Source organism: Coenobita brevimanus, chromosome 93 (assembly GCF_032717465.1).
Source record: "Coenobita brevimanus isolate Jiangsu-jjx chromosome 93, ASM3271746v2, whole genome shotgun sequence".
In the NCBI taxonomy this organism is placed as follows: Eukaryota; Metazoa; Arthropoda; class Malacostraca; order Decapoda; family Coenobitidae; genus Coenobita; species Coenobita brevimanus.
The window spans coordinates 63,401,055-63,473,143 of record NC_137046.1 but is presented as its reverse complement, the minus strand read 5'-3'; the positions used below and the strand labels follow the sequence as shown (position 1 = coordinate 63,473,143).

General features: G+C 40.7%; 4 protein-coding genes across 4 annotated transcripts; 1 reads left to right on the top strand and 3 right to left on the bottom strand.

Annotated features, from left to right (window-relative positions):
* The first annotated feature begins 30,047 nt into the window (after positions 1-30,047).
* Positions 30,048-33,373, top strand: LOC145412585 (cuticle protein AM1159-like). Its single transcript, XM_080282492.1, has 3 exons — positions 30,048-30,056; positions 32,552-32,790; positions 33,139-33,373. The coding sequence occupies exons 1-3, from the start codon at positions 30,048-30,050 to the stop codon at positions 33,371-33,373; spliced, it is 483 nt and encodes a 160-aa protein (XP_080138618.1).
* A 4,076-nt stretch (positions 33,374-37,449) lies between these two features.
* On the bottom strand, positions 37,450-39,971 carry LOC145412484 (cuticle protein CP14.6-like). The gene is made up of 3 exons (XM_080282365.1): positions 39,922-39,971; positions 37,861-38,136; positions 37,450-37,684 (listed from the first exon to the last, which is right to left on the bottom strand). Exons 1-3 carry the CDS (start codon positions 39,969-39,971, stop codon positions 37,450-37,452), a joined length of 561 nt encoding a protein of 186 aa, XP_080138491.1.
* An 8,553-nt stretch (positions 39,972-48,524) lies between these two features.
* On the bottom strand, positions 48,525-49,822 carry LOC145412586 (cuticle protein AMP1A-like). Its single transcript, XM_080282493.1, has 3 exons — positions 49,752-49,822; positions 48,849-49,010; positions 48,525-48,711 (listed from the first exon to the last, which is right to left on the bottom strand). The coding sequence occupies exons 1-3, from the start codon at positions 49,820-49,822 to the stop codon at positions 48,525-48,527; spliced, it is 420 nt and encodes a 139-aa protein (XP_080138619.1).
* A 10,145-nt stretch (positions 49,823-59,967) lies between these two features.
* Positions 59,968-61,446, bottom strand: LOC145412587 (cuticle protein AM1159-like). Its single transcript, XM_080282494.1, has 2 exons — positions 61,220-61,446; positions 59,968-60,145 (listed from the first exon to the last, which is right to left on the bottom strand). The coding sequence occupies exons 1-2, from the start codon at positions 61,444-61,446 to the stop codon at positions 59,968-59,970; spliced, it is 405 nt and encodes a 134-aa protein (XP_080138620.1).
* Between the last annotated feature and the right edge of the window lie 10,643 nt (positions 61,447-72,089).

Below are 72,089 nucleotides of genomic sequence, written 5' to 3'. Positions count from 1 at the left end.
GAAAGACGAAACATTGAGTGCGTTATCTCCAATTTTAGGTACACACCCCAGGATACCACATCCGCGTAAATTATCAATAACCTCTAAATTTATATAGATATCGCACTGATTTTCATTGCATGACCTACCTATTGAGTGTGAGATACTGCCAATGTAATATGCACCACCCATAACTAGGAATTCGATTCTAAGTATGGATGACAATAAGACTGTAAAAAAAAAAAGTAATTTCAAAACAGCTAAACCATTCTACAGTTAATATCAAAATAGAGTTACAAACAAGGAAAATCAAGGCAAGGAAAGTAAGATATTGAAACAGTATTATAATAACGATAGTAGGATATTAAGACCAAGATTAAAGATAGCAAGACAGTGCAATGGCGCCAGTGACCGGAAACACCAGGTAAGCAAACCAGGTATTTTCAGGATAAAAACAGTAAGATGGTATGATAGTGAAAGATGTTAAGACAGTAAAATAAAAAGATGACAGAATTACATTATTCTTCGAAAACGGCAGTACTATAAATGATGTACCGCTGCGTAATTTTTTTTTTTTCTTTTTTAGCTACATTTTGCTGCCAAGTTTCAGGATGGCGGCCTTTTCTCCTACTCATAGAGGGTCGCAGCATATCTCTGTTACTGCTGTTATCCGACCTGGCCACAGATATTGCATAAAAACAAACGAAAAATGTGGGAGGCGTGAGGCGAGCACTAGTCGCGGGGCAAGGTTCCAAGCGACTGTGGCGTGCACAGTGTTCCCAGTAGCAAAAATATAAATGTATCCAAAAAATACCCAGAATACAAAAAAATGTATTCACTTTATTCTAAGAAGTATCCAAAAAGTATCCAATTTTTTCAGTTTATAAAATATGTTACAAGGGCAGCTAATTGTGGTTGTACAGCAAAATCTAGGCAGTGGTATGATAGTGCTCCCATGTTGCCACGCAGCCAAGGCTCATCCCACACCACACTATCATCCTATAAGGCAAACAAGGTATATTAGCTGTATCGGATTTTCGACCCTATTGTAGTCTGCATTCTTGGTACCTCTCAGGTTCCCGAAGTTGGGGAAGGTTGTGGGGAGGCAATGGCTGGTATAACTCGATTTCGGGCATCTTGGTACTTAGCCCTGATTAATTAATTTATTTCTAAATTTATTATTTTTTTATCTTATTTTATTCTAACTGTCAATTTGCACTTCCACACATTAAATTAACCTTAACATTCCAACACACCTCCACATCGATTCACTTCCACATCTCGAGCTCATCTCCATATCATCTACTCCCTTCCACATCTTCAAAACACTTCCATGAATGGTTTCACAATAGGCACACACTTCCAACCTACTTATACCTCAAATGTAAATTTATTCCTGTTCCTTCATTATACTATCTGAACAAAAATTCGTCAACACTTTCCGCGAGCATAGCGTCCTGTCTTCTGTATTCTCATTCCTCAGTGAACTTCGGTCAGTATATTTCCCATTCATATTTTTTTGTCGTGTACTTCACAAGGCTGTCCTGTACACCAGGAAACCATTTACTATGCTGGGTGGCAACCAAATAACCAAATTTAGGCGCCTGGTGGTTTAGTGGGTAATTACGGCACTCCAATCGGATTGAGCCTGTGTAGGTTTATATCCAAAGGGTGGTTGGGGTTTATTGCTCACGTAACGCTACTCAGGGATGAGTGAGGCTGGTCACTTTCATCTTAAATGTCAGGACCAACTTGCCTAGCCCCAGGCTCCTATGCTTCTCATGGGGAAATGTAGGATTGGATAATTAATGAATGAATGAAAATGTATTTCATAAGGTTGCCATAAAAAAAAAAAAAAAAAAACAGTATCTACCATCCTTCATCCCTATAAGTCGACAAGGGAAGTGTCGGTGAACTTTTGCATGTCCACACTTTCTCTGCACTTCCACACCACTGCACTCCCACACCGGTGCACTTAGCTTCAGGTTCAGTCCAAGACAAAAGTTCACCTATTGCTCCAGTGTATGAACATCAAGCTTTGGGTCAAGTTCCAAAGTCTCCTCCCTGACGCATAATATTAAAGAGAACCATCTATGGACTGAGAAAGCTGCCAAACCCTTCATGTATCAAAAACATTAGCCAGCAGAGGAAAATAAAACGACAAAAGGACTCTTCGGACCAAAAGGGCATGGTGCTCGATAACTGCGGACCCTGGAACGTAAACCGGGGCGTTCCCTACAGGCTGGGTCTTTCATCATAGTTTAGGAGCACCCGAACGTGACGGTACAAAGTGATCTCTAATCCGGGCAAAAAAGTAATGGGGCAAGAAGACTACAGATACGGCGCGTGCTTTTTTCAAAACATTTCACTCTCAGTCTGCTGTGACCCACTCTCAACTAATCACAGTCGACTGATATTAACTGAAAATGATATACTAAAGCTATCCTGCAAATGACTTCTATGACACACTCAGCTACATAAAATCGACGTGTATTAGCTGGAGTAAGAGGATGAAGTTATATCCAGAATGTGAAACAGTGACAGCATTAACAGTTAGTTTCTGGAATAAGATACTAGAGTATTGGTAATGGTAAAAGCTTTGTCACTCTCAGGCTCCTGTGACTCACTCTCATCTGCATAAAATCGTCTGACGTTAGCTGGAAAATGATAATGGAGTTGTCCCCACTATGTGTGGGTCAGTGATGAGAATATGAACATTTTCAGGTTCCTATGACTTAACCTCAGTTCAGTATAATCGTCCAGCGTCGACTGGGAGAATATACTAGAGCTGTCTTGCCCTCTTAGTTGAACAGCATCGTATAATGTTAGCTATGAACTTATTTGAATTCTTTTACAAAACCATTAACGATGACAGTATTAGCATTTTCAGGCTCTTATGACTGATTCACTTTCAGCTGAACAGTATCGGTTAACGTTAGCTAGAATATGATACTAGAGTTGTCCCTCCGACTTGCTGTCAACTGAATAAAGCTGTCTTGCGTAAGCTTGAAAAAATACTAAAGGCATACCGACCATGAGAATGTTAATGGATACAATACTAACTCATGCATCAGGTGACGTATTTTTGTACGATGTTCTTGCTGCTGTCAGGCGATTATATTCAGCTGACGAGAGGCCTATGGATTTTGAAAGGTACACTGATGTTTTTATGATTTGAAGCAACAAAATTGTTATTCGAACAGTCAAACTAACCCCTTCACTCCGATAACGTATTTTATCTTCGTGTATTGCTATCATCAGACAATTATATTAATTTTACAGGGAGACTCTTCGTACCGGAGGAGTTAGGTACAACCTCTATAAACCCATTTACTTCTTAAAGTCCGTCGTAAGTCAAAGAAAATCGTCTGGAGACATTAAGGAATATATTCTATGACGTAGAGGCTTCGTAGCATCTCTTACTTAACTATTTATTTTGTGTATTAGACCGGAACATTCCCTTGTGTGCTATATTTCACTAATACATAGTTTACATCAGCAAATGACAAGAGGATATTGTTGTGTTATAAGCAGAATAGACTGCTAATAAAAAGGTGTTACGACATCTCCTAAGCCTTTTACAATACGACCCCAATAATAGGCAAAAAAAAAAAAAAAAAAGTCACCGGATTGCAGATGTTAAAAAGACAGTCATCAAGGTAAACTGACATGGTGGGTGGGTGAGTCTAGAAGCTGGGCCATGTTATAATGGTAAAACCGGTGGCAACCAGACCAAAACTACAGACTCCAGTTTTATGCCTCACACTTGTCTACTCCACGAACTCTAGGCTGCAGCCAAACAGTAAAAACTGGCAAGGGTGGTGTGTGTGTGTGTGTGTGTGTGTGTGTGTGTGTGTGTGTGTGTGTGTGTGTACTGGGAAAAGGTTGTAGCTTTTGGGGGTGAGAGTGGGTTGGCTCAGCGAGGAAAGGTAAGGGGATGGTTGGGGGGAGGGGTGAAATGAGTGGTTGAGGAGAGCGAGTGACAGGGGCTGGAATGAGAGAGGGAGGTGTGAGTACAGAGAAAAGGTGGTGGCCAGTGAAAATGAAACGGGGAAGCGTGACCGGAGGGGTAGAAGAATGAGGGGCGGGATGTAAGAGGGAGGTGTGTGCACTGCAAAGAGGTAGTAGTACTTGAAGGCTGAAAGGAGGAGGGATAGATGGGGCGGGGGGTGGACAATCTAGAGAGGTGAGTAGTAAGATGGAGCTCTACATACTGGGGAATGATGGTAGCAAAGGGGGGAATGAGCGTGTGTGAAAAGGGTTGGGAAGAGTGAGGGAACTGTGTTGACTAGGAATGGGTGATGGTGGTTGGGGTGAGAGAGAAAGATGTTGAGAGGAGGAGGCAGAGATGAGAGGTGTGGTTGGGGAGAAGGGAGAGGGCTGATTGGGGTGAGGGGGAGAGGAAGATGAGAGGCATGTGTGTGCACTGTGAAAATGTGTTGGTTACTGAGAGTGAGAGGTTGAGGATAGGGGGGTGAGCGGGGTGGTTCGGGGGGATGGGTGTGATGAGTAAATGAGAGTGGAGAGGGAGGAGGGGTAAGAGGGGTTGCGAGGTATGGAAGTTTCTACACTGGGAAAAGGTGATGATGTTGGGGATTAATAAGGTGGTTGAGAGGGGAGGAGTGAGTGTGGTAGCTGAGGGGTAAGGGGTGCGAGGTAAGACGTGTACACTGGGGAAAAGGTTGTAGTCGTTAGGGGTGAGAGGGATGGTTGAGGGTAAGGAGGAAGAAAAGGCTGCAGGGTGAGGGGTAGGTAAAGAAGGTTTAGGATTAATGCCTATAGATTTCACGAGGATCATTCAGGCAGACAAATGGTTTTCCCAAGCCCTAATCATTCCCTAGAATTCTACACATAAACTTCGATCTTACATTCAGGTCCCTAATTATACGGCTTAGCGAACAGGGACCAGGAGGGAGCAAATTTTGTTAAACAGTCTGACCTGCCGAAGAATCAAACCTAAGGTATTTCAGTTACGAGCTGTACACGTTGCCATGGGAGAGGAGGGGGGGAGGGGGGAGGAAGATGTGAGAAAGATGTATCGAGAAAACTGCAGTGGTATTTCGCGACTTTAAACCCCTTCGACCAATGAAACATTTTTATATTATTCTTGGTGGTAACTTGCAATATCATTCACCTTGGTCGTAGGCTTACGAACTCGAGGGGTTGTACATGACCTTCAATATGCTCGTTAATTTCATGACGTATACCTCACTTTTATTCCTGCTACAAACGGACAAGATTATTCAGCTAAGGGGCGACCCTCTGCACCGTAAGGGATATATCTAGCCATCATTAATCCCTTCACTACTAGAGATTTAACATAAATATAACCTTCTGGTTAAGCTGACCCTACTGTGTGACCTTGACTACTGACCTCTTTTTCTCCAAATAATTGGTCAGCCTACTAACTGATCCTCAACGCTTCCACGAAATTTGGTTCACGTAAGATAAGGATCGTTGTAGTTAGTTTAATAACACAGAGGCACACCGGTCGAAATTTAGCCTTACCCTGAGACCTAGTCCTTTGAATTATTGTTCTCAAAATCGAATAACTTTGTAATTACCTTATCCTCAGTCCTTCCTCCAAGTTTGGTCAAAATCAAATAACACCTTAAAATTTACCTTGCCTGGTTAAATCTTGATGTAGCGCAGTAACCTTGCCTTTTGATCTATTGTTCTCAAAAACAATAGGTCAACCCCTAGGCTAACCCTGAACCCGTGTCTCAAGTTTGGTTTAAATCATATTAAACATTTTTAGTTTCTCTCTCTCTCTCTCTCTCTCTCTCTCTCTCTCTCTCTCTCTCTCTCTCTCTCTCTCTCTCTCTCCACACACACACACACACACACACACACACACACACCACACTGATCAAAGCACAATATTCGCTCTCGTTCCGGTAAGCAGGGGGTATAATAAAATAAAATACGTCATCGTCGTAAAGGGTTGACTTTGGCATGGGGGAGGGATGAAGTCGCATACTGATGGTGGCGTAATGCATACGAAAGTCGTATGATAAAAGTTATATTTCAGTTTACAGCCAGGCGTCTAAACCCAAAATGGGGTGGCTAAAAAGGAATCGCTTCCGTCTCATTCCCTCCGCCGTTAGGCTGCCTCTTGCAACTCACACCACTCTCAGACACATACCTCTCCACCCTACTCCTCCATCTCATCTTAAGTCTCTCTCTCTCTCTCTCTCTCTCTCTCTCTCTCTCTCTCCTTTTTGCTTTCCACCTCAGTGACACTCTCTTACAGCCGGTCTTTTTTCATTTGACAGAACGCCAACACATTGAATACTTCGTCGTAATTACATCATATTCGATGAGCCTGAGTTGTGAGACAGAAATGGGTCTTAGTAATCAAATAAACCCTCTACTCTGAATACACTTGGCCATCAACTGAGCTAAAAGGGATTTGGAATCTTCGTGAGATTAGAACCCTACTATGGCCAGAATCTCAGTCTCCATTCTCCAGATGCTGCAGATATTTGGCTAATGGGTGTTGGAGTGGAGTGAAAGGGCTTTTAACCCTTGTGTCCGGGAATGTTATTGTATTTTATTCTTGCTGCTACCAAACTATTTTATTCAGGCTAAACTGAGTTAATGAAGGCTACATCCATCACCTCCACTTCGAAGTGTCTCTCCTATGTTAAATTAATTTGTATGAAAATAATAGGTTTTACGAATGTACGGTGTAGATGGTAAGCTTCTAGGTGCCATCAAGAGTGTTTATGATGGTAGTGAGGCATGTGTAAGGTTAAATGGGCATCTAAACGAATGGTTCACGCTCAATGTAGGCGAACGACAAGGTTGTTCAATATATATATATATATATATATATATATATATATATATATATATATATATATATATATATATATATATATATATGTGTGTGTGTGTGTGTGTGTGTGTGTGTGTGTCAGAGAGGTGGTAGTCTGAGCATGTGTGGTAGAGGGATGTGGTGAGAGGACGCTTAGCTTAGTAAGTGTAAAAATATAGTATTGTATTTTGTTTTTCTCTTGGAGGGAACTGTTACTGCGGGCTCATGGCCTTTGGTTCCTTCTTCCTCGCATAAAAAAAAAAAAAAAAAAAAAAAAGGTAGGTGTCGGGGGAGGGATGAGGTAGGAACAATGAGGGAACGAAAAACAACCAATGGGGTGGAGTCTGTGTCAGCCACGGCTAAGGTACGAGTGCTTAATAAGAGCATAAGCGCTGCCTGAGGCTTAACACCTACCTTATTTTTACACAGTGAAGGTCATTAAGCTTTCAGGTAGTTATTATTCGGCGACATTTTCTTACTCAGATTGCAGAGTTTGTGATTTTGGTTCTACTTCTCTTTTCTGCTACAGGAACCTGCTACAGAAAGGCACAAATTAAGGCCAAGTTTGACCTAGTCCCGCTAATTGGATGAGATCTTTTCAATTATAAAATGAAAGTAAAACTCCTTAGCCTCATTTTTAAATCTAATGCGCCATTTACGTTCCATTATTGTTACCTCCAGGGAATTTTATTTACCTTTGGGGACACCTTTCTTACTCAGTGAATCAGTAAGAATATATCAAACTTTTCCAGTTCGAAAGTCTTGCCTAATCTGAATATGGCTGGAGAACACAAGAATAAAGAGATGAATTACGTCATAAAATTCATGGAGTTAAACAAAGCCCATATTTTAAGTTACGCAAAATAATCATAAATTTTTTTCTTCTCGAATGAGTACTATCTTTCTCATATATCCATTATTCAGACATGTACGTTTGATAATGTCAATATGATCTGCATACTCAGAGGTCTAGTAAACGTTGGCACTCCGTCTAAATTCAGCTTACAATAGTTTACTTTCTCGGCACTGGTAAAGGCTGGAATGTCTATAAGAGCCACGTCATTACATAGTGGTTCTTGATTTCACAATGCTAAAAAATGTCAAATAGTGGAAATGTGGCCACATATGGAAATATTTTTGAGAAGATACAACAGTTTCGACCAAAACTGTCGTATCATCGTAAACCAATTTTTCATGTGTTGGTACAATTCTACCGTAATAATATTATGGTGGAGTATTGTAGCTTTGTTTTCCATTCAGCATCAGTGGGAGCGGGTGCCAATGGTGCTGAGTTCCTGTGTGGGTTTAAGTTAAACTCCACCACACTATTTTTAGTATAACTTGGCCTAAACTTGCCTTCTCCACATCCAGCATGCTCAGTTACAGCGATATGTTAACACTAAACTATTATGCCAGTCATGAAGTAGTGCTATGAAAAGAATGTAAAGGCATAGCACTGTCTTCTTCTGCCACTTGGCTGGGCAAAATAAGCTATGAAAGGATAAAAATCAGAGACAAGTTATGGTACAAGAGCTATCCACACTTTCTACCTGTGTGGGTTGTCAGTGTGTCATAATTATACGGTCAACCCGAGCGAGCAACTAAGATCTCCATGCTTCTTCGACAAGCAAGCTCTCCTCCTCCTCCTTTCTCCTCATTTCCTCATCAGGTTACTCTGTCAGCTTCCCCAGAACTTTTACCTTGTCCATTAGACTCTGCCACAAACCTCTGCTCTGATAGCCTGCCCGCCCCCATCTCCCTCTATTCTCACCCTTTCTCAACTCCTCCCCCTCCCCCTCTGCCTCCCCCCCCCTCTCTCTCTCTCTCTCTCTCCTTAACTCATGCTAGACCATCATTTTTTTTTTTTCTGTGAGGTTAAGAACGAGTTAGGCATACAAAAAAATAGGTGTAGAGGAAATCTTTCATTGCAAGCATCATCGATTTCAAAATCATAGTCACAAAGCAACACACACACACACACACACACACACACACACACACACACACACACACACACGTGTTACTTTACTCAGAACGTGTGTGTGTGTGTGTGTGTGTGTGTGTGTGTGTGTGTGTGTGTGTGTGTGTGTGTGTGTGTGTGTGTGTGCCCTACAGTATTACCTCATCCATCTCACCTTTGTTTTTACTGCAATGTCATTGTTTGCGTCATATAATGTTTTTATTACCAATCAGGTTCCTATGACATACTATTTGCTGAATAAGATCATACAGTGTCATGCTAGAGGTGTCTTGGATATGAAAGGTTCCTAGACCACGTTCTTGACCGAAAAAAATTAACTGAGGCTAGCTAGCAGACAAGCGTGACATTAAGAGTTAATAAACATGATCACTCCATTATCAAACCCACGGAGCAGTGAAAATGAGATGGAAGCTCTAAAGACTGATTCACATCATTCATCACGTCACCGTCTCATCACGTCACGTCATCGCTCCGTCAATATTTCTTCCGAACTGGCCTGATCGCACCAAACGGTTCGTTATCATGACGTACTTGGCATGTATCACTTCCGTCCCGTCACGGTTTCTCAGGAGTATACTTTTATGTGACGAGACGTTGCCGAGACGAATCGTTTGCTGAGACGTTACTGATAGTGTGAACTACGCCCTTGCACAGTTGCTGGTCACCCACTGACTGTTTACAGAGGAGAGTAGAGGGACTGCGACTTGAACTGGTGTTATTCTTGAGAAGACATCTTTCTATCTTTTGTACCAAATATTAAAATTTGAATTTCGACATTCTGAAATACTGAAAAAAATTAACTTAATCTTCCAGCTCCTTGTCAAGTGCACAGTGTTCACCTTCAACTTGTATTTTTCTCAAGGCTTTATATAATGTATCCATAACCTATTATTCTCTTTAGGGTTCAGCTCCTTTTTTTCATTTAACTGAAGAGTAGTTTACGCAAGTTTCATTAACCTTAATCTATGAGGCGCCAGGCCTACTAGGTGGCTGCGCGCAAGCTGGACGGAATCGTGATGGATGCTGTTAGTGCAAGGTACAGTACGGCTGACGGAACAATGACGTGAATTGATGGAACGGTGACGTGATGAATAATGTGAATCAACCTTTATAAGTCTTTCAGCGATTGTTGTTGTTTTGGTTCAGGCTTATCTGCACGCGAGACTGGTGAACTGTAAGTTGAAATTGCCTTTCTCCCTTAACACATCCTCCTCATTTTGGGGGTTGGAAAGGAGTTGAGAGACATTTGTATAATCAAACTGTGATTCCCCGGTTGTATGGGTACCACTGAGCGACGGGGTCACTCTCAAGGAAAAACATACTGATCAGACGATTAAACGTGACAAACATTCAAGGAAGCCTGATTTCTCTTGGAAGACACGAGTCATCAGCGTATTCTCGGTGAAATGTGACTTTGTAGCAACTTTTTTTCTTAGCAGTTTATCTTGCATATCTCAGCTTAGGCTTTTCAATCCAAAGATATAATTTTATGTGTTACTCCTGTAACTATGAAGTTTACTCAGTTTAGGAATGCTCCCCAAAAATGAAAAGTTAACAAACACTGTATCTCATTCATCCAGTTCGAAAAGTTTATCTCAAGTTGAAAATACGCTGCTCTAAATAGCAAGAATATACCAGACGCCCTCTGAATAAAAGGTTTAATATTGTCTCTGTTTATCGCTTGTATCTTTTTATTTTATATCGATGTAATTTTTGTCCCTAATATAGTGGCTATGAAGGCGAAATCTGTTTAGTCAATTGGTGATGAAAAAGCATTATAAGTATTCAATGCCAACCAGAATACGACCCATATGTAAACATTCGAGTGACTGATGTTTTGACAGACAATCCTAATTACACACATTAATGAGATGCTGTAATTTCTTCACGGAGTCTTCAGGCATTCACCCCCAGACTAGAGTGTTAGCTATTACTGTCTAATATCCTTGTGACCACTATTATTCCTCTCGACTAAATCAGGTCGTCTGGTGTCAAAAGAAATAAAATTCATAGGCGTACCAATAACAGAGACAGGTTGCTTGAAATAGTCTGCCAAGCTTTTGAGTAAAAATTCCCTCATTTGAGCATGATATCCAAGCGTACCAATCACATCGGAAAGGTTAACTTGCCTTTGATTTTCTTTATCTGCAGAACAAAAATATTGGCACTAAAAAGAAAATATCAAGTCTTTTTGGCATTCGTAAAAGTGTTTCAAGCAACCACAGAAAAAAAAAAAAAAAAAATCAGAGCAAATCATTTTCTTGGCTCAAGCGTGAATGCCAGATCTTCATAAATTCTCACAAAATCTTTCTCGCAATCTAAAGCATAGAAAAAGCGATATCATGTAGCCTGAGGGATTGGGTTATAAAAGTCAAGGTCATATTGAGTGCATGAAAGCTTTGACCTGCCCGAGAGGAGTTGGTTGGTTGGCTGGTTGAGGCAGCTACCTTCGCCGATATATAAACCAGGTCGTCGGTGACCAGACCATCAGTATCACACAAGCACACGTCACACCATGAGACTCGTGAGTATAGTGGAGCTCGGAGTTAGCTGTTTGAGCACCGGTTAACCTGCTCAGCCAGAGAACATCATTTACCTTACATTTTCGCTGCATCCATGCAAGTCTAATCTGCTTACGAGACACTCACACAAACACACAGTGAGACTATAGTTCTTTTACCCTAACTTGGTCCGGATTTTCTCGCTTTTGCGGCTTATTTCATGTAACTGACAGCAAATGATAATTTTACATCTTCGTGACCCCCGTACAATACTCTAGTGTTAATCTTTTGTTGCGGCTCTGCATTGACTATGGTGTTATATCAAATCTATGCCGAGTTAAAGTAAAATGAACACAATAAGTACAACAGAGCGAGAGGTTGGGAGAGGTTATTGATGCAACCTCCCGAGTTCATTTCCCAGCAGAGACTTTTAGAACCTGAAGGATCAGATACAGAACATTAGTACCTAACAAGCACACGTTGAAGTTGTTGTTATTACATTTGTTTTTGTTATTATTGTTCATACTGCTGATGTTGTGGTCCTAGGCTCAAATGAACGTGAACCCGACATCCTACAGGGTGAGGCAGCCCTTCTCCTGCAGTCCACTTTCCTTCTTCGGGGAGATAGGGAGGCAGCTGAGAGACGTTTTTATAACTGATCATTTATAACAGTGCCACCTAGTGAAGGCGACCATCTCCAGCACCTAAAGCACATTTTACATCCTGAGACTTGTAAATATTGCACAGCGAGAGGCTGGGTGTGGTATTTTTAACATTTATAGTTTACTCGTGCTGCACAGACAGGTCTGTTCTGTTTAGCAGTCACTACCACGGTGCTGGAGAGGGACGCCTTCACGCAGTGGCACCTATGTATTTGGGAGCCCCTGCTGCCTGGTTGTAAGAACTCCCCTCATTTCCCTCACTTTCCTCGTAAGGAGGATGGTGGACCGGAATATAAGGGTAGTTCCAGCCTTCAGTTCACAGGCTTCACGTTCAATCAACCCAAGGACCACAAAAATACGATCATTCACACATAAGTAAGCATCATACCACGAAGTCCTAAGTACAGAAGGGTGAGCGGCTGAGCGGGAGAAGTTTGCTCCAGTTCACTGACCCTAACTTGACGAAACTTTTTGTCCTTCTGCAGCTAATTTCCCGTTACTCGGTGGTAGAATAGGAAAATACTAAATCTATATATACCTCTTGTACAACTTCAGCATGATTGTCAAAATACTCTAGTGTTAATATCTTACGTTACATCTCAATGGCAGAGCATGACAGCACTATGCCTTCACATCCTTTCAACTGAGCCTCTATTAGATTAACACCATACTCTAATGTTAATTTTTGTTACAGCTCTGTGACAGAATGTGAGAATACTAGAGATCAGCATCCTTTTCATAGCATTTATTCATTACTATCACCATATCTTTATGTTAATCTCTTGCTACAGCTCAGCTGCAAAATGAGACAATCAGGCCTACACCCTTTCTATAGCATTTCTGCGTGGCTAGTTCCATATTCTAGTGTTAATCTCTTGTTACATGTCAACGGCAGACTAAGACAATACTACAGATCAATATCGTTTCTTTAAAAATTCTTCGTGACTAGCACCAAAATCCAGTGTTATTCACCTGAGTTTTAGTACGAATTTTAGTACTGGTACCATTGACTCATAGTCGGGACTACTCTAGTATTCTATTTCAGCCAACGCCAAACATAGTTAGCTAAGAGAGTGTCATAGTAGCCTGAGATTGTTATTTTGGTCAAGGAGATTACTGTACGTATTGTTAATTGCATCAGTAAGATCACGATTTTTTTTTTTTTTTTTTTTTTTTGCTACTACCAGACAGTTTTACTTAACTTGGGGACAACTTGTGTGGTGTAGGGGTCAGGTAAAGCTATATATCACTTCCCGTTTCGAAAATTAAGAAAATCGCCTGAAATAATGAATACGACAGAGAAATACAGAAGTTAACGAACTGTGCACTAGACAATATTTGTTGAGTAAGTGAAAATGTTTACGTTGGTACAGTATAACAAATTAGCTAATTTTGCCTGACATCATTATCATGATGCACCGAACTTTGATCCAAAGCTTAACAAATTCAATCGTTCATTACGATGACGCATTTTAAATGTATTCTTTCTGTTACCAAGCAATGTCTCTCAACTTAGTGAGGGGCATTAGCTGTGAAAGGGGCAGTGAAAGCCCGAGTTCGAAGTCTCTCTTAAGATTAGAAAATCAACCAAGAGAATGCGCCATCTAACTCAAAGAATTATCATTGTGCTGGTATTCGTGGTGACACTGACGAGACAGACAGACAGTCAGGCAGACAGACAGAAAGACAGAAAAATAGATAGACAGACATAAAAATAGATAGATAGACAGGCAGACAGAAAAACAGGTGTTTGCAGAGAACGTATGACACTCTATAAGGAATGCAAACTTTTACTCTGCCGATTTTCATGGAGACATTGGAGATAAACATCTATCTATCTATCTATCTATAGCCCGACGCCCTAATCCCGCAAAGGGTGGCCGCAGACAAAACGCCTCCAAGTCACTCTGTCACCCACCATTTGACAGACAAATAAATCAATAACTAGCCACGAATAGAGAGAGAGAAAGAGATAGGCACATAGATGGATATACATATAATCTAATGGACAGACAGTTAGATATTTCCTAGGAAAATTTAATTTATATAAAATGAAAAACATTTCAATTAATCTGCAGATTTTCGTGGTAACACTGACGAGTGTGGCTTTCAGTGTGGCCATGCCAAAGCATCCAGATGCCGTCAGTGGCGACACGAGCAGCGAGGAGGAAGTACAGATCCTGAAGAACAACAGAATACCGACCGACCCCAGGATGGTCAGAGTGAGATTAGATCCTAAGATGATAATGCGCGAGATTGAGAGAACACGCAATCTTGTGAACAGCGACTCCAGACACAGTCTCAATACGAAAAGGGGAGGCGGGGTTGTCCTCTCTCAGAATGGATCTCCCGACGGACCGAACGGAGCTGTAGTTAAGACTGGACGCTATTCGTAAGTTTGTTTGCCAGATGGTACGTTAGTTATGTGAATTTAGTGTGACTGGAACCACACACACACACACACACACACACACACACACACACACACACACACACACACACACACACCTAACGATGATCAAGATGACAATGTCTGTAATGCTTGAGTTGCTATCATCAAAAAAAAAAAAATCACTCTTTACTGCTAGTTGTGTACATACATAAGAAAGCATACTTTAGTGCTAACGGTATTTTAAAAAAGATCTTATCTTGTGTTAACGGTATAAAATATTCATCTGAAAAAATCGCATTTTACCACTAGAGGTACATAAATCAACATTATACTTTAGTGCTTGTGTATTTGTTCAGAAGCCACAGATTGATATATGTTGTTCCTCCACAGGTATACAGGAGCCAATGGAACCTCCGTCGACGTCTCATTCGTGGCGGATGAAATAATCATTCTTACTTCACAGGGAAGTTTCAACTGGGGCTAAACAGACGTGAAGGCTGGTACTACTCACGTAGAAAAAAAAAAAAAAGTTCGTGGACATGATACTGATTACGGAGCTCAAACTCTAATTTACACCGAAAGCCAGGCGAGCCACGTGAACGAGCCTCTGAGTGGCAGCTGATCGTATACAGTGAGATAATTCACACACACCGGAAGCTACGCTATGTACGTCACATAGTGTTCATTTGTTCTGAGTTATCTCACTGAGTACCTGGAAGCTTGCCTAGAATTCAAAGACATGTAGCACACCTGCATAGTGTGGTTTGCGTGGCTTCTGGTGTGAGACTGCCTTAAATCCTTCAGCTCGGAGACTTCTATATTTTTTCGATCTCATGGCAATTTTATTCTGATTAGGAGCGACTTTTCGAATTGGAGACACAAGTGTTTTCTTTAATGTAAGATCTATTCCCTAAGCTGAATGAAATCATCTCGAGGTAACAAGAATAAAATAGATAAGACGTCGTCCGAGTGAAGGGATCAGGTTCTGTCTTTAGGGGCGGCCAGACACCACCATCCTATGTGATTTCACTACTGTTGCACATGATAATGATACAATACTGATGGAAGAATCATACCCACGTGTTGAAATGTTGTTTGTTTAAAAGATACAATACTTCCGTTTGGTAAGTATTGCTTCATTTCAGTGAGCGACGTTCCTGTATGTGGGTATAATTTTTCCCGTTACTGAACAATTTTTGACATTGTGATAAGGAGGCACGTTCAGTCTTAGCCTTATTTTGTATTTGTTATTACGATGTTTCTTACTATGCAGATGTGGATAATAATGTTATGTTTCCATGGTGTAGAGTGCTGTAGCATAAAGATATAACGAAAGGTTAAATAAGGTACTTTATTATGACAATATAAAACAGTAGCAAGTTTTAGTGTATATATATATATATATGTTTCAAGTACTGGTGTCCATGTAGTCAAAATTGAATCTATATTGTATTTGGATGCCCTACGTATCGCAAATATACAAATTATTTTATGTAAAAGATATGTACATAATTGTAAATAGTTTATATTGTTCAATATTTCATATTTTTGCATTCTTCAGTTAAGTGTATATTCATTGTTATACGTGGCCATGTACTCATATGTAAAAGTCTTGTTGGAAAAAAAAAAAAAGACGTCTTAAACAAACTAGCCAATTAATTTCAATCAAATTATCCTCCCTACCACAACAGCTAAGGCAGGTACATAACTGGGTTTGGTTGTTGAAACCCCGGGACTGAAATCACATTTCGCAATAATCATTGAACTGACTCTACCTGACAGGCAAAGTGAAGCGAGTAAGTGTTGATGCTTATGTTTATGAGAGGGAGTCAGCTAACCGTGGCCTTGAATGATGACTGAATGAGAGTGTGACCCATTTAATAGGATGTGCTCTTGACAGATATTCCTCTATTAGGCTTTTTCTTGCTCTCTGGACTCTACCTCACTCCATCCCTGCATGGCAAAAGAGGAAGGGATGATAATGGTTATGAAGACTTATAATATACAGTACAATGCACTGTAGTGACAAGAAGAGTTTAAACGTCATACCTATCGGTTGCACAAAGATTAGTAGCCTGAGGCTACGGGCGTTGCATTTGAGTATGTTATTCAGGTTATCACGTGCTTAGAAAAATCTTAATAAAGACTTCATAAATGATCTTGGGTAACCTGCTGATTGAACAGGGGACACGGAGGAAACAGAGTTCAGTATTCTGACCGTTCCTAAATGTGTGACTGATAAGGAAAGCGTCCAACCATTCCTCCAGATTACGCCAGGTAACTGTGTAGGTCCCTGTTTCAGTTCTGGAAGTGAGCAGATTGGGGTAGAGACCCAGCCTGAAACTCGAACGCAGGATTTCTCTTATTGCTATGACCCGATGTTCATTTGAAAGTGGACCCAGTTAACCTCAGGCTGAAGAAACCTTTCTCCTGCAGTCCCTCATCCTCCTTTCGAGAAATAGGGGAAGAAGTGGGGGATGTATGAATAGCCGGCATAAGAAAACCGCTTGGCCATAACAATGTCACAACATGAAGGCATCCCTTTCCAACATCTCACTGTAAGCAAAGTGCGGACACATACAAACTGCTCCACTACAGACCTACTTACTTCAACTGAGTACATGCAGAGTTATAAAACGTGGATCAGAAATACTGACTCTCACAATCCAGTTTATGACTCCTACCTTTACTTTCTTCCAGAGCCTGGAGTGGGGGGATGGGGCAGTGGGAAGAGGAGGATGGGAGGTTTGGGGTGAGTTTCAGGGGATGTAGAATGGAAAGGAATGAAGGATAGGGAAAGCAGGTGAGGAATGGAGGTGGGGGTGGGGGAGCTGGGGAGGAGAGACTGGTAAGTAGCAAAAATATGCATCGGATGATTGATACGAACATTCGCCTTGCCACAATTACCCACTATGAATATGCATTCGCGATCAGCAGTTCTCTTCATGCTTTTTAATCGGAGAATGATACTCATATAGCCTATACATGTTGTTTAAAGATAATATACCGTATTGTATATCTGGATATTTGACCGGTTCATAAGGACTTAAATACTCTTTCTGTTCCAATAATTCATCCTTTATTGCACCAACTGGAACGTAGGGTCCGAGGCTAGGTTACACAGTCCAGGCATTAACCTTATGGGTCAAATCTAACTCATAGACAGCAACCCACTTGACCATCAGGCGTCCACCTCTTGGTTATCAGTTCTTTTTCATTGCTTCGAAACTGTGTCAGATCATAATAATATCTTGCTGAATTAGCAGCTAATTTTTAGGCGGGTTGGATGTACGGTTGCTATTTTTGTACCTAGAAAATTAATATTCCGTTCCATTTACCGATGACTTTATGGAGATGTTAATCAGTCTTTAACTATAGCCAAGTGGTTGATTCTTTGAGTTCCGATGCAATCGACTTTACCGATCATCCATAGACCCAACGGTATGTCATTAAAAAAAAAAATCCCTGTTAATAACACCATACCAACCTGAATAAAGTAGCTCCAACATGAATTCGATATGGGCAGTGGCTATTAGTGCCGAAGTTATAACATATGAATGTGTGTAGAACGTATGAAAACTTCTGGGCCCTAACTCAATGCCTAGAGTCGAACACACACACACACACACACACACACACACACACACACACACACACACACACACACACACACACACACACACACACACACACACACACACACACACACACACACACAAAGTTTTACCATAATTCTTGGCAATTTTCTGTAGGTTTTGGTGAGCAACCCTCTAATTGCTGAAAGCGAACCGTAAGAGCATGACAGTAGGATACTATCACCATTAACCTTTTCGTGATCAGAACAACTCTGTTATTCTTACCTTGGAAACATCTGGTGATTTATTAATCTGGGAATGAGTCGCATGAATATTAGAGTTAACTCCTTCAGACTTTAATATATTCTTTACTGAATTCTTACTATCACCATAAGCTTTCGAGAAACTTTTCAAACTCGAAAAAGCAAATATTCTCCCTTCATTTACTTCTTCACTGGGTGTTGGAGAGGGACGCTAACCGATGTAGTCATGTAGATACACTGCCCGGTAATAAAACTTTTCACGAGGACCTCCCAATCCCCGTAAAGGAGGACGGTGGCTTAGCAGGACCAACTTCAGTCTACAGGTCATCGAGTTCACGTCCAGATGAGGCTACAGTCACAACTTTAACAAATTCAACCTCTTCACAACAAGAGACATTGCCTAAGCTGAGAGATAGCTACTGGATCTGGCACGAATAAAACAAAAAATACATCTTAGGACTGGAGGGATTAACCTATTGCAGCACCTTTTGAGAGAGCACTTTGGTGACCTTTTTATATCTTTTGAAAGAATATTCAAACTGGAGATATCAAAGACTTACTTTTAATTACCCGTTCACTACGAGAAACTTTCCGTCAGCTGAATGAAAGCCTCTGGATATTGCAAGAATTAAATTAAAGGGATTAAGCTACATTCTAACGCCTTTTGAGAGCAACTATGGCATCTTTTTGGGCGGATGGGGAAGGGGGGGGTGAGGGAGCTGCTCTGACATTGGTCAACTAGTTCGTAATTTTCCATCTGCAGTTCGGACCCCGAGACATGTAAAAGGATTACTGATAGTAACTGTACGGCCGGGAACAAAAACTCGCAGAATATTTCACCTCTTGTTCTTCTCACTTCCCTTTCCTAGCTAAAACTCCAAAGCTGAGGAAGGTATAGTCTGATTCTCTGCGCTAATATCTATCTATCTATCTATTGCCAGACGTCATAATCCCATAAGGGGTGGCCACTTGCCTTTAAGTTATCTGTTTTATGGGGAGGGGCACTAACCCTCTACCAACCCACTTGTTGACATGTTTGATGCACCATGGAGGAAAGTGACAGACATGCCCTGCGTGTGAAGTAAATTTTCATCTCTGGCACAACATATCGGAGATATGGCCAGGAAACTGTAAGCGGTATCTAATATGGTAAACATATCTATAATATTTTAAGTGCAATTTCAAATATAAGAGTCATATACAGGTAGCTAAACATAGCAAGCCTCTTCAAGCTTAAGACTATTAGGCAAGGGAGGAATGTGAGAAAAAGATGAGGTGAAATGTTAGGTGAAATTTTGATCCCGACTGTACCCTTGAGGAAAAACCTGATTCTAAGAAGTGAGGGCAAAAAGCCTACATTTGCAGCTTTAAAACCAGTCCCCCTTTCCCCCCCCCCCAAAAAAAAAAAAAAAAGTGATGAATTGTACTCCTCGAGGTTATAAAAACTAAATTCGTGTGCACTCTGGGCATGCCAAGATTAATTAAAAGTGTCGACGACATTCCAGCCCTGGGGCCACATTCTATAGTTCTTTCACCTTAACTTCGCCCAGATTTTCTTCATTTTCTACCTTATTTCACATAGCTCAATGGCAAAAAAAAAAAAAAAAAAAAAAAAAAAAAAAAAAAAGCTACGGCTGTACGTTTCCATGCACTTTTTCGTAACCAGCACTATGTTCTGTTATAAATGTATCGTTATAACTCAGCATTCAGAATGGATAGATGAAAAATTTAGACCATGTTAGATTGAAAAGAGTATAGTTTGGCATGGAACACTTCGTAAAATTTCTTCCCAAATAAATTCCAAAAGTTTGATTAAATATTACACGTATCACCTGACCAGGAGGAAATACAACTACTAGCAGAAGCAGCAGCAGTAGTAGTAGTAGTAGTAGTAGTAGCAGGAGTAGAAGTAGTAGTGGTAGTAGTAGTAGTAGTAGCACTAGTAGTATGAGTAGTAGTAGCAGTAGTAGACTAGCAGTAGTAGTAGTAGTAGACCAGTAGTAGTAGTAGTAGCAGTAGTAGCAGTAGTAGTAGTAGTAGTAGTAGTACTAGTAGTACTAGTAGTAGTAGTAGTAGTAGTAGCAGTAGTAGTATGAGTAGTGGTAGTCGTATTAGTAGTAGAAGTATAGTTGCAGCAGCAGCAACAGCAACAGCAGCAACAACAGTGGCAGTAGTAGTAGTAGTAGTAGTAGTAGTAGTAGTAGTGGTAGTAGTAGTAATAATAATAATAATAATAATAATAATAATAATAATAATAATAATAGTGGTTCATTCATTATCTCTAAAGGACAAATTCATTTATAGAATTCACCAATGTTCAAAATCTCGAAATAACATGACCATCAATTCATAAGCATTACTGTATCAAAACAATGTCACCGCCTATGTATGAGAATGGAAAAATCCGCAAATATATGAAATAACTAAATCAACTCAGAACAAAATTCTAAAAAACCTATATTTTTGCGAGCTTGAGAAAAGGACCCAGGTTGTACAGTACATTAGGTGTTCCTATTACTCGTGTGTGTGACAATCTGACCCTGTGGGGGCGGTCGGGCTGGGCTGGGCCTGGCACTTGTCGCTATATATATACTTGTTTTGAAATGGAGGAGTCGCTGTTGCACTGGTTAGCAGATCTGCTAGGGGTCCTATTCATAAAAATTCTTGAGCTTACGGTGCGTATAAGACTGTTTATGTACTTATCCTAACTCAGTAAGTATGATAAACACTGGAAAATCAAACTTGAGCAATTAATAACGTGCAAAATACGATAAAACAGTTATTTCATACAACAAACCACTGAAATGGAGAACTATTTATCGTAGCAAGTGGTTAAGATCTTTTATGAATACGGATCCTAGCACGTAAATAAAGCAAATGCAAAAGTCCTGCATGAGGGAGTTTCAGGGTCCAACAGTGAATGCCCTTGATGTATACGTAGCGTGATGCCTCTTCCCTAAAGTCATTAAAGTCTGCTGGAGCGAAGCACGTCGGGTCCAAAATTCATTAGTGAGAGGCAGGCCAACTTAACCCCTCCTGGGAATGCTCATGCAAATATATATATATATATATATATATATATATATATATATATATATATATATATATATATATATATATATATATATATATATGGAGAGAGAGAGAGAGAGAGTACTTATACTTTTTTGCTTTCTTAATGAATGTGGAGACTCAGTATAGGCTGCTTTCGCGAAATTCAAATAAGTAAGTGTTCCTGTCACAGCCAGGGGTAAAATACATGACCATTTAGACAACTAACGTTTTCACTAACTCCTTGATCACTACATTTGAAAATAGGTTGCCCAATACAATTGCTAAAAAATGCACGCATACAAGATATAATTTACCATACCTTAATCACCCTCTATCTCAGTTAGAAATGTTACAAGAAGTTATAAACACAAAAATGAGTTTGCACTGGACCCGTATCATAAAACTGAGATGCTGTCGAGTCGAGAAAAACTAGTTTGACGGTCCTCGTGGCTCGACACCTGCCATATAATGAACTCTGACAGCACAAAGAAGTTTTGGGATTAACACTCAAGCTCCTATGACTCATTCCTTGCTACATATAACTGTCTGGAACGAGCTTGAGAGAGGACAGCCTAATGGAGGAGCAGAGAATGACATGGAGGAGAATCGTTTGTGGCCATTCCTCCCGGAATCTACGCGTTTAGTTATTGATCAATAGACAGACAGTTAGTACGAGCAGAAAACTAAACGTCCCTAATATGAAAAAGATAAAAAATCGCATGACTGCCTTTGTGCTTCGCTGTCCACCATAAAATATATATAGTCTCACAACAAAAAGAACAATGCCTAAGATTAAGGATCGTGTTCCAGTGGCATTGATGTTTACGTCACGAATTTCCTTGGAGATTTTATCTTCATATTTCTCCTGATTATCATTATGGCTTGTAGTTAACTATTTCCTTTCAGGGAGCAAGATTGAAAGTCGAGAAGCTGAGGATCAAGGAAATGACAGATGAATACAGGACCAAAGTAAGGAAGGAGTTAGAATCAGTAAATTGGAATGAAATGGATCTGGACAGCATGTGGAATGCATATAGGGATAGCTTAGTTAGGAATGCTAAAACGGTGTGTGATGTGGCAAGAGTAATAACAAACAAGAGGGGTACGTCACTGTGGGACGAAGAGGTTAAGAGAGCAGTGGAGGAAAAGAGGAGGTGGCTAGAGTGGTTACATGGTAGGGGTTCAGTTAAAATAAGAACTGAATATACTGAGGGCAAGAATCATGTAAGACTAGTGAAGAAGAAAAAGAAGGAGGTAAATGATGAATTGGGAAGAAAAATGAATGCGAACTACTCTGAAAACAGGAAGTTATTCTAGAAAGAGGTGCAAGAATGTAGAAGTGAAAGCGGAAAGAAATGTAAAAGTGTGAAGGATGTAAGTGGTCGATTATTAACTCATGGGGATGAAGTAAGGACCAGATGGAAAGAATATTTTGAAAGCCTGATGAAATGGAACAGAGAGAGCAGAGCTGCTGTAAACATGATTGATTTTGGGGGTGTGTAGAGAATGCAGTGCCAGGAAATGTGACACTCACAGAGGTGAAGAACGCTGTGAATCGGCTGAAAAATGGGAAAGCAGCTGGGGTCGATGAGGTGTATGCAGAGATGACAAAGTGCAGTGGAGAGAGTGAAATGAAGTGCTTGTTGGAGATATGTAAGAAGGCATGGATGAGTGAAACTGTGTCAGCAGAGTGGAAAATGGTCGTGACTGTACTCTGTGCAAAAATAAAGGTGAGCGAAGTGAGTGCAAGAATTATCGTGGCATAAGTTTATTGAGTGTGGTAGGGAAGGTACATGGAAGAATTATTATAGAGAAAGTAAGAGAGATATCAGAGGTCCCAGTGATTGATGAACAGGGTAATTTTATGAGTGGGAGAGGATGTGTGGATCAAATATTTGCAGTCAGACAGATAGTGGAGAAGGCATTTGAGCAGGTGTTTATGGCATTCATGGATCTGGGAAAAGCATATGACAAAGTAGACAGAGAAGGATTATGGAAGGTTTTGCGCATATACGGTGTAGTTGGTAAGCTGCTATGTGCCGTCAAAAGTTTTTATGACGGTAGTGAAGCATGCGTAAGGGTAAATGGGGATCTAAGTGAATGGTTCACGATCGGTGTGGGCGTGCGACAAGGTTGTGTGATGTCCCCATGGTTGTTCAATATATATATGGATGGGGTGATGAGAGAAGTAAAAACACGAGTAAAGGAGAGAGGGATGGAGTTGGTCATGAATGATGATGGATGGATTATTTAAAATTTGTTGTATGCTGATGATGCAGTACTGCTTGCAAATATCGGACAAGAACTAGGTAGATTAGTGCAAAGTTTTGCCGATATCTGTGAGCTTCGTGCCTTGAGAGAAACCGTAGAAACGAGTGAAGTGATGGTTATTGAGAGTGGAGATGACTCCCAGTGTGATGTTACAGTGAATGGAGAGAGACTGGAATTGATGAAAGAGTTCAAATACCTGGGTACAGTGATAGAAAAGAGAGGAAAATGTGCAAAGGAAGTGGAAAGTAGAGTGGCATAAGGAAGGAATGAAGCTGGTGCTATGAAGACCTTGATAAGAAACAGAGGCTAAAGTGTTGCGTCTGCACGAGGCTTACATGGAGGGTTAGTGCGAACTACATATGGATATGAGACCATGGTGTGGCATGAAAATGAAAAGTCAAGAGTGAGAGCAGTGGAGATGGGGCTGCTGAGGAATGTATGAGGAGTACAGAGAATGGACAGGATACAAAAAAATGTGATTCGTGAAAGATGTGGAGTGAAGAAGTCTGTGGACACCAGAATCGATGAGAGTGTACTGAGATGGTATGGTCATGTGGAGAGAATGGATAACAATAGAGTGCTGAAAATGGTGTATCTGAGCGCATCTGAAGGAGGGAGGAGACGAGGTAGGTAAACAAGGTGGAGAGACATCGTGGATGAGTGTGTGTGGAAGATAGGTATGGAAGTCGGTAAGGCTAGGGGACTAACAAGAGATCGAGCTGGTTGGATGAATGTTGTGAGAGGAAGTGCATGATCAGGTATTTGGACTCCTTTTTAACGTGACAGCGACCCGATTGACTCTATCGGATGCGTTTATGTGAAGCCACTTCTCTCTTATATTCTGCCTTTTTCTCATCCTCTTGTAACCTTTCCACTTTCCTTGCAACTACTCCTTCCTTCCGTCCTTCCCTTCTTCTATTTCTCCATCTTACTTCTCCCTACGTGTCAAGTGGGGTTGGTGGAGGATTAGTGCCCCTCCCTGTAAAACAATTAACTCTAAGCCCTTGGCCACCCCGTTTGGGATACATGGCGTCTGGCAATGAATGAATGAATGAATGAACTTGGATCTTGATTCTGGCCACCACCAAGTAGTGGTCAGAAAGTCCACTCCCCCAACCTCTATAAGCTTTTGCATCCATTACACATCTTCGCATCCTTTCATTCACACACACATAATCAATCATTGCCTTCCTTTCATTCAGTTCACCACCCGCCCTTCTCATCACTCGCCATGTATACCTGTGGATCATTTTGTGCCTGAAGAGAGTATTGGCTAACACCAACCCCCTCCCGGCACAAATGTCCACTAACGCACTGCCATTCTCATCTATCTCAGCAGGCACACCCCACTCACCAACTATTCCATTCACCTTCACATTCCCTACTTTACAAATCATATCACCGATCAAAAACACTCTCTCTTTCCTTCCAAACTTTTCCATGCACACTTCTACATTTGTCCAGAACTCTTCTCTCACTCTGCTTGCACGATCTTTCGTTGGCGCATACACGCACACATCGCCCACATTTGTATTCCAACTTTTAATCTCACCCACACAATCCTTGACCCAACTAATATATTCTCTCTTATGTTCTTCTTCCACCTTTTACTCACAACAATACACACTCCTTCTTTTGCCCTCTCGTTCTCACTTACTCCTGCACATATACCCCATCCATACTCCCATTCTCTCACACTCTCTCCTCTCCATTTAGTTACAGTTATTAGTTCAGATCATTACACCAGTCGTAAATAAGATAGCCTTAGCATGAATTTAATATGAATGATAGTTACTGCCCAAGTGATGACATGGAAAGGTGTGTGGCATGTAGGAGGACTGCTGGGCCTGAAGGAAAGGGGTATCAAGTCTATGCTCAGAATCGGACACAAAAACTATGGGTTGTAAACTTCTTTTCCTTTATATCACTGCTTTGCTGTGTCGACAATAGCTGTTTCACCCTGTATTTGACAGTTTACATGTACTTATAGTATTCTACTCATTCCTGTCGGGTCTTCAGTCATATGGCTCCACAGAACGTTGGGGTTTTCAATGAATTGCAAATGAAGAAAAGAAAAAGCAGTCCAGGGTGAGGTCCAAAGTTATAGTAAAGTAAATTTTAGTACATTTAGAACTGTACTCATCACCGCCATCATCACCATCAACAACATCAACCTGGTCCTTCACCCTTACCAAGGATGGATTGTGGTAGGGTATAGAAAACAAGGAAAATGAAAAAAGCAAGAGAGGGAGAACTGTCAATATCATCTCCATTGAAATGGGTCAGAACTATCAACACCATGCCCAGTCAAATGGGTCAATCAACACATCACTTAGACAAAAAAAAAGTTTTATATGAAGGCTCACCAAGTTGCTTTTCTTTTCCGCATCCGAAAGATGCAAGGCAAAATGTGATTAGAATTCTCATCCTTCTTTATACTGTATACATGTAAGAAATCGTGAGGCGTTCGGTGGAATAGGATAAGAGAGTTATCCATACTATAATAGGATCTATGATGGTAGGTGGGGGCGCCCATCGTCAATTTACTAAATATACTGCTGTCTTTAGGTGACTCTACACTGAGTAACAAACCTAATGGTTTCCTGTAACCCAGGGAAGCATTTCTAACGCTGGATGATACGCATATGACCAAATAACGGGATGATGTGGAGCCTAGGTTGGTGCCCCTGATAGCTGGCTTGAGAGATGCAAATGCGTGGTCAGTCCAGGAGTCAAATTTCAAACTCTTCCCCGTTTGTTCCAGAGCTACACTGGTTAACTGTACGGGATGCCCCTGCAGGGACGGTTGCTTGCTGCCTCTGATTGATGGGACTGCTCGGCCAGACAGACCGGAGTTACTCTACTACTGCTACTGCTCTGGCCAAGTTCAGACGACTGTATTCGGCTTACGAAATATCTGTCGACTTGAACGATTTCTAATGAAGGCTGTATTTAACCCTTTCATTTCGAAAAGTCTCTTCTAGGATGAAACGATAATCTTCTTGGGTTAACAAAAATAAAAAGAAATATAATTTATCGGAGAAAGGGGGTTAACTTTCTAGCTCTCTTATGATTAAATCATAAGAGAGAAAGTTAACCCCTTTTCTTTACTCAGCTGAAGAAAGTCGTTTAGAGTAAGCTGGAAGTGACCATTAACGCCGTTCCGAACATGAGAAGGCTACAGGAGTGAGGGGTGGCAGGAGATGGAAGGACAATATTATCACTCTTAGTCTCCTATGACCCGGCTAAATAAGATCATCTGCGGTTTACTGTAATATAGTTCTAGAGTTGCTCCGACCACGAGACGGTTGAAGGAGGGAGGGGTGCTGGGGGATGGAAGGGCAAGGCTGGTACTTTCTCCTGAAGGTGAACCACATAAAAAAAAAAAAAAATAGCCTGGGCCTGCCTTGGGGATATTACAACATCTTGGAGTCAGACCTGTATCCATCGTTAGCCTAGCAGGTTTTGTAGCTTTTGCTTCTTAGCGATATGTTTTGCTTATTCCTCAGTATTTTCATACATATTACACTCTTCCAATAAAGGCACAGACTGAACAGATACCTTAAAAGAAAACATCAATGTACCACATGTAGAAATAAATTTATTAGAAAGATATTTTAGGGAGCCTCCTGAGCCTACGAGAATGCGATCGTATGCGTTAAGTCTGTATTCGTTGTTTTGCCTAGGATTTTTTTTTTTTCACTTTCCTTTCCATTATACTTCGGCATATGTCGCTTTAATAATATCATGTACTTTACTTATGAGGTCAATGTCGATATTACGAAGGTACAGTACAATTAACATACAATAGAAGGTAAAGGTGCATTATCTGGACGCAGCAGTCGTCTGTCTGTTTATATATGGTCAGATGCCTTAATCCCGGAGGAAGGGCTTACAAACGAATAGACTCCGTGTTACCCTATCCTCGGCCATTGGGCTGCCCTCTCTGCAATTCACACCACCCTTATTTAAATACATCTCCATCTCATCCCTCAGTCTCAACCTATACCTCTCTCTCCCCTTTTCCGCTTTCTACTTTAGTCACATACACTCCCCTAATTAGTCTCTCATTATCCATTCTCTTCACGTGGCGCTCTTCCTGGAAGTAATTTTCCCCTAACGTGCACAGTACACGCAAAGAGTACACACTATGGAACGAGGCTAGCAAGCCTGAATTACTGTCAGTGTTCTTGCCTGCTAACACGCAGGGGGAACGAACTCAAGACGTGCACTTATTCCATCAATGTGGATGTGATAGGAAGCGTTATGAGGAACACACTGAGGTGGTTTGGCCATGTGGAGAGGATGGAGTGTGAAAGACTGACGAAGAGAGTGTATGTGAGTGAGTTGGAGGGGGGAAGAGGGAGGGGGAGGCCGAGGATGAGATGGAGGGATGGGGTGGAGAGGTATATGAGAGAGGGGGGTGTGAGTTGGGAGCAGGGCAGTGAAATGGCGGGGGACAGGGTGACGTGGAGGCGTTTTGTTTGTGGCCACCCCAAACGGGATTGAGGCAATAGATAGATAAATAGATTCTCTTTTGTCTTATAATACAGGGTGATAACAACAATAAGAAAAATTTAAAAGGTGGGCCAGTGAGCTGTATCAGAAGGGCTGAAAAATGTGAGCGTGTGCAAAAAGTCATTTTTGAATAATGAAGAAGTATCCACTGGAATCTTGATGAATACAGCAAAGGCCTCTTGTCAAACCTTTCGTTTGTTGCGTCAGTTTGTTTTCCAGAGGAGTTATTACGATAGTTATCTTACTGTGTATAGACTTGAGTAAGAAAACTTGTATTATTCAGTCTTTACATGCCGAAGGAGTGGACGAAGCGTTTGAATATAATATCACAGTGACTTTTCATGTTCCTGTATACCTGTTGATTTTTTCAAAACACAAAGAAGGAACTTTATACAGCACAGGCAGCAAACTTTCTATTCAAGAACATTTGTTATACAGTATGATGAAAAACATGAACAGCAAAAAGGGCTCAGTATGAAACTATCGACCACTTGGTTGAAGATGTTTTTTTTATACTTGTAGTAGCAGTAGTAGTACTGAACATACACCCTCAGACTCAGTTGAATGTGAATCCGATGGACTGCAGGCCGAAATTATATCTGCATCCCACCATCCTCTTTTCGGGCGACAGGAAGAATATTGAGAAACCTTTGTATAACCGATCACCATCGGAAGGAGTCGCTCTCCAGCTCTCGTCGGGGTTACATCACATATATTGCATCCCAGGCCCGGAATGCCTTGTGTGTTGAGGGGAATGGTTCAATCTACTGGTGCAAGGAGTGCATATGTTTAGGTTGTCTCGTGACAGTACTAATTTTACTGTAGCCTGTTTGTACCTAGAACTAAAACGGGGACAAGGATTGTAAATTTGACACTTGTTTTTCGTAGTCTGTTGTATGACTGAGACTTAGCATCATTTGAAATTTTTTTGGATTAATGCCACTCGTGTACTTGATAGGCATTTATTTAAGCATTCCAGTTTTTCTTACCAATCAAGCAGTCAGTTCATGGAAGTCAGAAATGACTCGCTGTAAAACATGATGAGGGTTACTATCGAAAGAAGAAAATGATGCATGGCTGACACAGAAAACACTAAATGAACCTTCCCTAAAACTGGCCATCTAAAGGAAAAGGGTGAGACAATATATGGACCACCCCACTGATGCCGAGAAGAAAGTCATCTAAAATTATTTCTGTCGCTACAATAACATGTATTTTTTCTTATTACGACCAGGCGATTTTACTCATTTTGGGGGATATCTTTCAGAGGAGCGGTGATTTAGTGCCTTATGTGACCTCATTAATATACTCTTTTTATTCTAACTTGGCCCAAAATATTTCTTTTCATCTTGAATACTGAGATGTAACATTAAATTAACACTAGACTATGATGCCAGTCACGAAGATGAGTTACGGAAAGGATCTGGAGCTATACCATTTTCTTTCTCTAGCACTGACTTTTGCAAAAAAGCTACAAATGAACGAAAATGTGGACCCTACCTAAGATGAAATAGTATACTGGTAACTCTTCTCAGCTGAACGAAACGTGTGAAACAAAATTAAACTAAAGAAAAAAAATAATCAGAGAGAGCGAGTCAACCAATTCACTACAATGACTTTATATTTCATTATAGGTATAGTCTTGCTATCTCCAAATAGTCTTATCCAGATCAGGAATGATTTTTCGAATGAGAGAGGTTAGATGAAGCCTTCAATAATTCCTTCACTACAACAGATCACATTTAAAGTCGAGTAAAATCGTCCGGTCGTGGCCTGACTGGAGTGAAGTACGTCATTTGACTGAACGAGTTAAGGAACATGTGGAGCACCTCAGGCATATTTCGACACTGGATCAGCAGTTTTTTATCCAGTGACAAAAAGTTAACCTTCGTCCCTTCGGCTGGAACCATTAGTAGGCTTCCAGGATGGTTAGGGAAAGGTCAAGTTCACGACACTGAAGAGGGCAGGTAGGGGAACATATATAAGGCATGTCTAGCAGCGCCAATCATCAGTCTGCCTACAGAAGCCAGCATGAATTTCGTAAGTCACTATAGTTTGTTCACCTTAACCTGGGCCAAATTTCGTCCTTATGCAGCTGATTTTCCGTAGCCCAGTGGTAGAAAAAGATAATGCTACGGTAATACCTCCATTACATAACGCTCTTCGTGACTAGCACCATATTTTAGTGATAATCTTGTACTATAACTCCAACGTTCAAGATGGTGAGATGGCAGTTTTAGTCCGGGTGAAATTTCATATACTCTTCCAGAGTATCTACTTCATACTTTAACTTGGTCTGTAACTTCCTCAGGGACGCATTATAATAGCTTCATATGTGGGCAAGAAAACATGCCAAGCCTCTGTCATGTTAAAAATGTTAGTCAGCAGAGCAAAGTGAGAAGCAGATGAGGTGAAATATTAGGCAAACTTTTGTCTTACTCTCTACGTGTGCTTCGTCTATCTCTAGTAATGATATAAGCTTTCAGTCTATATGGGTCTCTCTACAATACATAGAATATCTTCTTCGTGTTTTGATATCGTAGTGTTGTGATTTGTTAAAATGGGACCCAGTAATTGTATTTCATAATAATTTTTTCGAACAATAAGTCTGACTTCTCAGTAAATAACGTTTCTGTATGAGAGTACAAGTGTCACTCAGTCATCATAATCATCTTCACCATCATCATCCCATCCCAAATTCCTTCCTAATTGTGGAAAAGTAGGAAAGAGAATGCACCAAAGAAGGAGAGCGATGAAACAATACGCCTTATGAAAAGGGACACACACTCATCATCACATCAAGCAAACTCCAGACCCATAACTCATACATACAAGCAAAACCACCTCTACGCTTGGGAGGAGAGTATTGTTCAGTATCATTGCGATTCGCATTATCTGCCAGAAAAGATTCATTCGTAGACTACTGGGTTCAGTGATGGGTGCCAGATCATTGTCATCTGCAGCTTCGTATACAAATCATCCAACCAGCTCTATTACCTGTCATTTCCCTAGTCTTAAAGAATACTGTACCTTGCCTCCTCACACAGAGTTACCATATCCATCCACTTTCTGGCAATGCCTCCCATTTTCAACCTCACTCACATACTGCATACTCTTTATTCATCACTCTAACCACATCAGTTTTCTTCATACGAACATGCAGTATGACAATACTCCCTTCTGCCCTTTTATAAACGGAACTCCTTTCTTAACAACAGTTGTTTTCAAATTTTTATACTGTGAGGGTACTACTAAAAAGGTACAAAATTTATTTACGGCACACATACCCTTTTTATCAAAGTATTAACGTACTGTACCTTATTCATGAGACATGTGGGCTTGGCTGCATTTGTATGTCTGCTGTATATTAGGAGGATCACTGCACAAGAACATCCCCATTTCTTCTTCAGCACTAAGCAGTCTTAACCTTTTAAGTTTTATGTTAGTGAGCGAGAGATGAGAAACCCAGACCACTCAATCACAGGTAGAAAACTGCAGAAGGATTTTTTAAATCTTTTTTTCTTTCTTCCCTTTTTGCTATGAATCGGAATTAGTCCTCAGTCAGGATAAATAGCATCGTACAACAGTTCAATCACGGTACTCAACTCTACTGCACATCAGCAAATCCTTTGCGGAGCACTAAAGAAATTACGGCGGCACAATTGTGAGCATCAATACACAGATTAGGAATCACTGATTTAGGCTTTTAAAAGCATTTTCATAGACGAAGAGAGAGAGAAAAAAAAAAAGACTGGCGTTTAACTACCATAGGACAGACGCGGAACCCGCAGACGCCAAGGAAACCATCCAGTGAAGGAACGTTTATTATTAGGCCCTGAACACTGATACATTAGGGAGCAGCTCGATTCGGGCTTTTCTTGAAGCCTGTTTGTTCTGTGAGTCTATTCATAAGAGCTACAAATACCAGTACAAAACAAACGCATGTACTGAAATGATATATAAATAGAAAATAAATAAATTTCGGGAAATGTCAAGAATTGGCTCACAAATGTTGCCTCTCTAGATCTTATGCTTTTTAATGTAAGCATTCCACACACATTTCTCGAATATCCCTTGTCCATTGTTGTTACTCTCGATTTTCTATTCTCTGTAGTACTAAAACCTCACATCCATACCTTGATGTGGGCACTAACACACGTTCGTGCGATCTTTTAACTTTCATACTCAACTCTAATATTTCGTATACTTGCTAGTCATTATATCTATTCGCACTCTAATCTTGTTACGACGGAAAGGAGGTGCTAGTCAGGATTTCACACAGAAGAAAAGCTGCTGGCTCGTTCTAAGGTGGAAGCTTTGCTAGCTTAAACAAAAACTGTTTTTGATTCACTTTAATTGGTGAAGTATAAAAAAGTTTCGAACCACCAACTTCGTTCGGTGTGAAATGCTGGCTTTGACTTCGCTTCAGGCAAAGACATAGGCAATGCGTAAGCAAAAAAATATGGCTCACGAGTGTATTTTCATAGCATTAATAGAGAACAGAACAGAAATTACTGTTGACTTTCCGAATATAGGTAGTCCTCGCCGCCGTGATCGCCCTGGCTGTCGCCGCCCCACAGTACAGTTATGGTCCCCCGTCAGAGGAGTCCAGCGAGGAGGTAATTGAGGTGATACCTATCCTGAGGGACGACAGAGTCCACGAGGATGATGGAAAGTATAGCCTTGATGTGGAAACTGGCAATGGCATCGTCCTGAGTCAGTCCGGATCTCCCCAGGGCCCCGATGATGCCATTGTGAAAGCTGGAGAATACTCGTGAGTATACAGTAGTTTATAGAAATGTTATGCATTCACTAGTCGGTAGTTTAGTGGGTATCATTCATCTGACTGAATAAGTCATGGTACAGAGTGAAACCAGTGGCTGAATTCTCGTCAGTTAAGGAGGCTCCCCGTAACTTTCTAACCAGTTTATTTCATTGTATTGCAATTATTATTCTCTCCTAATTTATTCTCCTACGTCGATAGCACAAGGACTTATATATGAGAAAAGTTCCATGTAATATATAAAAATAAAAACTGCAAGGAAGAAGAATTACAGTCTCCTTGGACGACGAAAATGCGGCTCCAAAACACTATGAGTTACACCATAATGCTCTCTCACAGCTACACAGCACCCGACGGAACCGAAGTTCACGTGAGGTTCGTGGCTGACGAGAATGGCTACCAGCCCCAGTCCGACCTGCTGCCCGTGGCTCCTGAGTTCCCCCACGAAATCCCCCAGTTCGTGCTGGACCAGATCGCTAAGGCTGCCGAGGAAGACGCCGCCGCCGCCCGTGCTGCCGAAGATTCCTCTGAGGAAGTGGTTGCCCCATCTAGACTCTACCACTCGCCTCAGTAATTTGTACAAAGAAAGTAGCTTAATAACTTATGCTTTATCCATATTTAATGCAGTATATGTGTACATATCTTACATCGTGTCTCAGTATCACATGCCCTGAGTAGTTTAGATGAAAGTGGATACTGCCTGAGTCCCACGTACTGTAGGTTCTATCACTCACCTTGGTAATTTGTACAAAGTAAATTAATAACTTGAGTTACCTCTGTATTTAATGCAATAAAGAAGCATTCCCTACATCATTTCTTTATCAAAGTTCTGTTTGAGCCTCACCTAAGCTCTACCACCCTTCTTAGCAATATGTACCCTACTATGATACATTGCACACGTTAAGCTGTTAAAATATGTTTCTCAACGTGTATTTATTTACTATGTGTTTTGGACAATAAATTATTCCAAGTTTCTGGTTCGCTTTTGAGTTCTAGTTGACCATGACAGCTGTCAGACTAACTCTAGAGCAATAAATGTTACGTGTATGATTCTCTGGACATGACCCAACTGCTTTAGGTAAACTGAATCTTGGAGAGCACAACTTCTTGACCTGGCCTAGAATACGTGCTTTTTCAGTTAATTTCCCCAAGCTCATCGGCAGAAATGGATAATACTACCGCTTTGCATCCTATCCCGAACACTTCATGATTAGCATTATATTTCATATCTAATCTTTTATTTCAGCTTGGCATTCAAAATGGAGAGACGACAATATCAGGCCAAATTTTAAAGTGGAAAGAGTTGGGTTAAAGTGAAAGCGCTATAGTAAAGTAAGCTTAGCTGTTCCTCCTGAAGTAATAAGAAAGACCAAGTGTGGCATTGACAGAACTGTCTGACGATCACATACTTTACAAAACAGGCAAACATGAAGTATATGAACATAGTGAAGTATTTTTCATCAAAGGAGGTCTTGGGTGATAATACTGAAAACCTTATAGTATACACGAAGGAGCAGTGAAATAGTAGGCGAACTTTTTCCCGTGACTTTTCAGCGAATACTCAGGTGATAGACTGTTTCACAATGAGCGCTGCTGCTGTTTTTTTTTTTTTTTTTTTTTTCCCCGTAAGGCAAATCCTACTGAATGGTCAGTGTATTTCATATGCAATATAACGTTGCACACGCATGTTGTTCTTGAAGGGGCAGGCATATACATAAATAAAACTACTGGAGAATGCTATAACAATTTCTCATCACGTTTCAAAAATGTGAAGACGGAGAAAGTAATACAGTACTTTCATACAGGCACTAAGGAACGTTGCAATAAGTGAGCAGAGAGCTCTAAAGATGTTTGTGTGTAAAGGTAACGTTGAGTAGCCTACAGTCCCAGATAAAAATAAGGCTCTGCTGTTAATGTATACAGTTATGAAACAATTCTATTGAAAGCTTGTTGGGCTGCGATGATCATATATCACCGGGTTTCGAAAGTCATTGCTCATTGTTTTGTTATTTAATGCACTGGCGTGAAACAGTTTGCAACTATAAGTGTGGGGGCAAATGGAAGGTAGTATTAAATATGAAAGAAGAGTTTGGTCGCGGACAAATTGGAAGAGACCTTGATTGCTTTATATGACTAGGCTATTCTCTATTACAATAATTTAAGTGTCAGGTAATTTGTCAACATTATTCACATTGTAGGGGAGGCGATGACTCAGTCGGTAGAGAGGTGGTTTGTAGTCCTACCGGACCCAGGTTCAAATCCCAGCTGGGGCAGGGAACAGTTTAAGGATTTGAAGTTAATAAAAACAGACTTTACTGATCTACCAGAAGACCCGCCGACATGTCTTAAAATTACCCTTGCTAATACCAACACACCAGTTCTGTATGAGACAGCCCTAGCATGCATTCAATATGGACGGTGGGTGTTAGCGCCGAAGTGGTGACAGGTAGGGGCGTATGGTATGTAGGAGGACTACTGGGCCTTGAGAGCAGGCTGTGAAGCCTATGCCCAGAGTCGGACACATAAAGAAAAAAAACATAAAAGCTATGATAATAATAATACGTAAAAGATAAGTATTGTTTGATAATAATTAGATGGCACTGCTATGGTTACTGAAGTGAGTGGTAAAGCATGGATGAGGGAGGGAGAGAGAGAGAGATAGTAGTAAGCAACCGAATTAAAGTTTTCATATCAAATGAATGACGAGACTGAGTAGATGTGTATTTTCTTTGCGTTAGTCAGAATACGATGCAAGTTTCTTGAGCCTGAGAAAGTTAGCAGAGATAGTATTGTATTAGTGTTCTCTGGGTCTTACAAGCTTGTTAAAGCTGAATCAAGGTACCTGACGTTAGCTGGAGGACACTACTAGAGTTGTCCCAGCCATGCAAGAGTTGAACGTTTTGGAAGTAGATATGTGCAGATGGTAAGGCCAGTGAGATGAAGCCAGGAATCTGAGGGATTGAAAGACGTGTGGAAGAGTGTGTGGCCCATTTTTAAATACCTTGAAAAGATATTATAATCTGAGTGGAGATTTTCATGAACACAATAGGCCGGGTAACGGAGTTGACGGGAAAGCATAGTTTAGCGCGCTATTGCATGTATATTTTGCTTCCCGCACTTCCAAGTAATGGTAGTGAAGGAGAAGTAACACTAGAATGTTGCTACCATCCCCTTAAATCTTAATCTCTTTCTTTAATCTTGCCATTTCCAGACGGTTTCAATGAACTTAAGGAAACCTTGTCGTCTTGAAAGTGTTCGTAATAGCTATATTCATCTTCTGCAGCTGGTAAGATTTCTCCAGAGCTGAATGAAAGCGTCTGAAGGTATCTGAATTATAGCAAATTTTACAGTACGCCATCGCAATGAAGTAGGCAAGGATACCATAGATACGGGAAACTAGTTACTTGTACGGCTAGATCAACAGCTGGGATGTAGTGCAGAGTAGAAACACATGTAACAGGTACAATTAGCACGAGCACACATCAATGATTTAGTTATCTTCATTATGGTAGGACTATAATGATGCCCAAGTTGGTCAGCGTTGAAGTGAACTGGGACAGGGAAAATCAGACCGTGGGATATATATATATATATATATATATATATATATATATATATATATATATATATATATATATATATATATTTAATAACAGAACGGAGGAAGGAAAAACAAATGGGGGAAAAAAAAAAATCCATACACCAGACTACTGGTGTCCTCCATTCATTAAATATCTGTAACAGTTAGACTTGAACAGCTGTGGGTTGAAATTTGGAGGAAAACAACTCTGGGGAAGCGAGTTCCAGAGAGATGCAGTTCGGGGAATGAAAGAATTCTGATAGGCAGAAGTTCTGCAATATGGTTGAGTGACATTCCAGTCATGAGCGCTACCAGATGCCCGTGTAGCACGAGGGAAGGCATGGAAAGGCGGCACCATGGACGCAACCTCGTCTGAGCACTTGCCAAAAAAAATCTGTAAAATAATGCAAGGGAGGCAACATTCCTTCTTACTTGCAGGGGAGGTAGTTTATATGTAATGGCAGGGTTGTTAATGATTCTAACAGCTTTATTCTGAATTTTGTCCAGTTGTCTCAATGCAACCTCTCCACAACCATTCCACAAGGGTGAGCAATATTCAAGCTGAGAGCGCACATGACTCTTATAAATTATAGCTAACTGCTCATCGGCGAAGAAGTTACGGACTCTGTACAATAATCCAAGTTTCTTTGAGGCGGCCTTAGCAAGTGATCTGACATGAGAAGTCCAGCTGAGGGCACTGTTAAGTGAGACACCAAGAATTTCAATACTTTTGGAGATGGGAATATTAGTAGCACTGAAGGTAATGTACGAATCTGGCAATATCTGTCTATTATGTAAAAGAAACGATGAAAAATACATGTGACATGGCGGAATACATAATTCTTAGCTTAATTAGCTTACAGCTGCCTGGTAGACGGGAGATGTTGATAAGATATTTGTCAATAAATGGAAAAGAGATTTTTGTGAGGAGGATTTCATAGTCATTGATTAACACAGTAATGTGATTATTCGGTTTCAGCTTTATTTCGTGTCATTAATTACATAAGTTATTTTATATTGCACATATAATAAATAAAGAGCCAAATATCTCTTGAACTGTACTGTATAGGTTACTGAGGCGAGTGGTAGAGTCTGGACGGGGCAGCCACTTCCTCAGAGGAAGCGTCGGCAGCACGGGCGGCGGCAGCGTCTTCCTCGGCAGCCTTGGCGATCTGGTCCAGCACGAACTGGGGGATTTCGTGAGGGAACTCCGGAGCCACGGGCAGCAGGTCAGACTGGGGCTGGTAGCCGTTCTCGTCAGCCACGAACCTTACGTGAACTTCGGTGCCGTCGGGTGCAGTGTAGCTGAGAAAGATTTAAATACAGTATAAGTAAAACTTTTAGTGAGAATGAAGTATATACATTACTTTGGCTACAACCAGACAAATTTACTCAGATTAAGAGAGGTCTCTATTGAACTGGAAAGGTATATGATGACAAAAAATCGGGCAACAAAGAACAGTCATGTCTTTTGTACTCACGAGTATTCTCCAGCCTTCACAATGGCATCGTCGGGACCGCCAGGAGATCCAGACTGGGTCAGGATGATTCCATTGCCAGTCTCCACATCAAGGTTATATGTTCCATCCTCCTCGTGAACTCTGTCGTCCCTCAGGATGGGCACCACTTCAATCACCTCCTCGCTGGAATCCTCAGGCGGGGGACCATAGCTGTACTGGGGGGCGGCAACTGCCACAGCGGCCACGACAGCGAGGATGAACTGGATAGAGGAGCATATTTTGTCAGAATTCTGTGCACTGTAACCATAGCCTTGTATTTATCATTTATGTATGTGTAGATATACAGAAAATGGGTTCTACCTCGTAGGTGTATGTGAAGCGTATCTCAGACGAAAAAGGAATAAATGGCTTCTGATGTTAATTAAGAGATGAAGTCTGGCTTTAGGCTTGAATGTATGTAAATTATTCTGTCCTCGTTTCTCAGGGCACCTTGTCTGATAATTCGCCCACATTTATGCTTTCTGTCTGTTTGTGTATCCTACCGTACCCTAACAACAGATGGAAATTGTTTGGTATAACAGTATATTTCATCTTATGACAGTCATTTAGACGGCACACAGCTTGGTAAGGTATATCTCAAAAATACGGAAATGAATCTGTTGATACTAAAGTGTGCCGGAGATGAAACCTGAATGGAATCCTGATGAAATTTTTTGTTCAACCCATTCAGTGTGGTGACATTATTTTGTTGATATATTCTTGCTCCCTCCGGACGATTTTATTTATCTTTTGGAAGAAATCTCGTAGAGATGGTGTAAGTGAAGGCTATAGATAACCCTCTTCAGCTAGAAAAGTTTCTCCAAAGCCGAGCAAAATTGTCAACATGGGGCTAGAATAAAATGAGAAGGACGTCACCGTAGTGAAAGAGTTAATGGAATGAAAACTGGGAAAGCACACAGAACATGAATATATATAAAATATTAAGTAAAAATTGCAAACATTTTTAGGTAGGTTAACTCGAAGTCACTCAAACTTTTTATTATGGACGTGTCAGATCTACTCAGAGACTTCAAAGAGGGCAGTGGGACGTGCATTGATGCTGAGTTATGGCCATTACTCCTTGTTTATCACTAGTTTTCCTCCTCAGCCCTCTTTACCCTGAACTTAACCTTAGCCAGTGTGACTGTATTAGGGTCGTGTACTTAGTGACTTCTCGTGTATTAGGCGGCATCAACATTGATATGCCAGTTCTACTCCCAAGCTTCATAGTGAAAAGTGAGATAAATACTGATGCTAGGCTATGGCCGCCACTTCTTATATACCCCTACTTTACCTGTCCACCCCTCTCTATACCTTGGACTGAACACTGTCCAAAACGATCATATAATAGGGAGGTAATTTTAGTAGTTTCAATATAGACGTGCCAGTTCTACTCACAAGCTTCATAGTGGGAAATGAGAAGTTGACTGATGCTGGGCTATGGCCACCACTTCTTATATACCCCAACTTTACCTTCCCAACCCTCCTTACCTTGAACTTGACCCTGACCACAGCCACTACGTATGCATTAGTCTTCACTCTTTATGGAGGGAGAATATGGTTTTACTCGAGGGTTAAATTCTAGATGGGTGAATGGATGGTGTACACTTTTAATCATATCTTTCCCACATTTTTATCTTTTTTCAGTTTATTTTCATTAGCTTAGTGGTACACCGATACAGTGCTATCTTATTTATAAGTTAGCCATGAGTCTCCTTAGTTTTCAGGCATATCGGACCTCCAATCTCACTTGCCCGTTATCTAAGCTGAAAGGGGTTAAGGATCTCCCTCAAGGCAGGAAAAAAAAAAACACTATAATGAAACAATCCGTTTTTTACCACTGCAAGGACTGGGAAGGCCCAGCCCCACCCATAAACTACCTCCCTGACTTTTTTGTTTTATTTTGCTATTTCTCTAACCATATAGATTATGATGTATGTGTCCATCTCTATCCATAAACCTGATAGTCTGCACCTTGGGACCCAGCAGTCCTCCTACATGCCACACACCCTCACACGTCACCACATAAGCAACAGTACTCACTATCCATACTGAATACTTGATCGAGCTGTCTCTTTCAGAACTGCTGTCATGGTATGGTTGTGTTTATGACATAAAGTGGGTACAATGAAAGACCATTAAGGTCAGTTTTAATTTCTGTAACTTCTTGAATACTACCTTTCCCTGTGTGTGTCAGTTATACTTTGTGAAATACACTCGGTAGGCAATTGAGTATTTAACCCCTTCGAACGCGGACATGATGTTTCATGTTCCGCCTCTGATAAACATTCTATTCACCTTTGGAGAGTGCCTTCATAATGAAGAGATTAATGAAGACTGCACCAAATACTTCCAGTTAAAAAAAATCAAACCTTCCACAAACTGGGTAAATCTGTTTGGTGACGAAAAGAATGAACTCTAAGAGATGTCACCGTATTCAGAATGTTAACATAAAGTGTGCCTTCACAAGAAATGTTTGCCACTAGATAGCACTAGATCTCTACCACAATTTTAAATTCGGCAATGACAGCCGTATTTTTAATATTCAGGTTCAAATGACTCACAATGAGGAAAAAATAGTCTGCCGTTGGCTGGATTAGAAGAAAAGAGTTGTGAGTACTGTCGGAGGGATACAACCAGTTTAAGGAATATATAGGCAAGCATCTAATGAGAATGATCAGCTATTAAAATTTCCGACGTGCCATTTGCAATATCCAAGGTGAAAGCAGACCGTATTTGGCTTATCTGGATCACTGTTGAATGTACTGTGCAACGTGACATCCGGTGCTGGAGAGGGATGTCTTCCGTGGTGTCACCTATATGACTGGGTGCCTCCTTTGTCAGGTTATACAAATGTCACTCAGTTATCTCCGTATCTCTCCAAAGGTGGAAGTACACCGTAAACCTGCAGTCCACTGGGTTAATCTCCAAAGAAGACTAAGATCTTAGGCGGGAAGTTTCTCGGACCTTCTCCTCCCTTCCGTTGTATGTACAGATTTGGTGAGGGGATGTGAAGTGTTGGCTGATCTCTATGAAATATCAAAATGTCTGTATCAAGCACTGAATGACCCAAGGCTTCACAATGATGTAAGGTAGCGAAAAATGATAACTTTTAGAAGGCTTATCCTGTATGATTTCATCGAATGCTGTGTACTCCTGCTTTCAAACGATCTTTTCAACTGTCCATAGTAAATTATACGTATCAGTGACTACACAGTTATTTACAGACATCATATAACACTAATGCATCAGTGATATCTCCTTAAGTGAAGCATTTCCTTTAGAATGTCGGTATGATTTTAAAGAAAGAATCTTAAGGAAACTTCTCTTGATAATTTTGTCAATGGTGTGTGTGTGTGTGTGTGTGTGAGAGAGAGAGAGAGAGAGAGAGAGAGAGAGAGAGAGAGCAACATGAAAGAGAAATAATAGATTCATTGGATTATTAGTTTGACTATGTTGTCTGTGGCGACCGTCATTATAAGAGGAGAATAGGGTGGGCGTGGGAGTTGAAAGTGGGACGAATAACATCACCTAACTTAGCCCAGAACCCAATTTTCTTTTTTTTTTTTTTTTGTATGATACTATTGCCACCCCTTGATGATTTTATTCAGTACAGGAGAACTGTCTCGAAGTAAAAACGTTAATTACAGTTTTTCTAACCTTTGCATTAGGTGTCATTTCTATCGTCACTGAAGCTAACAAAAATTACCCGATCAAACAGTGCCCACTATTATTAAATTATGTTGGAGATGTGGGAATTACATTCACAGACTGAAACGTACACGAGAATAATTCATCCATTGCAACAATTAAGTTGACAATGAAATCAGACTATTACGAAATGTAAACTTGTGGTTTATAATATTCGGACACAGTTCCCTTATCGTTTCACTTTTCAAAACAATCCACATGAATATGCTATGTCCATCATCATCATCATCATCATGACCTTTATTTCCCATTCAAAGGTGGAGTAAGTCAGAATTCAGTAACAAGGAAAGAGAAAGTAAGAAAATGGAAGAATTACCACGAATAGGCACAATAAAGAAGGGCGAGAAAGTCATACACACATTTATTAAGCCACAGGTAACGTGGTTTCACTTCATAGATCTGAGCAAACCTCTCTCTCTCTCTCTCTCTCTCTCTCTCTCTCTCTCTGTTCTCAGGGTTTCTTTGGAACTGGTATGTGCAGTGGACGTGGATGGCCAAGGTCATCGTCAGCACGGGCGGGGCCACAGCGACTATACAGTATATATAAGGGTCGGCTGCCATGGTTCAGCATCACTGATATACCAAACACTGACTATGAAGTTTGTTAGTAACCCAAGTTTAGAATAAAGCGTCTTACTTTTGTCAGCACAGAAGGCTATCTGACACCTTTTCCTCAGGGATTTGTTTTTTAGAGTAGGAAATATTACACTCCTATAAAGTATTTATATATCCTTTAAAGTGAGGAGAAACTGCAAAAGCAGCATAAAAAAATATATTGACATACCAGATAAGAAAAGTAAGGAAGAGGTACTAGATAAGCTCCTTAGCCGATAAGACTATAAGTATAATTCATACTATTCTTAAGGTTTCCTTAACAGAAATTTAGAGTTCACTCATGATTATCTTTTGAAACAAATGCTGTAATTTGTAAATTTTTATTTTGGGTATCTTGATTATTTTGCTCTGCAATGGAGGGATTTTTTTACCATAGTCTTAATTTACCCATTCCACGTAAGGGGCCTTGTCTAGGTCAAATGAAATCCTCTTTTTGTGGGTATAAAAAAAAAAAATCTGATTCAAGGCTTAAAGCTACATAAAAGTTCTTGCTAATAACCTGAGGCAACATGCAACACTCTGCTAATCATCGTTTCTTTCTACAGGCAATCTTCGCCGCCGTGACTGCTCTGGCCATCGCCGCCCCCCAGTACAGTTATGGTCCCCCGCCTGAGGAGTCTAGCGAGGAGGTGATTGAGGTGATACCTATCCTGAGGGACGACAGGGTTCACGAGGAGGATGGAACATATAACCTTGATGTGGAGACTGGCAATGGCATCGTCGTGAGTCAGTCTGGATCTCCTGATGGTCCCGACGACGCCATTGTGAAAGCTGGAGAATTTTCGTGAGTAAAAATGCAGACTGGTTTTTGTTGTCCGAATACTACGATAATATGTTAGAATCTCAGGCCGCTCTACCTTGAAAGGATATTAGCTCATTGCAATAAAGACATCTCCTAACTTGCATAAATTTGGCTGGTGACAGCAAAAACAGCGCCTTACATGTGGGCCTACTTCTTATTTAGACCAATGCGAGGGTTGTAATGTAAAACTATCTCACAGATACACTGCACCCGACGGCACCGAAGTTCACCTGAGGTTCGTGGCTGACGAGAACGGCTATCAGCCCCAGTCCGACCTGCTGCCCGTGGCTCCGGAGTTCCCTCACGAAATCCCCCAGTTCGTGCTGGACCAAATCGCTAAGGCTGCTGAGGAGGACGCCGCCGCCGCCCGTGCTGCCGAGGCATCATCTGAGGAAGTGGCTGCCCCATCCAGACTCTACCACTCACCTCAGTGATTTTCAAAAAGAGTGTAAATTTGTAACTTATGCTTTATCCATACTTCACACAATACAGTAATTTATTTTTCATCGTGCTCTATCACAGTGCAGTGAGTTGTGCAAGTGGAAGTGCTGTTACCTCAGTCCCATCAAGGCTCAATCACTCTCTTCAGTAATTTGTACAGAGAAAGTAAATAATAACTTACAGTTTGTTATCTCTTAATGTAATGTAATAAATTATTAGAAGTCATTCGTATTTCATATTTATTCTAAGCAGTTATACGTGACATATCATTAAAAAGGCGACATTTAGACTGTGTTACTCCTGACCCTTTCAGTCCAATCGCATATTTTTTCATTTTAGTATTACTACCACCATATTGTCCATCCTATAGAGAAAAAAAATCGTCTGGTGCTAGCTAGGATAGAACAGTGGAGATGTTCCGACCATGAAAGGGTTAACTATCCCAGACCTTGTAACGTAAAAAAAAAAAAAAAAAAAAAAAAAAAACAATGCTGCCCTATTAATCAACCTGAATCCGTATTACCGAGCACTATTAATATTTAGGTTCCTTTGGCTTATTCAGTTGGATAAAATCGTCCGACTGTAAACGGAAGAGAATAATAGAGTTGTTTCAACCACGGCAGGGTAAACCATCCCAGACCTTGTAGCGATAAAAAACAGACGCAGACCCATTAGTCAGCCTTGATCCGTATTTATCAAGGATCTTAACCTCTTCAGCCAAATGATGTAATTTTCGGTTGATTCACAGTATACTCTCTTCACTTTAACTTGGCGCCAAATTGCCATTTCTTCATCTTAAATGTTTAGCTGTACAAAGAGATTAACACTACAATACTGTGGTGGTCACGAATAACTATTATGGGGAGGATGTAGGGCCGTTGTATTGCCTTATTCTGCCACTGAGCTGTGGAAAATCTCCTCCAAGCTAAAGTGAATGAACCATACGTACAGATTTCATAGTGAATCTTTTCGAACTGGAGGGGTCAGATGTTGTCTCCATTACCCATTCAGTATAAGAGGTCCCCGCTGAAGCGCAATTAAAAAGGTCTAGAGATGGCAAGAATAATATGGAAAATACGCCATTTGATTTAAAGGACCCTCATATAACGAGAGGCAACTCTTACCCTTGTCATTTCGATCACGTACTTGTCATTTTATTATTGCTAACTTCAGACGATTTTCTTACGCTCTGTAAAGATCAATTATTTTTTCATGAGTAGAAAGTCTCCATTAACCCTTTCACTCCCTGTGCTGAATAAAATCACCACTGTGTGGGAGGATGATTTTGTGTGGTGTGGCCTCGCTAAAGTCGCTGAAGTCCACGGGAGTGTAGAACCTTGCATCCAAAAATCGTTAGTGAAAGGCAGACGGACAGAGACGCTCCTAGACATGATCTTGCATATAAAAATATTCATCGGATTGAAAGAGGATAAGCTGCATATCAGCACTTAAAGATAGCATAAATATAACAATGGGCTGAATTCTAAGTGTCACAGGATAATTTACAGTAATTCTTCCTTATCATTTTATCTTACATGTTATACCTTTCCCTTTCACGCTGCCTATGTTGTTTTTATCTCAGTATAGTTTGCATCAATATTGTACAAAAATATGATGGGGTGCAATGTGCAGAAAAAGTCGCTAAGGAAACGTGCTACGAAATCTCCAAAGTCACTTAGAACCCGACCAAAGGAGTAAGTCACCGAATTCACGGGGTTAGCCTCAAGATAATTTGTAGATGTGGAACCTGGGTACTTTATGGCACGACCTCAACCAGTGTCAGTTTGATGGGCTGTAGTAATTATCAGTGTATACTCACTTAACACGGGCAAAAACTGAACTTTCCCTAAACGTAGTTTGAGGCCGAACAAGTTATGGTTTGTGGTCAGGGGCAAGGCCAAGGTTAACCTCTTCACTCTGGAGGAGCTCGTAGTACTGTACATCTGTCTACTTGTACGTTTCTGCTTATAGCCATAATTTCGACGGGTGGCCACAACCGAATCGCCTCCTTGTCACCCTGTCCTCTGCCGTCCGCTGCCCTCTCTCCGAATCACAAGACCCTCGCTTTTATACTGTTCAACCCAATCCTTCCAACTAATCTTCGGTCTTCTCCTTTCCCTCCGGTTGTGGACATAGATATGAACATGCTACATTACTTCAAATAACGAGAAAGTGAGCAGTGACCTTCGAGACAAATTTTACAGGGTATTGTGTAAGAGTTTGTCTATATGTCTATCTATCTATCTGTCTGTCTATAGCTAGACACCTTAATCCCGTAATAGATTACCTCCATGTAGCCATTAGGCTACCATTTCTTCAGATCACACCCCCTCTCGCATATACCCCTTCCACTCCATCCCTAAATCTCATTCATGGTTTTCCCCTCCCCCTTCACCTCCACCTCACTCACATACACTTTTCAAGTCAGTCTCATTCTTTATCCACTCCATAATGATACGGGAGAAGAGTCAACGTAACCTGGCATATACATTTTACAGTGTGAAATAACTACCACTGATATAAAAGAGGAATGATACAAGGACAAATGAGTGCACAACTGAGTAGACAGATACGGGAAGTGAATTAAGAGGACTTACCGTACTGCCTATCTACTGCACAAGGACCATTAAGAAGACAGTTTCTTCAAAGTTCGCTTCTAGAATACAACACGTAACAGTCGAATATACTGTACATGTAACCAATTGCACCGCTGGGTGAATAAGGACAAGTGGAAAGAACGTGGCGAGGGAATGATTACTAAAGCAAATGCCTGAGTGATATGGGGCAAAGGGTTTAAGAAAATCGAGCGCCAGACAGAAAAATCTCTCACAATAAAGAATGAGCAAGGAAGTGTTGGTACGCGCTACATTCTTTTCACTCTAACTTGGCCTAAAATTGCTATCACTTCATCTCCAGTGCCCAGTTGATCCATTCACCCATCATCCAATCTTATGTTGCCCCATGAGGAGCATAGGAGCCCAGGGCTAGACAAATTGGTCCTGACATTTAAGATGAGAGTGACCAGCCTCATTCATCCCTGTGGGGCATTTCGTGAGCAATACACCCCAACCATCCCTCGGTTATAAACCTACATAGGCTCAGTCCAATGGGAGCGCCTTAATTACCCACTAAACCACCAGGCTCCATAATTTGGGTATATGGTTACCACCCAGCGTACTACAGTAAATGGTTACCTGCAGTACAGGAAACCATGTAGCTTGTCAGTCAGTGTACTGTAGAGTCACCTATAGGTAGAAGGAAGGGGAAAGAATGAAGGAACGAATGACAGAAGAAGGAGTGTAAAGTCACCCGTATGCAGAAGGAAGAGGAAAGAATGAAGGAAAGAAAGACAAAAGAGGGAGTGTAAAGTCATTCGTAGGCAGAAGGAAGAGGAAAGAATGAAGGAATGAAAGACAGAAGAGGACGCAAGGAAGAGAGGAAAGGGCAGACACACACAGCAGCACTACATCGAAAGAGTGGATGGTGAGTGCCCCCACCTACCACTATGTCTTCAGCTGATACAACAGATTATAACTAGAGTATTGTGCCAGTCACGAAGGAATGATATTGGATGTAGAGCAGAAGCATTATCTTATCCTGTCACTAAGCTGTAGAAAATGAAGCAGTAAGAGAATGAAAATTTGTACCTAGTTAAGATAAAAAATCATAGCAAATGTTAAAGCATAAGTCTAATTAACAGAATAAGCAGCAATACAGACAGACACGTTAGAGTTGCCTCAGTCATATGATGTTTGATAAAAGTTCCAATTGCATACGTGGCTGACTAGCAGTAACTAGTACAAGTATCCAGTGGATCCTGTGCTTTTGTGTGCTGTTTCTGTTCTTCTAAAAGTAATGAAAGTCGAAAGTACATCTTTTGTTGCTTTTTTCATCTTCTTTCCCTTCCGAATTCCCTTATGGAATTACCAAAGAATTCAGTGAATCGGAAAGGGATTCCCTAGTCAGTGCATGATACTACATTATATGAGCACGACGCATTCTGCACATGCTGTTATTCCAAACGTATGTTCATGTGCTGAAAAGTGGGGCCTGTACATCCTCATCATTTTTCACCACCTGGAGGTGAAGTGAGGTAGGGCTCAGAAACAAGGAAAAAGAAAGGACCAACAATTCCAAACGTTTGTCTAAGAGCTAAGTGGTGTGGTCCTTGCGTCATCATCCTGACCATTTATTCCCACCTAAAGATGGGATGATATAGAATCCAAAACAAGGAAGGTACGAAGGTGGGAGAACTAGCAACAGTATGCCCAGTGAAATGGGTCGCAATATCGTTCATGGCCCGGGAAACTTTGCTCCACATCACAGGCCTAAGGACCGTATCCTAGGTGGCACAGGAGGCTTCGTAACACCTCTGCATCAGGTACATCACGCCTTTTTATCCTCTTTTACATTACTGAGGCAAACTATGTCGATATTAGAAATACAGTGAAATAATAGAGGACATCAGAGCGTAATATACTGTACACAATAAACCTCTAAGAAAAAGGTCACTCGAAGTCTTCTATGCCGCCCGGAATACATCACCAACAATCTGCAGATAATTATGCTTTTGGTGTTTTTTCTTTATTGGTCCGTTTCACATACACATGCCAGATAAGAGTCAGCACAAATTTATACGTGTGACAAATTCGACACTTGTGAAGCCTGAAAATAATGATGGCTCCCACTTCTTTTTATAAAACTTTTATTACTAGTACTGAGTGGTGAATGGCAGTGTATTCGTCTGCATAAAGAACTTTCGTTTGTTATTATAGCTGTAGTTTGTTTTTAAGTAAAGTTATTGTTTATTTTTAAGTAAGGTTACACGTTTTGCTGTTATTTCTTTCATTTTTAAAATTTTTAAATAGATTTGCTGTTATACCGAAACCTCTGTGTTCGTTGTCTGCCATTCCTATATCAATTGTGCATATGAAAGGTACATTGTAACATCCACATGTAGGATACTAGTTTATTACTCTCATTGTTTAAATAAAGAAAATCATTATAATATAATACTGCATACAAATACACACATATATATGTTTCCATGAATAATTATGTGAAGGAGCAGAGTTTTTCATGCTTCTTCAGAGTCGTCATTTAGGGCGTCCTGTGCGGCAGCGAAGGCGATCTGGTCTAGCACAAACTGTGGGATTGGGTGGGGGAACACGGGAGCCACGGGCAACTTGTCAGACTCAGGCTGGTAGCCGTTCTCGTTAGCGACGAACTTGACAACTACAGGAGTGCCATCGGGGGCAGTATATCTGGAGCGGAAGGAAATTCTTTATCATTTTTCTTTTTTGTCATCGTCATCATTGTCAATGTCATCGTCATCAACAGAAGAAGAAAGTATGAATACAGAAACACTATTGTAATAGTAAAGACACACGATTCTACTTACGAGTATTCTCCTGCCTGGATGACAGCACCGTTGGCACCGTTTGGGGAGCCACCCTGAGATAGGTGAATGCCGTTGCCGGTTTCCACCTCTACGGTGAACCTGCCGTCTTCGTCTTGTACGCGGTCGTCTCTCAGGATCAGAATTACGTCGTCGTCCTCCTCACTCGATTCTGGGATCATATCAATGAAAACTTTTAAGAGGTTTTCACGAGAAATGTGTCCCATATTTTTGCCTTGAGCTGATGATGAATATTCACTCAAGTTTGGTCATGAAGTGCATGTCAACAGTATGAGTGACGATAAAAGTGTAATCGAACAGTTTAATGTCCAACCCCCCCTGATAACTTTGTTTTTTCTTTTAGTTTTACTTAAATATCCACTTCTGTTTGGCTGTGAAGCGTTTGGTAGCTGTATCAGTAAAGACAAAAGTGCAAGCAAGCAGTCTTGTAAAATTTTAACGCCGTCAATCCAATGATGCATTTCCTGTTTCATTTTTACTACCTCTAAACGATTTCATTCACTAAAGAATAGACTTTTCCTTATAGAGGAGATTGAAACATCCTCCATGAACGCCTTAAATACAAGGCATCTCCCCTAACCTGAGTACGATCGTCTGAAAGTAGGAAGAATATAATGGAGCAATACGTTACCGGATTGAAAGCGTTAAGTTCAAGAATGTTTATAAATATTGCACCTGGAGAGGCGGGGATGTCGGCAGGCGGGGAATCATTGTAGCCAGGAGTAGCAGGGACACCGTAAGTTAGGCCAGCTAGAGCCAAAGCGAGGAGCACCACCTAGAAGAAGAAGGGGAATCCTCCATCACATTTTCGATCAATTCTCTGTCGTAACTTGGAATTGTACTTACAGGAAGACCAAGAGCATGGGAAATTCTCTAAGGCCCAACGACATAGTAGTGTGAATCCCATAGGTTAGTTCAGGGCTTGTCAAGGCCACGGAGAGAGTGACCACTTTCATGAATACAATCACATTCACATCAAATGTAGTGTGTCGTGGAGAGTATGGCTGTTGTTATTTTTGTGGCCTAGGGCCATACAGACGTGAACCTGGTTGGACGCAAGTCAAAGCTGCCCTTCTAGTTCACCATCTTCGTTTTGGGGGACGGGGAGAGACCTGAGGGTACTTGGTATAACCGGGCAGCAGGGCTATCCCTTTATATCAGTGCCATCATGTGAAGGCGTCTATCTCCAGCACCAAGGTAGATGGAAGACAGACAGCTAAATCCCCGGAATTTCCTTGACACATCAACAATGAAGTCGTATTCTGACAGTGCTTTACAGGATGGTCCACCCGATACGTACCTCAACTGTTGCAGGGACGGCTTAATCAGCGTTACCAATGTCTACGGTACACGGTTTGGTACATACTATAACCCCTGTTCATAGTTTTTTTGTGATTGCTATTTTTTTTTTTTTACGTCCCGTGATTGTATGGTTTAGTAATTTCACAAAGGACCCAAAGTAGCTACATGCCTCACACCAGCAGGCTGCATCGTCCCCTCAACACATGATAATTGTGATGCGTTATGTGTGGACCATCCTGGCCATTAATTATACATTAACTCTTTCGTGTAATCAAATGGGTGGAACAATTATGAATCACTTCCCTCTCCTGATACATATGGTCTACTGTTGCTACCACCAAGCAATTTTGTTCAGTTTTGAGAACGTTCGAATTCGTCAGTTTATGGATAGCTTTCATTAAGCTCTTTACAAGTAGAGGTCTGTCACAGAATCGAATAATATCGTCTGGTGGTAACTGGAGTAACTTAGATGTCATCAAAGTGAAGAGAAAATCACTTGAAACAACTTGAATCCAGGCGCCATTTTTTTATTCTATTTTTTCTACAACCAGACGATTTTGTTCAACATGAGTGAGACGTCTTGCAGTGAAGGGGTCAATGAAGGCTATACCTAACCATTCTAGTTCGAAAATTTTACCCCAAGCTGAATAAAATCATCAGATAGCAATATGAAATTACAAAAACAAAAACAAAATCCTAAAGCGAAAATGTTTATGGCTTCGTGGCTCCCTTTTCTTAACAAGTTATTATGCACATTTCACCCTGGTATCCACTTCTATGTTATTTATATATTTTTTGTACTGACATAGTTTGCACCAATAACATACAACAGGATAATGAGATGTAATGCTCTGTAGAAATCGCTGAGAAAGTGTCGTTATGAAATGCCGCAAGCCATTTAGAATACTACCCTTAACTGTAAACACTCACAAATTTCATGTTGACGGTTTGGTTTCCTGATGGGAACTGATGACAGTGGATCCTATCCTGGGCCTTATATAGCCCAGGGTCTCCTGTCCTCTGGCCGAACTTGACACGATCCTGATTTTTTTCTTTTTTTCAGGGTTAACCCCTTCGATCATAGGATGAAAATTTTTATAGAATTCTGGTTACCTCTAGATTATCTTTATTCAGTTTAGGAAAGACTTTTCGGCCTGTCAAGGTTAGATATAGTCTTCATTAACCCATTAACTGCTAACCCTAACACCTTCAGTCCAGTGACGTGTTTTTTTTTTTTTTTTTTTTTGTTCTGCCTCCAAGCTATTTATTCGGCTATTATGAAACCTCTTATATTGAAGGGGTAAATGAAAGCTATATCTAACCCCATTAGTCCGAGAAGTCTCTCCCAAAATACGAGTACGTAATCAGATTGGAGTTCATGGGCTCTCCAGAACTGAAGAAAACTCTAACTACAATAAGAATATAGAGGAAAAAACTTTATAAGAGTGACCGAGTTAACCATGAGGGTTATAGCTTTAGTCGCCCGCAACCTATTGGTGTCCATACTTGCTTCCAATAAGCCCAGTGAAAAATAGGGAACTGTCAGTGCTTTCGTGCAGCTATCAAATTCTCTGTCGTTCCATTTTTTTCTGGTGTGTGTGCGTGTGTGTGTGTGTGTGTGTGTGTGTGTAATTAATTCGATTTTAACTTTAATTCTCATCGTGATTCGCCCATTTCCTAGTTACCATACCATATAATTCCAAGCCTGACCGATCGTAACCCAGTCAGACCAAGCCTAACGTAACCTATCCTAGCCTAATCTAATCGAACCTAAACAAACCTAACAAACCTAATGATATCCTGTATCTTCTCGTTTCTCAAGAACCTTAACTACTTCCCGAGTAATATTCCAACGGGTATTTCACTGTCTTTAATATTAGTATGCAAGCATATTTCGTGACTAGTACTGTGTTCTTGTGTTATTCTCTTATTGCACATCGGCATTCAAGATGAAGAGATGTCAATTTTAGGCGAAGTTTACGTGAAAAGGTAAAGTAACCTTTCCGGTATCGTATTTCAAGATCTATCTTCTTTGCCGTTCCTGTTTCCTTTCCCTCTACGACCTTCAGATTTCTTCCTTTGATTAATTTTTATATTCGTTCTTTATTCGTGTGGTATCTCTCTCTCTCTCTCTCTCTCTCTCTCTCTCTCTCTCTCTCTCTCTCTCTCTCTGTCTCTCTCTCTGCTGTGCTACCTAGTTCTTAAATTCCTGAAATTCTTCAACTTCTGCAGCTATATAACAAATCTTCCGGAATGGTTTGGAAGTAGAGAAACCTCAATATCATGCGAATATAGTAATTTCATCTTTGATTCTAAATATTTCGCACGGGTTTTAATGAACTGAGAGTGATTCAGAGATGGCAGAGAATGCTGATGAGTATTTTTGTTCCTGTCAGGATTATGAATAAGCTGACAAGAGTTAACGACGGGTACCACACTGGGCCCAACTACGATACATTCACTTTGTATTTGTCCGATTAAACTGGACAACTTCCTCTGCGTGAATACTGACACGTGGATACATTAAATTCGATGAGCCTTATATAGGATATGGGGTAAGTACCTGGTTACTAGTCACATAGAATCTCCAGCTTGACAACAGTTAGTCATCTACTGGAAAGAGAAGTATGGATCTTTTTCAGCATTGAAAAATACGTCATAGCCATTTTTTATTATTTTAATGAAAGAAAGAGGTTGAAATATTGCCCTTTAGATACATAACAAATTTTTGCCATCCGCATGCTTTTATATTATTTAAACAGCCTTGATTTCACAGTGCCGTGAGCTGTGCAAATGAATGATATGAACTTGACAGCCTATTCCCTAGGTCCAGCCGTCCTTATATGTGATACAAACCTCCAGTTGTCCAAATGTCACCACTCGAAGGAAATAACCATGGTTAATATTGCATACACTGGAATACTGTCTCCTGAAAAAAAAAAATGGTGCAATAGGAAAAGTGTGTGTGTGTGTGTGTGTGTGTGTGTGTGTGTGTGTGTGTGTGTGTGTGTGTGTGTGTGTGTGTGTGTGTGTGTGTGTGTGTGTGTGTGTGTGTGTGTGTGTGTGTGTGTGTGTGCGTGCGTGCGTGCGTGCGTGCTAAGAAACGTAAGCGGCCTTTGTGGAAGATAACTAATTTCTGTTTTAAGAAAATTCAAATAATCAAGTTATCTCCTGCCCCAGCCTGGGGTCGAACTTGCGTCCATTAACAGAGCATACATGTCTCTAATCACTTGTTCAACTAACTGATTGCAGGAAGGAATCTTTCAGTGGCCTGGGTTGACAATGTTGATTATGAGCATGAAGTAAATTTAAAAGAAAGTTAGGATTAATGCCTTTCAGTTTTGATGACAGAGTTGTAATTCTGATATTGTGGTACTTTGATACTAATTCTGAGCATTTCAGAAACATTTAGTGTTCATTTTAAATCTATACATTTGATGACTGGATTTTCTTTCCCGAAACTAAATACCTTTTGAGCTTGTACATTGGACTATATTGGAGGACAATTCATACAATTCCTCATTCCCAAATTGTCGAATCCTTCAATTGTTTCATTTTTTAGCTGTGAAAAATGCAAATGTGATAGGATTAGAGAGAGAGAGAGAGAGAGAGAGATGGCTAGATAGATAGATAGATAGACAGATATCACAACTGCTTTGTGTAGCTATTTAGTAGTAACAGTCATAATAAATACTGGTGAGTCCGTAATCCAGAATCAACTTGAGTGATTAGCGCCTTCAAACTGGTAACCTATTTTTAGAAATAGGAGCATCTTTTGGAGCACCGCAATCAGTCAGGCACACTACAGTGTTTCGGACGTACTAGTAAGATGCTTCATTCCCGTAGATTTTAACGAAGGTTCATATTACGCCTTCATGGTCCAGCATCCACCTAATACTTTTGTACAGTATTAAGTTTATTTTAGTTTTCTTATGCACAAACTATTTGATTAAGCTCAAAAGATGCTTTTCAAACTGGAGGAGCACATATATCCATAATAAACTCCTTCATTCTTTAGATGCATTAGATGCTCAGTAAAACCATGATTTAAAGAAAGTGTCATCGGACTTGTTTTTGCCATCTAAACGTGATCCCAGTGAACTGCATGCTAAAGATATCGCTCTACTGTCCACCATCCTTTCTTCGAGGATAGAGGGGAAGTTAAAGGATATTTGTATCTTTATACTGGTGCCACCTCCTAAAGGTGTACCCCTCCAGCACCAGGCACTCGTAGTCAAGCGACTGAAGCAGTTGTAGAACCAGTGGTCATTTGCGGCGTCCTGTGCTTATCTATCACTCCCATATTATCTGTTGCTCAGATCAGAGGTTCATAGAAAAATTCACATGTAATATAGCATTTTATTACTACTAGTGTTTAAATGAAACCTGTAATATGTACAAACTGAATACACACACACACACACACACACACACACACACACACAAGCTCTTCTTCAATAATTTCTCTTCAGGAGCAGAGCCACTCATGCTTCATTGGAGTCGTCATTCACGGCTTCCTGAGCGGCAGCGAAGGCGATCTGATCCAGGACAAACTGTGGGATTGGATGTGGGAACTCGGGAGCCACGGGCAGCTGGTCAGACTCAGGTTGGTAGCCATTCTCGTTGGCCACAAACTTGACGACGATGGGCGTACCATCAGGAGCGATGTATCTGTTGCAGGCACAAGAAGGCGTTACCAACAAATTTGTTCAGTGTATCTATTGCAGGCAATGAATTACCCTGCTTTTTTCATTTTAACTTGGCTTCGGGTTGCCATCTCTTCATCTTCAGAATTGATTTACAGCAACGGATTAACACTAGAATATGATGCTAGTCACGAAGAAGTGCCTTGAAAAGGAAACAGAGCAGTAGTATTGACTTGTTCTACAGTACACTACGCTACGTAAACAAACCGAAAAAAACAAAAGAACTAAGCTGGTGGTCAGTCGTGGACAATAGTTCGCCTAATAATTTATCTCTTATCGCTGTCCTCTCCTGCTTAATATGTATAAGCTGAGAAAGGCGTGGCACGTTTTCTCTGCCTATAAATTATTTTCCCTGACAGTGATGGGTCATGAAGGAAAATGAATGAAATGTCCTAAATGTGAAGCAGACTCCTTGGAACAGTAGGTGCACTTTTATTCCTGAGTGTTCATGACGATGACAAGGTTGGACGTTTTGGTGGGTGGGTGAGGGGACTTTTTCTACTCTTCGCTCCTTGTCTTAGACTCATAGAGTAGTTATCCAGGTAATAATATACCCTATCACAAACGACCTCGACGAAAACGCTAGATCTGCTGCTGTTTACTTTCATTTGTACTCACGAGTACTCTCCTGCTTGAATGACCGCTCCATTAAGACCTTCTGGAGAGCCGCCCTGAGAAAATCGTATCCCATTGCCAGTCTCCACCTCCACGTTGAACCTGCCGTCCTCGCCCTGTACACGGTCGTCCCTCAGGATGGGGATAGGGTTCTCCTCCTCCTCGCTCGATTCGTGGATTTGTGGGGAGCCCTGGATAAGCTGAGGGGCTACCAGGACAGCAAGGGCAATGATAGTCTGAGGAATACAGTAAAAAATTGGCTTATCCTCTACATTACGATGATGTATTATAATGAGTTTTATTTCATCTGATGGAACTGACCTACTCTCTTCGGTGAATGGTGCGGAACCTTTGATAAGCTAAGTAGCTACCAGGGCCACCATGAAAAGGAGAGTTTGGGGAGTACGATATAAAACTATATTGTCATCTCCGCTATAATGAGGTACTATAACGGGTTTGTTTTCATCTGATCGAACTGAGACATGCTTAAACGTTAGATGTTTAGTAATGGCTGTTTGAGCTGCCAGGGTGACCACAAGGACAGTCTGGGGAATGCTCCATTCACTTTAACATGGCATTCACTTTAACATGGCAGAAAACTGTTATCTCTCGATCTTGAACGCTGACTTCTAGCAGTGCACTTGTGTTAGATGTGATGCTTGTGATGAGAAAGTGCTATATAAAGAATGCACAGGCGTAGCATTGCTAAGTGAAGAAAAAATGTAAAAGGAACAACAAAATCTGGGACTAATTAAGGTGAAGGAACTTTACTGTAGTTTCTTCTTGCTACTGCCAAGCGATTTGTTCAAAATACGGGAGACTTTTCGAACTGGAGGGGTTAAATATATCCCTCATCATCATCATCTAGACCTCTTTTCGCATGTAAGAAGGGGATGAGGTAGAGTTTAGAGAGCAAGAAAAAAACTGACAGAAGGAGAAACGAACCAAAAGTGTGCTTAGGTGAATAAGCCACTCTCATGCACTTACTGTTCAAGCCCCTGGAGTCCTGATTCCACACCACAGGTACTCGTATAAACATCCACATTTGCTGTATGTGCTACATATTATCTATCAGCTAAGCCAGTCACCTATTAGTTGGGTATGGACTTCATTATATCCCTCACTACAAGGGTGTGCCCTCCTTATCTTAATAACATGGTTTAACAGAAGAAGAATTATACAAAAATGACGTCCATGGACATGTGAAGAGAGCCGAAGATGAATAGGGATATGAGTTTTGAAGGTTAGAGTTCCAAACGACGCGGGATAAGGTTTCATTTAAAGTGCTCAGAGTAAAAGAACTAACCAAAGATGATGCAACAGACTGAATAATCAGGTGTAAAAGGCTTACTCATCCTAGCATGGCGGAGACCTTAAGAACAAAAATATTAACTGTTTTCACACAGACTACTCACAAATTTCATATTGAAATTGAGGATATGTGCAGTAGGGAACTGATATCCCATCACTTTGCTCTCGGCCTTATATAGTACTTCCCTGGGGCAGTTTTCATAAAGGATCTCAACAAATTTCCACCAGAAATAAGTCTATAACATTTCATTACCATCAAGAATTTTTTTCCTTTGTCAAATGGTGCACTTTAATATTAACTCTGGTTTAGTTGTGAAGTGTTTGGCTCTTGTGTGATTAAAAATGAAAATCAAATTAAGCAATCTTATTCACAACTAAAGCTAAAGAACATTTATGAAAACAGCCTCTGCGGTTTCCTGTCCCCTGGCTCAACTGGACCCGAACCTGACCATCCTCGCCCCTGTCTTGATGGTCCTATCGATTACCTTTATTTTCACATTCACACATCAAGATTTCGCTCTGTTAGTGCTTATTTCCTGTAACATAGAGACAGTATAGGATAATGATACCGGTCTGCCTCTATTTTTACAGCACTTTATCAAAACAGGTACCATATTCTAGCGTAAATCTACTGTTACAACTCAGTATTCAGTATGAAGAGAACGCGGATTTAGGCAGGTTCAAGTTAAAAGAATTTAGTAGAATCACTTCTAAGCAAATCAGGTGAACTTTCCTCTTCACCAACTTGACGAGCAGGTGTAAGTGAGGACTAATACAGTTTAATGGAATCTAGATCAGTTAAAAGTTACAGCACCGGATAGTAAAGGGAAGTAATTCTTTTTCTTGACAGCTGCTACCAGAGCTGGCTTGACTGTATCGCAATGGAATCTCAGAAGTAAAAGACTTCAGTGGGAATATATGGGGCTCGCTAAAGAGTCCATGCCAACTGCTCTAATTATGCCCGCGTTCATTACTCCTGCGCTCGCCATCACCAAGTCAAAGGTGACTGCAGCAGCAGAAACTAAGATGCTGACATTTGTTGGTTAGCATTTCAGTGAAAAACAGCCACCGTAGACGTGGCCTAAAAATAAGGAACGTTGGAGCAACTTACCTACTCATTTTCTTCTCTCTACTAATGTGCTTCAATACGGTGATGTATCTGTATTTTATTCTTGTTACCTTCAGACGAGTTTATATAACATAGGAGAGACCTTTCAAACAAGACTGATTAGGTTCAGCCTACATTAATCCCTTTAGTTCAAGAGCCCTTTCCTAAACTGAAATACAGTACAATTGTTTGGAAGTAGTAGAAAGGGAGAGAAAATACTACATCGAATTGAAAGCGTAGGGGTAATAATGGTGTTTTGCACACAGAAGGAATTTTTTTTTTTTTTTTTTTTTTTTTTTTTTTTTTTCAAAGATTTCCTGCAACTTTATTGCAGGCCGGGCCATACATTAGCCCGGTCAGTGGGGTATGGGCTGGTTTAAAAAATAGTAAGTGGGGAGGACAGGACCTAGGGATTGCCTAGCACACACGTCCTGTCTCCTGGCTTTGTGGTGTGTGTGAGAAGGAATTCGTTCCGTCTGAACTTTATTGCATTAGTACTGAACTAACCTAAACCCTTTTGGCATGAAAATGTTACCGTTTATTGTTTGTTTGATCCATCAGTCAGATGACGCTTTTTTTTTTTTTTTTTTTTTTTTTTTTTTTTTTTTTTTTTTTTTTTTTTTTTTTTATAGGAAAAACTTCCCATGCTGAAGGGCTGAATGAAGGTTATATCTAGCTGATCAATTACACAAGGCTAGTCAAAGTTGAATACAGGCGTGTGACGGCAAATAGTTTTGTAAAAAGCGTGTTGGAGGGGTTACTCGCCAGATCAGACACTTTATTATACATGGATGTGAATGTGCGGAGCCTTATACGTCACTGCAGGACTGAAAGAGATCCTCTCTAAAAGTCCTGTCGTTGGCTCAGGAATGGAGCCTGAGACCTCTCGCCTGAGAGGCGAGTATATTTAGGTTTACACCACCACCACCTTTTTTACAGGCATGCACTCCTCCCCCCCCCCCAAACACATAAGCACACACAAATTATATATATATATATATATATATATATATATATATATATATATATATATATGTGTGTGTGTGTGTGGATGGCTGTAAGAGTGAGATATGCAGTTCCTAACCAACTCTGTTGAGAAATGCGAGTAACCTTTAGTAGTAGAGAGGAAATTAATTTTTTGCTCACATATGGCACGATAAGGTCAGCGACTGTCTCTCGGGATTAGTGTTGCGTGGAAAAGATGTCTGACATTATAATGGTGAGGGGTGGTGGTCAACTGGCTAGAGAGGTGACATGATGCATGAAAGGATATGAGTTCGATCCAGGGTTGTGACAGGGAACTCTGTTAAACCAGACTTTATTATTTTATTCAGTCCCGAATAGCTGCTTTCATTGCAACTGACCATTGGATGCACTGTGGTTCCTTTGATCTTTTTAACTAACAGATACGTCTGCAGCGTTAATGTGACTGCCGTTGATTCGTTATTCTCTGGTGGTGGTTATCAAGCAGCCATGCTAGATTAAAGTAAGGTACCTTTTACATTATTCCATAAAACTCTGATAATTTCTTCAACAAGAGGCAGATATATAGTAAATGTAGTAAAACAAATATATCTGAGAATGAAATCACTCAGACAAAGTGTACATATAAAATTCATTAAGATACAGACATGAGCAACTGATTCGACTTTTACACTGCACCTATCGCGTCTCCTGGTTCACTTCTCTGAAAATTTCCACTGAACTGATGCTAAGTAGCCTTAAGTAGAGAATAAACATTACTGAAGGAACGGAACCAAAACAGTCGGAGTAATTTAATCGATTAGAATTATGAACAGCCTATTACCTTAGATCTTCTAAATGCTATATACATCAGCATTTCCAAAGCATGGATATTGAACTCTTTGGTATAGACAAGTTTTGTATGTCTCATCCTTTATTTATTTATTTATTTATTTATTTATAATCAGGATGAAGATAAACTCAGCAATAAGTAAGGGTGTTTTATTGCACTTCGTACATGTTGATGGAAATAAATAATTCGTGTCACTGCATATGTTTCTTTCACTATCGGACCCTGAATCCTCTACTCTTCATCTCAATTTTCAGCGGCGGCGGCGTCTTGAGCAGCAGCAAATTCGATCTGATCCAAGACGAATTGTGGGATTTCGTGGGGGAACTCGGGAGCCACGGGCAGGTGGGCAGACTCAGGTTGGTACCCGTTCTCGTTGGCGACGAACTTCACGTGGACTGGGGTGCCATCAGGAGCAGTGTACCTATAGCAGTCAGTGAGAAAGGGAAACAGATATATGTACTGTACAGTACATAAATAAAGCGATGTGATATATAGGCTAATTTACATGATCAGTTTCAAAACATGATGGTGAAGCTTGGTGACGTTAAGACAAGTCGAAAACTAATCGTATGGACAGGCAAACCAAACCACCATCCTGCTCAAGCAGTATATTCAAAGGGTATAAAAGGCTATATAATTTGGCGTGATATACACACGCGCATGCATCAGCACCATGCTTCGAAACATATGATGTGAACCATTATCCTCACTGTTATCTTAATCCAGCTATCCATTGAAATATGTGTGGGAGGAATTCAGAATAACATAAAGAAAGCATAAAAACAGCATTGTCAACTGAGTGTTAAGTGAAATGGGCCATTTGTATATTTAGACATGGTTCTGCACCTATAGCCATATTCTCGTTGACTAAAGAGGCCTTCTAGTATTTTTTCCTTAGCGATCTATTTCGAATATTGAAATTTAGCATTCTCTTTCATGCTACTTATGTCGTTTTATTAACGACATAATTTGCATCAGGGACATTAATCCATCTATCTGTCGTCAGATGCCTTAACCCCTAAGGGGTGGCCACAAACGAATCGCCTCCAGTATACCCTGACCTCTGTCTTGAGGCTACTTTCTCTCCAGATTACACCTTCCTCTTTCATATATACTTCCAGCCCATCCCTTCATCTCAGCTTCGATCTCCCTCTCCACCTCACTCATATACACTCACTTAGTCAGTATCTTATTCCTTGAATAACATACAAAAGGATATTGATGAGTAATGTGCACAATAAATCACTAAAGAAGTTTTGCCAAATATCCCATAGTCACTTAAAATTTGACATTCAGAGTGCTCAGTTATATGATAGTGTCGGAGCATGCTTTCGAACCAATGCAGCGATGCCGCGCTCGGGCAGTGATCATATAGGCAGCCAGCACTGCAATCTGTACGATCACTTCCCAATCGCAGCATCGTTATCATGATTTGAAACATGCTCCAACACTGATTGTGTAAACGAGCCATTAGAAGGATTATTGTCCAACTCACGAGAACTCTCCAGCCATGATGATAGCGCCCTCTGGTCCTTCTGGAGAGCCGCCCTGAGATAAGATGATACCGTTACCAGTCTCCACGTCTAGGTTGAACCTCCCGTCCTCTTCATGGACGCGATCGTCCCTCAGAATAGGGATCACGTCTTCTTCATCGGAGTCCAGTTTAGCGGGGGCGCCGTAACAGAAGTAAGGGGCTGCCACCAACACCGACAACAGCAACATAACCTACAGTATACAAAGTAGTAGTAGTAGTAGCAGCAGCAGCAGCAGCAGCAGTAGTTGTAATAGTAGTAGCTGTAGTAGTAAAAGTAATAGTAATAGTGTCATTGTTGTAGTAGCAGTAGCAGCAACTCCAGGTAAATTTGGATGTAACCTCAGTGGAATGTAAACTGAGGTTGCCCCTCTTCTGCAACCCACCTTATGGGGGACAAGGAAAAGCTTAGGGACTTTTGCATAATCGGACAGATCCAGTGCCCTGTTATATCAGTGCAACCACGTGAAGGTGACTCTCTCCAACAACACAGCCAATGTATCATAAAAGATTGGCACATCCATGGAATGCATAGAGAAAGCTAGAGGACTTTGTCAGGCAGTGAATTTATGATGAGTGACGATTATAAAATATGAAAGGAACGCCCATCGCTACCACCACCACCAGCATTACTTCTAATAGACAATGTAGGCTCATATAAAATATTTGCTAAGTCACGAGATCCATGGAGAGAGTTGGGGGAAGCCTTTGTTAACAGTGAACTTGTATTGGCTGAAGAGGTACCCAGCACAACCATCAGCAATATCATTCAACACCAAGTATGATGATCGATCGTAGCTGTGATGATCATGCAGACTTTGCAAATAATTAATCACAAAAAATATGCTTCAGAATTTTTCGCCTTTTTTCTGAAAATGTCTGTCAACCAGCAAAATTTGTTCATTTCGAAGAAAACTGAACAAAAGAGAAGCCATATTCAAGATCCTTTCATTTCGAAATGTCTCGGCACATTGCGTTCCAAGACTGATGGTCATAGGTAGAATGAAAGTCTGAAGACGACATTTCCAGCGTTGGCAGGCTTCATGCATGAAAGACTGAGAGTAAGTATTACAGACCCCTGGCAATATATCTCTAAACAAACATTAACACTCCCAGGCTCCTCTACTCACTCTCAGCTAATTAAACTGTCTGGTAATAGCCTGAGTCTATTACTAAAATTATCCAGACCACGAGAATGGTGATAGTTTTAACATTCTCAGGCCCCTCTGATCATTTTCATATGATTTTATTAATGAGACTTTAACTAAAATGGAATACAAGAGTTATCCCGATCATCGAGGGGTTAATGGCAACTTAGTTTTACGTTACCCGCAACATATTGTGCCATTATTTTGAGCGTCAGTCCGCTCAGAGTAGAGTAAGGATTTCAATTTAGTTTTAGAGACACGAAACATATCAGTAGGGTTTAAATCAATTTCATCACAGTTCTGGAATATTTAAATTTCTTTCAGAAAATAAGAAACTCCAGAATCGTGTCAGAACTGGTCTAAACTTTCCTGATATATCTCTCTCAAATTAAAGTCCCTACACAGTTTTTGGCGAATCTTTTAATGTTCACTTAATACTACGAGATGCTGGAGAGGGACCTGATGGCACCGATATAACCGGTCGGTGGAGCTGCCCTGTTATACCGTACACATGTCCCTCAGTCCCCTCTCTAACCCCTGAAAGGAGGACGGTGGACTGCAAGAAAAGGCAACTTCAGCTTGCAATGTAACAGGTTCACGTCCAGATGAGTCTGGGGTTGCAACTACCCACTGCTTATTGCTAGGAGTACTCACAGTCTTCATTTTGGACAGTGGTCAGGGTAACTGATGGTGAAGCAGAATCTTTGGACCCTTATATAGTCCCTGTCCCCTGCCCTACACGACCTTGGAGTCTCCCCATAGCCTTTCTCATCAGGGATCATATCCATAAACTCTCTTAAGCTTCAGTAGTGTATAAGACTGCTTGTGCATACCTTATTCTTCATTCATACGGCTACAAACACTTCGCAGGCAAACTAAGATTAAGAACAGAGTTTAGAAAAATGAAGGGAATATCGATCTGTAATTATAATAAACTCTTATGGAGGTTTATGGTATCACAAAAACCTGTTACGATTTTTTTTTTATAAATACGACGCCTGACCTACACTTTCTATAGGGCAGCTGCATCCATTAGCACTATCATCATCATCATCATCTGTACCAGCCAGATTCCCCTTGTTGTATAAAATAACTGTTCTAAAGAAAATCAGTTATGTCATCATTTTACTCATAATTTTCATACGACATTTTAATTTACTTTAATACCTTCAGACCGATGACATCTTTTGTCTTAAAATTCCTGTTTTCTTCGATGATTTGATTTAGTTTAATAGAACATATAAAAGGGGGATAATGAAGGCTATGTTCAACATCCTCCAGTATGAAAAGTCTCTCCTGGTCTGAATAAAAATGTTTGGAGGTAGCAGGGTTCACCGACTGGCCCAGTTCCGTCAGATAAAATATTCTGCCTATAGTTAACCCACAAATGCTGTATCTTCTCAGTATATATCATTTCCATATGTGGGAACAATTCCTTCCAGTAACATAATACTTCTTTACTGGCTTTGGAATCCAACACCTTGAGATGCTATCATTCTTATCCTATGTAAACACAGCGTTCATTCGGTCATAGACGCCTGGTGGCCTTGAATAGCTTTGATCCGCAGCAGGTGACTGGAGGTTTTTACGATCAAGCAATGCAATCAGGGGATGTAGGCTGGCAATCTATCCATAAATGCACTGGACCACGGTAGCCTAGCTCAAAGTGTTACAACCTGATGGAAGTAATAAGGACTGGCTGTTTTTTTACCTTTCTGTCCTCTTAACGACCATATCCCACGAAGCCGTCAGATAACACAGACAGCCTTACCTTTCTATATAGGGTGTCCCAGGAAATGTATGAGAAATTCCAGGCTATTCTTGGACTGATAAGAAAAAATGATATATCAGCATGGGCTAAATTAGTATATAACTGTTACGGAACTACAGTTCTCGATGACCTTAAGGGAAAAGTACATGGGATATTATATTTGCCCATAACCCAATGGTTGAAAATTGGACCCCTCTTGATATACCATTTATTACTCTAAATTAGACCAAGAAAAACCTCCTGAAGTTTCTTACACATTTCGTGGAACTAATTGTAAAGTAAACATAGCCAATTCTGGACAATGGCCTGTGCTGTAGCGGTGCAAAGATTAGCAATTGGTCCCCCTTAACTTGGCGGTGATTCTCGCCCTTTGAGAATTTCCCAATTACTTAGTAGCGGAAAAAAAAATATTACGGCTCTATGTCCTTCTTCGTAACTATCACCATAATCAGTTATTAATCTCTTGTTACAGCTCATCATTCAAGATGGAGAGATGGTAATCTGGGGCCAAGTAAATGAGGACGGAGTACAGTCATCTAACGCAACAGTGAACCTGCCATTCCAAACCTTTATGTATGCAACTAATCAATTCTGGAGATATCTTCAACAGTCTATTTCTCATCCTGTATATGATCACCATTACTTTAAGTGATTATTTACAGTAACCGGCATGCCTGCTGACTTCTAGGAAAGAACGATCTTGACAATGGTTCTAATAATATATTTGGAAGTGGCAATCTTTGGCGACTTCTTGCCGTTGTTTCTTTATTTTTTCATTAAAAAATGCTTCCTTCGGAATTTAATGGACTCGGCCTTGAAGCTACTGAGTGTATTATCAAGGCTGAGAGTGCAAGACACCAATTTTTAACGTTTTTATTGACTTACATGATGGAAAATAAATGTCGCCTCTACCTCTTTGCTTTTTGCGTTATGTAAAATCAGGGATGAAAGTTCACATTATTGTATATTTTCATCTCTTACTTATTTATAAGCTGAAAGAGGCTTGGTATGTTCTTCTGCCAATATAGATTTCTCTGTTATATGATGCGTCGGAGTGGAAAGTGATGCACACGCCCTACGTGTGACGTAGACACAGTGGAAGAGAATGTTAACTTATGTTCCTGATTGTACAATGGTAATGGCAGTATTTGTTGCCCCAGATTCATTTGAAACGTGAGTCCAGTTGACAGCAGCCTGAAGCTGTCTATCTTCGGAAGATCATCATCCTCCTTTGTGGTGGTAGGGAGCGAGGTGAGGGGTGTTTGTATAACCAGGTAGAAGAGCCGATCGATTATATTGGTGCCACTGCGTGAAAGGGTTCCTCTCTTGCACTGTGCAGTGGAAAGCAATCCAATCACTGCCTATCTTCACAGGTGTTTTTAAATTTTGTTAACAAGGCTCCGAGTCTCCTTGGGAGCTAGTTGTTTGTCTGATAAGGAGGAAGATTGGAGACCAGTTTTTATTCGGCGTAGGTTTTTGTGTCACCGATCTTGACCGAGATGTCGCCAGTGGAAGACATCTCATTTGTTTATTCACGCGTCCTATTCGACAGTCCGTTCCCAGAAACCCAGTAATGTTCTTGTTATAAAGCATTTCCAATGTCATCATTTCGATTTTGGTATTCACTGTCCATTTTGAATGAATGATAGGACTATCTGATTCAGGCCTCGTTTTGTCGATATTAGCGAAGGTGTTTTATGAAATAGCACTGGGTTTTGTGGAAGTTTAGCTAATTCAGTTTTAGCAATTTCAGATTATCAAACGCTCCCTTTCCCACTCTAGGATTGAACTCATGTCCTTTTAGACAGAAGATCACTTCCCTAAATATTTGACCACTACAGTCACCTCCCATTTGCTCCTTGGCGTGCATATTTTATCACTGAGTAGATGTTCATTTAGAATTTTGAGATGTATGCACTTTATTGAACCCTCTCAGGCTATTATGACTCACTGTCAGCTAAATGTAATCGTCAGGTATAGGTTGAAATACAGCACCAGAGTTGTTCCGACCATGAGAGAGTTATGAAAACCAATATTAACAAGAGGAGGCTTCTATGGCTCCCCGTTGGCCACAACAAGTCTTCTGGAGTCTTTATGGTATCATATCATTTCGACAGGTATATTCTGCAGTTGAATATAATGGTTTGTAAAGAGCAAAAATAAGATACTGAAAAACGTCATTAGGCAGAAAGTTACACACACACACACACACACACACACACACACACACACACACACACACACACACACACACACACACATGAGCGCGCGCATGAAGAAGTGTTACGAAATCCCCAAAGTCACTTAGAATTCGACCCTTTAACAGACGAGAAAACGACCCGCTGTGCTTGAGAAATGCTTGGATGATCTTCTATACTCGAACACTTACCAGGTTTGCTCTTATCCGTGACCATCTGTCGAGTCTTGCTAAGCGGTTGGAGAAGTAAGACTGTATGGTAAGTGGCATAGGGAGCTTAGTAATACTTTTCTTTTCGATTTATCAGTTGTATTCAGATTAATTTTCTGCTTTATCTGTGTTTTTCTAGTATCAGCAAAGTTAGCTGCAGTGACGTCTATCTAGCTATTTATCCATAGCCAGACGCCTTAATTCCGAAAGGGTAGCCACAAACGGATAGCTCCCACTTTATTCTGTCCTTTGCCATCAAGCTGATCTCTCTCTCTCTCTCTCTCTCTCTCTCTCTCTCTCTCTCTCTCTCTCTCTCTCTCTCTCTCTCTTCAAAACACTTTTCCTCATCTCTCCATCTCATCCTCAGTGTTCCTCTTCCCCCCTCCACATCACTCACATACACAAACCTAGTCAGTCTCTCAACCTTCTTTCTCTCCATATGGCCGGTAAAGTACAAGAGGGGGAAAAAAAAGATGCAATAAGTAGAATAAATCACTGAGGAAGAGGGGTTACAAAATTTCCAGACCCACTAAGAAAACGACCAGATTTCAGTCCCAGGCTGAAGCACAGAAAATTTTGATTATTGGAAGCAGACGAATGAACTTCCACAAAACCCACGAACATGTCATAAAAACATCCCTCGCTAATAACACTACACAAGACCTGAATGAGAACGGCCTGAAAAGTGAGAAGCGAGGAGAGTGAAAATTATTCCAGAGTGGTGACATGTGAAGGCATGTACCACGTAGGAAGATTGTTAGGCCTCAGGTAACGGACTGCGAAGCTTATAATAATTGTCGGTCACGAAAAATATAAACTGTAATGATGGCTTGAGTAAGTGAAGAGACTGAAGTATGAAATGCAAACGCAGAAAGTATATTAGGCATTATAACATCACAGTGTCATAATTCATCTTGATTACCCCGATTCTCCTCTCAAACTAAGATGGAGTTAGGCAGGATTCAGAAACAAGGAAAGAGAAAGTACAAATTAATGTGGGAGACCGAAAACAGCATTGCCAGAGAAATGAGCCACATGATCATTTACATGCTGCCTTCACGTAGAACTTAGCAAAGCTACACCAAACCACACCACACTACACACCATATCACCCTCTCAGACGACGCCCGACAAAATCACCCTTCCACACCACACCACATCAAGGGCATTAACCAAAGAGCCCTGAAGCTCCCTCGTCTAGTAGTTTTGTACTTGTTCTCTGTGGACTTAGTTCATATATACCTGTCAGACAAAGCCAGACACCGAGTAAATACAGGAGAAAAGGGGTAGTAACGACAACTTGTAATTTATAGTTGTACAAAAGAACATAAACTCTGGAAACCTGTGGCTTGTCGGACAGTAACATTTGCATATGTGCAAGTCTAGAATGAGAACATTGGCGATATCAGTGAATATATGACACGTGATAAACCAGCCAGTTTATATATATGCCTGTTTGGCTTGCAGACGGTGGACAGGGGAAAATAGAAAGCTTAAGTGATTCTCCTTGTCGTTTTCTTGGCAGTCAGGATTAGGTCTCAGATATAGGAGGCTTATTATACACAGGCACAGATTGGAACATTTGACCAACAGCTTTTGACTTTGTAGAGGGACCTAGGTTGTTCCTGTTTCCTGTGTACAGCTGGAGCTGACCACATACAGCTCTTCTAAACAGGGTGGAGCAAAAGATTTTTCCTCTCTCTCTCTCTCTCTCTCTCTCTCTCTCTTTGTCGCATTGTTGCACCTTCATCCCTTTACCATCTCCGTATTAATGGTCACTGTTCTTCTAAACTGTTTACTTACATCCGTTTTATATTACTGAGGGCACTTAGCATCTATCTAGCAACACACACTCATCGTTTCGTCCAACTCTCTAATGCAGGATTTAACCTATGCTTTCAGTCATTCATGTATCATCAGATGAACTCTGGCATTGTCTTTCCAAGTCTGTATTCCCTCTGTCCCTGACCTCCAGCTTTCACTCTGTCCAAACATCCCCAAATGAATGGGCCTTGAATTTGGCTCTTCAGTTCAGTCTTTCCAGACGAGACCAACTTTTTCTTCAGGCTTCCAGCCTTTGCATCTCTTTTCTTTGCGTTACACACACACACACACACACACACACACACACACACACACACACACACACACACACACACACACACACACACACACACACACATACACACACTTATTCGAGGGTCTGGATTCTCAATTTCACAATGTGTGCAGTGGAGAAGAGCTGTGTACACCAACAGACGTGGTGGTCGTGGTGGTCTGCGCAAACTGTTAGCAGTCCATCTCTCATGTCCACTTTTCTTTGTTATGCTCAGTGCCAGATTTAGGGGGAAGGCACCTTGCCACACCCGCACATCAAACAAAAAAAATCATCAGGAACAAGAACAGAAACAACCATAATAAAAATAATAATAATAATAATAATAATAATAGTAGTAGTAGTAGTAGTAGTTGTAGTAGTAGTAGTAGTAGTAGCAGTAGTAGTAGTTGTAAGAACAATATAATAATATGACTAACAGGAATAGTTGTTTCTTCATTTATTCATGACCTTTTAGAATTTTACCATAAAATCTGATGTAGGGTATGTCTACTTTCTGTCTCCCCCCTTCCATTTTTCCCAAGATCCGGCTCTAGTACTTGGGCACAAAACCACGATAAAAAGCGGATATAGGCTGAGCTGCTCGTCAGAAATCAGATGGAAATCCACCCACGTAGAATGGCTAGTGTCGAAGCGCATACCCGGTATCTAAGATTGTTCAAATCACACTCCACAGCTGGATTGATAGTTAGCATATTCATTTTCCATAGAAGAACCATTGTAATTACTCAGGCTACCACAAGATAAGTCTGCTCAGCTGAGAGAAATTCTAATAGCAAAAAGGTAGAAATGCTTCTCGATAAACATCTGGAACACTCAAATTTTCCTCACGTCAATACGACAGTCTATATATAGCCTGAGTAAAATGCCTAATAGCATCCATGGCAATGAAAGCGTTAACACTTTCAGGTTTTTATCACTCTCAGAAGGAAAAAATAATCTAATGATTTCATGAAGAAAAGACTATCGTTGTCCCAATCATATGTCAAATTTGCTCGGGTATACGAACCCCCAAATTGTCTAACGTTTCCCAATCTCACCGGGAGCAAAACGAGAAAGGATTCAAGCAAAGCCTTCATAACCCACTGAATATGCTTCTTGGACAGAATGAAATCGCCTGGAAGCCAGAAGAATACACTTAATATCTTGAATACTCATAGGGTTTCTGAAGCTGAAAAAAACAGCCTGGCATCTACAAGAATAAACACTAATACGTAACATTAGTAAGGAAGTTAACCATCTGACATACTAGGAGTTCTTTCGACTTAAAGAATGTAGAGCCATAGTGCCGTCTTATTCTGCCGCTTAGCAACCTGGAATAAAAGGCAAAGGATAAAAATCTTGGGCAAATGACCCCGTCTGCCCATTTTCGAACTCATCCAAGACTTTGGCCATATCTTGATACGTTGAAGGTTTCATGTTGATAGCTCAAGCCGTTCATGAGATATAATGGGAACAATTACACACACACACACACACACACACACACACACACACACACACACACACACACACACACACACACACACACACACACACACACACACACACACACACTCACACACAGCCGCACGGAGGTGGTCAAAAACAGTTTCGCTCCGCCTTAGTAAAGGCGGGCGATATTTAAGGAGGGGAGGAGTGTAAGTTTGTTTACACAGGAAGAACAAGAGTCGTGGTATGATGCTAAACTCTCCTTTCCGTGTGCTTTCTTAGAAAACAAATTTTAGTTACGACTAGGAATCGATCATTGGCGTGCCCCCCCCCCCCTTTTTTTCTTTTATTAACCTCCCGGCTACTATATCTCGGCTCAGATGCTTTGCTTGTTCATCTTGCAAAACAAACAACAATGACGGCACGGACGAGATATACTGCTTGTCCTACGGTACGAGCAGTTCCCTGCCATAAATAAGAACTTTACTTGCAGGAAGAACAAGAAACATGCATGTGAAGTTTTCACACTTGTCTATGTCCATCTTGAAAAGAAAAGCTCTTGCTGAATAATATTTACTTTTGCCGGATGAACAGGGACAATAGGAAGAATCATTGCTCCTTTCCTTGTCCATCCGGCAAAAAAGAATTATAGATGCGACTGGGTTTGATCGTAAATTTGCTTGTGAATCGAGATCAGGATCTTTCCCTTTCTTCGATTCCCTCTTCACGACATCAACGCCCGTATTCTTGAAGGATCTTAATAACAGTAACAGTAACAAGAACAACAACAACAACAACAACAACAACAACAACAACAACAACAACAATAATAATAATAATAATGACCTCTCTACTTCTTCGCACCAAGAGGTGTGGTAAGGTAGGGTCCAGAAATCAACGAACAAAATGACAGTGGAAAAACTAATCAACAGTATGCTCGGTGAAATGAGCCACATATTCATTCTCCATTCATTTCCCTCAATTCCTGGCTACCTCACAGGTACACCTTTCCAGGAGAATGCGCTTAATAATTTCCCAGCAAACAGTCTTAATGATGATGATCATGATGATGATGATAATAATAATAATAATAATAATAATAATAATAATTTCAAAAGTGTCTTTTTTTTTCTAAAGAATTCACTAGCTGTCAAAATATCCAAATAACATCCTATCAATTCTTAAGTAGTATTTCGTCAGAACAGTAGCTCCTACTGAACCAGTTTTTAAGATAAGAAAGTGTCAGTTATTGTCTTAAATAATTTTTTGTCTTTGGAGTCTTCCCAGTAACGTTCACTCTAGTTTGTCTTTTGTTTCGTAACTTTCCTTTCTTAAAGTAAAAGCATAATTAAGTGACATAAGTGACGTATTTTTACACTTGTTACCATCAGCCCATTTTTACTTGAGTTTGGAATGGTCTCTACTGTGTAGGTCATATCTCACCCCTTCAGTCTGAAAAGACCTTCCTAAATTAAACAAAATCGTCTGGAAAGAGTATGAATGAGCTGAAATATGTCACCGGAGTACAGTGGTTTCATTCAAGAAGTTCTGAGAATACGGCCCCGGGTCATTGTCCCTCTGTCCGATAATGGTGTAGCCTCCCACCCAAATTTAGCAGCCACTGTGTCCCTTCTTTCTCACCTCATCGCTCAGTGTTCATGTCAAAATGTTTTGGTCAGCACCAGGACTGAACACAAAGGGCGCAAACACTGGCATTTTTCTTTTTCACGAATTATGCGTTTCTGGATACTGTCCCACCCCATTTTTTCCATAGGAAAGACGCTCAAGTTAGTGGTCAGTGATGATGATGATGAAGATGATGCATCACTGTAACTGGAAAGCCGCAGATACTATCTAGAAATGCAGGAAAAAACATACCATGTGAAACAGAGTAAAGTTACCATTAATATGAATTTGAACTGCGATATTAAAATTGTAGAAACTGTCTGGAAATCAAGAAA

What these genes read in the sequence shown, in the direction of transcription:
- LOC145412586 (XM_080282493.1), bottom strand. Translation starts at nt 49,822, where the DNA reads ATGAAAGTGGTCACTCTCTCCGTGGCCTTGACAAGCCCTGAACTAACC. An exon ending in GGGATTCACACTACTATGTC is followed by an intron (nt 49,011 to 49,751) that starts GTTGGGCCTTAG and finishes CCCAGAATCGAG; the next exon opens with TGAGGAGGACGACGACGTAA. An exon ending in ATCCAGGCAGGAGAATACTC is followed by an intron (nt 48,712 to 48,848) that starts GTAAGTAGAATC and finishes CTTCCGCTCCAG; the next exon opens with ATATACTGCCCCCGATGGCA.
- LOC145412585 (XM_080282492.1), top strand. An exon ending in GTGAAAGCTGGAGAATACTC is followed by an intron (nt 32,791 to 33,138) that starts GTGAGTATACAG and finishes GCTCTCTCACAG; the next exon opens with CTACACAGCACCCGACGGAA.
- LOC145412484 (XM_080282365.1), bottom strand. Translation starts at nt 39,971, where the DNA reads ATGACAGCAGTTCTGAAAGAGACAGCTCGATCAAGTATTCAGTATGGA. An exon ending in TCAAGTATTCAGTATGGATA is followed by an intron (nt 38,137 to 39,921) that starts GTGAGTACTGTT and finishes CTATGGTTACAG; the next exon opens with TGCACAGAATTCTGACAAAA. An exon ending in GTGAAGGCTGGAGAATACTC is followed by an intron (nt 37,685 to 37,860) that starts GTGAGTACAAAA and finishes AATCTTTCTCAG; the next exon opens with CTACACTGCACCCGACGGCA.
- LOC145412587 (XM_080282494.1), bottom strand. Translation starts at nt 61,446, where the DNA reads ATGTTGCTGTTGTCGGTGTTGGTGGCAGCCCCTTACTTCTGTTACGGC. An exon ending in ATCATGGCTGGAGAGTTCTC is followed by an intron (nt 60,146 to 61,219) that starts GTGAGTTGGACA and finishes TGACTGCTATAG; the next exon opens with GTACACTGCTCCTGATGGCA.